The sequence below is a fragment of the Tachyglossus aculeatus genome, chromosome 18 (assembly GCF_015852505.1).
Source record: "Tachyglossus aculeatus isolate mTacAcu1 chromosome 18, mTacAcu1.pri, whole genome shotgun sequence".
NCBI lineage: Eukaryota > Metazoa > Chordata > Mammalia > Monotremata > Tachyglossidae > Tachyglossus > Tachyglossus aculeatus.
In genome coordinates, this window is record NC_052083.1 from 23049569 (window position 1) to 23120594 (window position 71026).

General features: G+C 48.9%; 4 long non-coding RNA genes across 8 annotated transcripts; all 4 read left to right on the forward strand.

Moving 5' to 3' along the window:
- The first annotated feature begins 5191 nt into the window (after positions 1-5191).
- Positions 5192-9816, forward strand: LOC119939989. Of its 2 annotated transcripts, XR_005454871.1 has the most exons (4): positions 5195-5281; positions 6279-6306; positions 8379-8484; positions 8931-9816. It is a non-coding gene; the product is annotated as an uncharacterized LOC119939989 (long non-coding RNA). The 2 variants fall into 2 exon arrangements; XR_005454870.1 differs by lacking the exon at positions 6279-6306 and having other exon boundaries at positions 5192-5281.
- A 3920-nt stretch (positions 9817-13736) lies between these two features.
- On the forward strand, positions 13737-27118 carry LOC119939990. Of its 4 annotated transcripts, XR_005454875.1 has the most exons (5): positions 13737-13994; positions 15894-15992; positions 16324-16408; positions 23417-23461; positions 27044-27118. It is a non-coding gene; the product is annotated as an uncharacterized LOC119939990 (long non-coding RNA). The 4 variants fall into 4 exon arrangements; XR_005454872.1 differs by lacking the exon at positions 27044-27118 and having other exon boundaries at positions 23417-23586; XR_005454873.1 differs by lacking the exons at positions 23417-23461; positions 27044-27118 and adding an exon at positions 18515-18853.
- Positions 27119-28176: 1058 nt separating this feature from the next.
- LOC119939992 lies at positions 28177-30773 on the forward strand. The gene is made up of 4 exons (XR_005454877.1): positions 28177-28252; positions 29085-29142; positions 29793-29896; positions 30679-30773. It is a non-coding gene; the product is annotated as an uncharacterized LOC119939992 (long non-coding RNA).
- A 2340-nt stretch (positions 30774-33113) lies between these two features.
- On the forward strand, positions 33114-36779 carry LOC119939991. The gene is made up of 3 exons (XR_005454876.1): positions 33114-33229; positions 35770-35807; positions 36378-36779. It is a non-coding gene; the product is annotated as an uncharacterized LOC119939991 (long non-coding RNA).
- Positions 36780-71026: the final 34247 nt, after the last annotated feature.

Sequence of the window (71026 nt, forward strand, 5' to 3'; positions counted from 1 at the left end):
GTACAGAGCACTGTACTAAGTGCTTGGAAAGTACAGTTTGGCAACAGATACAGTCGCTACTCACACAGCAGACAAGTGGTGGAGCTGAGATTAGAACCCAGGTCCTCTGACTCCCTGGCTTGTGCTTGGCACACAATAAACCCTCAATAAATATGACTGATTGATTGGTTGCTCTTTCCATTAGGCCACACCCATTCAATCAATCAATCAATCAATCGTATTTATTGAGCGCTTACTGTGTGCAGAGCACTGTACTAAGCGCTTGGGAAGTACAAGTTGGCAACATATAGAGACAGTCCCTACCCAACAGTGGGCTCACAGTCTAAAAGGGGGAGACAGAGAACAAAACCAAACATACTAACAAAATAAAATAAATAGAACAGATATGTACAAGTAAGATAAATAAATAGAGTAATAAATACGTACAAACATATATACATATATACAGGTGCCTGTGGGGAAGGGAAGGAGGTAAGATGGGGGGGATGGAGAGGGGAGACGAGGGGGAAAGGAAGGAAGGGGCTCAGTCTGGGAAGGCCTCCTGGAGGAGGTGAGCTCTCAGCAGGGCCTTGAAGGGAAGGAAGAGAGTTAGCTTGGCGGATGGGCAGAGGGAGGGCATTCCAGGCCAGGGGGATGACATGGGCTGGGGGTCGATGGCGGGACAGGGGAGAACGAGGCACGGTGAGGAGATTAGCGGCAGAGGAGCGGAGGGTGCGGGGTGGGCTGTAGACGGAGAGAAGGGAGGTGAGGTAGGAGGGGGCAAGGTGATGGAGAGCCTTGAAGCCGAGGGTGAGGAGTTTCTGCCTGATGTGCAGATTGATTGGTAGCCACTGGAGATTTTTGAGGAGGGGAGTAACATGCCCAGAGCGTTTCTGGACAAAGACAGTCCGGGCAGCAGCATGAAGTATGGATTGAAGTGGGGAGACACATGAGGATGGAAGATCAGAGAGAAGGCTGATACAGTGGTCCAGACGGGATAGGATGAGAGCTTGAACGAGCAGGGTAGCGGTTTGGATGGAGAGGAAAGGGCGGATCTTGGCAATGCTGTGGAGCTGAGACTGGCAGGTTTTGGTCACGGCTTGGATGTGAGGGGTGAATGAGAGAGCGGAGTCGAGGATGACACCAAGGTTGCGGGCTTGTGAGATGGGAAGGATGGTAGTGCAGTCAACAGAGATGGGAAAGTCAGGGAGAGGGCAAGGTTTGGGAGGGAAGACAAGGAGTTCAGTCTTCGACATGTTGAGCTTTAGGTGGCGGGCAGACATCCAAATGGAGATGTCCTGAAGGCAGGAGGAGATGCGAGCCTGGAGAGAGGGGTAGAGAGCAGGGGCAGAGATGTAGATCTGGGTGTCATCAGTGTAGAGATGATAGTTGAAGCCGTGGGAGCGAATGAGGTCACCAAGGGAGTGCGTGTAGATCGAGAACAGAAGGGGACCAAGCACTGAACCTTGGGGAACCCCCACAGTAAGAGGATGGGAGGGGGAGGAGGAGCCTCCAAAAAGAGACTGAGAAAGAACGACCGGAGAGGTAAGAGGAGAACCAGGAGAGGACGGAGTCTGTGAAGCCAAGGTCAGATAGCGTGTTGAGAAGAAGGGGGTGGTCCACAGTGTCAAAGGCAGCTGAGAGGTCGAGGAGGATTAGGACAGAGTATGAGCCGTTGGATTTGGCAAGCAGGAGATCATTGGTGACCTTTGAGAGGGCAGGTTCCGTGGAATGTAGAATAGGCGGACACATTCCCTTCCCAAACCGAGTTTACAGTCTAGAGGGGGAGACCAACATTGATATAAATAAAGAAATTATGGATATAATAATAATAATATTAATAATGGTGTTTGTTAAGCACTTACTATGTGCAAAGCACTGTTTTAAGTGCTGGGGGGGATACAAGCTGATCAGGTTGTCCCATGTGGGGCTCACAGTCTTAATCCCCATTTTACAGATGAGGTAACTGAGGCTCAGAGAAGTTAAATCATCATCATCATCAATCGTATTTATTGAGCGCTTACTGTGTGCAGAGCACTGTACTAAGCGCTTGGGAAGTACAAATTGGCAACATATAGAGACAGTCTCTACCCAACAGTGGGCTCACAGTCTAAAAGGGGGAGACAGAGAACAAAACCAAACATACTAACAAAATATAATAAATAGAATAGATATGTACAAGTAAAATAAATAAATAAATAGAGTGATAAATATGTACAAACATATATACATATATACAGGTGCTGTGGGGAAGGGAAGGAGGTAAGATGTGGGGATGGAGAGGGGGACGAGGGGGAGAGGAAGGAAGGGGCTCAGTCTGAGAAGGCCTCCTGGAGGAGGTGAGCTCTCAGTAGGGCCTTGAAGGGAGAAAGAGAGCTAGCTTGGCGGATGGGCAGAGGGAGGGCATTCCAGGCCCGGGGGGTGACGTGGGCCGGGGGTCGATGGCGGGACAGGCGAGAACGAGGTACGGTGAGGAGATTAGCGGCGGAGGAGCGGAGGGTGCGGGCTGGGCTGTAGAAGGAGAGAAGGGAGGTGAGGTAGGAGTGGGCGAGGTGATGGAGAGCCTTGAAGCCCAGGGTGAGGAGTTTCTGCCTGATGTGCAGGTTGTTGGTAGCCACTGGAGATTATTGAGGAGGGGAGTAATATGCCCCGAGCGTTTCTGGACAAAGATAATCCGGGCAGCAGCATGAAGTATGGATTGAAGTGGAGAGAGACACGAGGATGGGAGATCAGAGAGAAGGCTGATGCAGTAGTCCAGCTGGGATAGGATGAGAGCTTGAATGAGCAGGGTAGCGGTTGGGATGGAGAGGAAAGGGCGGATCTTGGCAATGTTGCGGAGCTGAGACCGGCAGCTTTTGGTGACGGCTTGGATGTGAGGGGTGAATGAGAGAGCGGAGTCGAGGATGACACCAAGGTTGCGGGCTTGTGAGACGGGAAGGATGGTAGTGCCATCAACAGAGATGGGAAAGTCAGGGACAGGGCAAGATTTGGGAGGGAAGACAAGGAGTTCAGTCTTCGACATGTTGAGCTTTAGGTGGCGGGCAGACATCCAGATGGAGATGTCCTGAAGGCAGGAGGAGATGCGAGCCTGGAGAGAGGGGGCTAGAGCAGGGGCAGAGAGGTAGATCTGGGTGTCATCAGCGTAGAGATGATAGTTGAAGCCATCGGAGCGAATGAGGTCACCAAGGGAGTGCGTGTAGATCGAGAACAGAAGGGGACCAAGCCCTGAACCAATAATATCCAAGTTATCCAAGTTAAATGACTTGCCCTAAGTCACCCAGCTGACAAGTGGCAGAGCTGGGATTAGAACCCATGACCTCTGACTCCCAAGCCCGTGCTCTTTCCACCGAGACATCCTGCTTGACAAAAGTGCTATGGGGCTGAGGGCGGGGGTGAATAAAGGGAGCAAGTCAGAGCAACGCAGAAGGAAGTGGAAGAAAAGGGTATGGGGGCTCACTCAGGGAAGGCCTCTTGGTGGAGATGTGCCTTAAATGAGCCATAAAATTCCCCCATTTCCCCAGGTTTGACGAGCGTTTAATCAGGGAAGGCCTCTCGGAGGAGACATGCCTTTAAAAGAACCATACAATTCCCCCATTTTCCCTAAATTCTACCTCCCTGAAATGAGGAGTGCCGAAGAAGGGTGAATTTGAGTAAAATAATGGCACACTGAAGAATGAGTGGAAAGGAAAGGATCAACATTGTGAAGTTCAAAAAAGTCAGTCATGCACGGGTCTGGGAGTAAGAAGGTCAAGGGTTCTAATCTTGGCTCTGCCGCTTGTCTGCTGTGTGACCTTGTCAAAGTCACTCTCCTTCTCTGTGCTATGGTTCTCCTGTTCTCCCTCCTTTTTAGACAGTGAGCCCCATAAGAGACAGGGACTGTATCCGAACTAATTCACTTGTTTCTACCCCAGGGCTTAGAACGGTGTTGAACACATAGTAAGCGCTCAAATAGCATAAATAAATAGCATAAAAAAGTGTTCCGTGAGACATGAGACACCCTGGGCAACAGGGCTTAGAGCAGTGCTTGCTACCAAGTAAGCGCTTAACAAATACCATTATTATTATCCAAGATCTGCAAGGGCCATCAGCGGCCACCCTAGTGGCCAGCCTTAAAGCTGACCCGCCCTTCCTTCCTGTCTTTTTCACCTTCCCTGCCTTTTCCTTCCACTCTCCCCAGGCTCTTGGATTAAGAGCCCCCCCAAACCTGGCCTCCTCTAATTATTTCTTACACCAATAGTCCTTCCCAAGAGGCTGAAAGGAACAGAAGCAGGGAGGAGAGAAGTAGCACGGCCTAGCGGAAAGGGCCCAGGCCTGGGAGTCAGAGGATCTGGGTCCCAACCCCGGCTCTGCCACCCCTCGGCTGTGCGACCCTGGGCAGTTTGCTTCACTTCTCTGGGCCTCAGTCATCTCATCTACAAAGTGGAGGGACAAGAGTGTGAGCCCCACGTGGGATAGAGACCGTGTCCAACCTGTCTTGTATCCACAGTGGTGCCCAGCACAGTGCCTGGCACACAGAAAGTGCTTAACATATGCCATTAAAAAGGAAGCAAAAAGGAGAGACAGAGTGGAGGGGACAGTGGGGCCTGGGGACTGGGGAGGCCTCAGGGAAGAGCTTTAGAGCTTGAGTCATTGATTGATTCCTTTTTAAATTTTTTTTAATGACATTTATTAAGCTCTTACTATGTGCAAAGCACTGTTCTAAGCGCTGGGGGGTTACAAGGTGTTCAGGTTGTCCCACGTGGGGCTCACAGTCTTCATCCCCATTTTACCGATGAGGTAACTGAGGCACAGAGAAATGAAGTGACTTGTCCAAAGTCACACAGCTGACAAGTGAGGGAGCTGGGATTTGAACCCATGACCTCTGACTCCAAAGCCCGGGCTCTTTCCACTGAGCCACGCTGCTTCATTGATTCATTTGCTCGTTTATTCTTGTTTATTGAATAACCTCCTTGGTGCAAAGCACTGTACTAGGCACTGGAAAAGCCCTGGATGAGAATTAGACCCTATCCTCGAAGAGCATTTGAATGGGTTGCAGGTGTCTGTAATTAAGGACGGTTTTCCAGATCCTTTTAACACTGAGCAGCTGCAAATGCCCTTCTCCTTAATAGCCTTCTGCCTCTTTTTTTTTCCTTGCTCCTACAGCCCCGCCTCTTGAAAACCCAGTCTCTCCATTAGTCTCTCCAGTCAAGGGGGCAAGGGCACTGCTCCTTTAATGTCCCAGAGGTAAGGCCTGTGGGTTTTACCTGTTGAGAAGAGAAGGAGGCTGAGGAGAGAAGACAGAGTGTGTTCCTCTGGCATTCTGGTGAGGAGGGCCTGTAATGGCCCTATGATTAGCTTATCTTTTTTTCAGTTGTGGTAGTTGATATATTGGATTAAGAGTCCCCCAAAGTTGGCTTTCTCTACCTACTTCATACACCAGTGGTCCTGGTGGTGCTGAGGCGGGTAGGACAAATGGTTTGGTTTTGATGGATCCGAAGTGACTTGACCTGATGCTTTTTGGGGGTAACTTAATGCTGGGCTAACTGATGTTAGGGAGTGGCTTGTGAGGGGAGTTGGATGCTTAGGTTTGGGATATTAGTGATTTTTAATTCATTATGGTGATTGAGGGGGTTGAGGAATGGGCTGGACTCAGGGTTAGAATGAAAGGGCTGAAGAAGGGAGACCCGCACTGGGGATAACTGACATAGTGGTGGTGCCAGCGGTACCCTGGTGAAGGGGGCTGCAGTTAGGAGTTTGTATTCACCCTAGTGCTTAAGACAGTGCTCTGCCTACAGTAAGTGCTCCATAAATATGATTGACTTTGTATTATTGATAAAAAATAATGGTGCTTGTTAAATACTATATGCCAAGCACTGTACTAAGCACTGGAGTAGATACAAGCTAGGTAGTGATAGCAGTGGAGTTGATAATCTAGGGTTGGGATAAGTGATATCACCTGTACTGAATTTTCCAAGGAAGGGGGGCTGGGGGGGGGCGGGGGGGAAGAAAGCTGGAGGTGTGTGTGTAGCAGGGCAGGCAGGAGACTAGGGCTGGATAGGCATTGTCAGTTGGATTAATGATGTGTCTGTAGTGGAGAGGGCTGAGGGTGGTAGGAGAATAATGTGTTGGATAGCATTTCCTTGTCCATTCTGTTGATGAGATGATGGTGTTTCGTAGGTACTTAATATGTGTTCCAAGTGCTGTCAGATTGGACACTGATGTGTGCGGTTAACAGTGTTGGTAGCCGGGCCTCTGATTTTGTTCTCTGGAGTGGAGGAAGTTGAGGGGTTGTGATGCAATGAAGTTCATTTGTATTTTAGGGAGATGATTGCTGCTCTGGATCTAGAGGTGAGGGTTTTGATGGGGCTGAAACCATGGGGTGCATGAGGGGGGTGCATGCTCACTGTGTCTGAGTGTCTCTGTGTGTCTTTGTCTCTGTCATTGAGCTCTCTTCCTGTGCTCTCGCCAGGCCCCAGTTAGCTAGTGTTGCCTACTTGACCCTAAAGTCATCCAAGCGAGTGACCTTCCACAACCTCAACACAGGACTTTGTGCCTGGAATGTGCTGGATTCCAGACACAGTTTCTGCAGGGATTGTGCAACCCCCCACCCCATTATCCAAAATGGGGTGCCTCTCCAGCCCCCATCCACGGAAAACTTGCCCTCTGTTCTCCACTCTCCTCACTGAATTCAGCACCGTGGGTCGGTCCTGGAGCGTCAGAATGTGAGTCCCCCCGGGGACGGGAACCGAGACCCACCGATGGGGAAGGGGTGGGGTGGCAGCGCCATCACGCAGCCCTCGAGGGCAGATTGCGCCGACCGCAGCTCGCCGTCGGGAGACTCTTTTTGGGCTTCCCAATTCCTGTACCCTGAGATACAAGTCTCCCATTATGCCGCTGTGGGACTCCATGAGAGCCCCACAAGAGCCCAGCAGTGAGTTGGGGTTCAGTGGCCCCACCCATGTGGAGTAGACTGTAAACTGGTTGTGGGTGGGGAATGTCTGTTCCACTGTGCTCTCCAAAATGCTTAATACAGTACTGCGTGCTCAGTATATACACCGGCCTGACCCAGAGCACCGCCGACACAAGCGCGGTTGTAAGAGCAGAGGCCGCGTCTCCAACAGTATTCGTTGAGTACTTAATAGATGCGCGCCTGGGAGATGGAGTTACGATGTGCACATCTCTCCTTGAGTTGGCATCTAGTCTACAGAATATTTCCAATTGACTCTTCCACCCACTTGTCACGGCTCCTACATAAATGGACGTAATTTATTCCTATTAAAGTCTGTCTCCCCTTCTGGATGGTAAGGTCACAGTGGACAGAGAATCTATCGATGGTTATATTGTGCTCTGCAGTAAGTGCTGGACAGGTACGATTGACTGAGGCCTCTCACGCCCGTCGGGCTCTTTGTACGGTGCTCTGTCAAATGGCGTACGATAAACACTCTTGCTGTCTTAATGCAATACTGCCACCCTTCACTCTACCTACTGATTTACTTGTTTTTCATGCCGATTCAAGCTTATCATGGGTTCAGCATGTACAACTTCATGTACTGACAGTGTCTATGCCGTTCCACCTGCATAAAACTCAATTTTAATGCCTGTCATGTAGATCGGACACTTCCTGAGAGCAGGGGCAATGTGTGCTATGTAACGCTGACCTCTTTGAAGCATTCTCCCCATGTTGTTCCAAAGTCATTGTGTACCCCTCTAGGCTGTGAGCTTGTTGTGGCATGTTTGTTGCATTGTTCTATTGTAGTATGTGCCAACGGGTTAGCAGAGTGTTCTGCACATGGGAAGCACTCCAATGCAATGAACTGACTGACTGACTTAGATTGTGAGCTCCCAGTGGGCAAGGACTGTGTCTCCTAAATCGGGTGCTTGAGGGGGTGTGGTCTAGCGCTAGGCCAAATTTGGGGTCAGCTGCCCCAATCCGGCCTCCTGTGGAGCAGGGGTGAAGGACCTGGCACTGGGTAAGTGTTCAGGGATTTGGCTGCCTGAGAGAAAGGGCAGAAGCCCAGCTTGTTTCTGCCCCCTGGAGAAGCCTCTTAGACAATCCTGTTCAAAGATAAGCCCCTGGGGAATTGGTGGGTGGGGTCTGCAGGGGCCGTGACTCTGGGGGAAACCCAGACTGCCTGGGGTGTCCTGCCTTGGGGTGACAAAGCCAGTCAGGGCCTCCCCTGCAGGGTGTGTGAATGGCAGCTGCTCTGTTGTGTCGGAGGGGTCGCCCCTCATCTCTGGCTCTTACTCGGGCTCTCGCTCTTTCTCTCTCTCTCTTACTCGCTTCCTCTTTTCCTCTTGTGCTCGCTCTCACTTCTGGGGTGAGTGAGCCTGCAGGGGACAGTCCAGCTGCAGCATGGGGGCACAGATGGGGCTGGGGCTGCAGCCCCCGCGATCTGAGACCTGACAAGATTTCTCCTTAGGGCCAAGGAAAGAGCCTGAGCCCCAGGTGCATCCTGGAAGACCCTGACCCCTGGTCCAACCCCGCCTCCCAAGGACGTGTTGGTGCAGACAGGACTGGACAGAACAGTGAGTTTTATGCATTAAGCTTGGGGCTGTCTGGGTTCTGTTTCGGGCAAGTGGAAGGAATCGATGGGCTTTATAGTGCACTTAAGTCTAGAGCACGCCATGAAGTGCTTGAGAGAGTATAGTAAGGGGAACCATATCCCCCACTACTACTACTACTACTACTACTACTACACACACACACACACACACACACACACACACACACGCCACTGCATCCTTATAGTCCACAAACCGGAGTAATGACTGAGTCCCTCTGGGCTCGGCAGTGACCCCTGACCAGGCTGCTACCCAACATCCAACTTCCTGCTCCCAGGCTGGAGGAATTGGCTCCCCACTGGAGACCCATCCAAGCCTTCCCCACGCCCAACTGTGCTTGACTGGCTCTCTCCCCCTGGCCGGGCTGCGGCATACCTTGTCGGCCAACCAACGGTCACATCTGTCCCCAGGAAAGCCACAGCACAGCCCCGAACCGGACCACCCGACCCTGTGGACAGTGGAGGACTGACCAGCTACTCACCTGGTGTTATGGACACTCATAGATTGATTGCGCCGGCCCCACCATGAGGGAATCGGTTGGCACTGGGCTGCTGCCCCCTGGTCACCGCTCCCCCACGCCCTGGCCCCCCACCCCCTGGCCCCCCAACCCACAACTGTATCCCCTCCTTCCAGACAATGCCATTTCTTTTAGGAGTCAAGGGTCAAACCCCGCATCATGGGTGCCAAATCAGTCTCTTGCAACTCTAGGAGGTGATGGAGGTGTGTGTGTGTGTGTGTCTGTTTCTTGTGTGAGAGCGAGGGCTGGGACATGAGCAGGGCGAGAGGGGCTGCCCTACTTCGGAGGGGTAAAGGTTTCTGGAAACAGGGGTCTAGAGTCCTGTGCCTGTACTCCGTGGACCTCAAGACCGGGTGTGAAGTCGTGCCGGGGCCCTTAATTCTATAGTCAGTGCGACTTACTCCCGCTCTGGTCCGTTGGGAGTTCTCGGGCCTGCTCTGGCTTCAAGAGTACAGACTCTCTTTCCCACCGAGGGGCGTGCCCGTGGGGGAGTGGGGTACAGGGACAGAAGTAGTGGGGTGTGTGTGTGTCTATCTGTATGCATGCGTCACTACTCTATGTCCTCCATCCCTCCTGGCTGAGCACAATAGTGGGGGAGAGGACTAGCAGCAAATTCTAAAGTGGGAAGATGCAGAATGGTTTTCCCCCCCCAATCCTACCAACAGAAATGGCACGGTCTGGCCCCCTCCTCTCGTCCTCCCCTCTCTATCCCCTTGGCTGCCTGGGCTCTGTAAGCCCATCTACATCTGTATGGAATAAAATGGATATTTTTTTCTGTCTTTCCTGTGTCCCTCGATCCACTGGCAGCTGGCTCTGCTCCCCAGAAGGGTTATAATTTGGGGGTATGAGCGGTGTACTCAAAGCAGGAGGATGTCACCAGCTTCTAATTTGTAGATTGACAAGCTATCACCCTCCCTCCTCCCTCCCCACCTCCACCTTTCATTCCTTCAGTCTCACCCACGCATGTAAGGGGGATGGAGATGTGAGAGGGCCAGCAGAGGGGGTGATGACACCCTCTTTTTCTCCTTCTCTCTCCCCCCATACCCACCCTGAGTGTCTCGAGAAGAATGTGGCTCCCATCGGTGGGAGAGTCTCAGATTTCTCTCTGCCCCTATCGACTTGTTGTGCAGGGCTAGGCCGGATGACATGACCTGCTTAGGCCCAAGAGACAGGAAGGCGGCGGCGTGAGTTGGAGGAGGGCAGTGGCTCAGACTGGAGGTTGTCCCAGGTTCTACTACTTGGGAATCAATCAGTCATATTGAAGTGACTTAAGTGACTTGCAGCGTGACTTTAGCGGTGTCCCTCCATCTCTCTGGGTTTCTGCTTTCCCCTCCCCTTTTCTAATAATAAATACAATCCTTGGGGTATTCATTGCTTAAATGCCAGAATACACATCACTTATGTATTTATATTCATGTATGTCTCCCCATCTAGTTTGTGAACACCTTGTTCATTCATTGTCATATTTATTGAGCGCTTACTGTGTGCAGAGCACTGTACTGAGCACTTGGGAAGTACAAGTTGGCAATGTATAGAGATGGTCCCTACCCGACAATGGGCTCACAGTCTAGAGGGGGAATGTGTCTACTAACCCTGTTGTAATAGTAGTGATGATACTAATAACTGTGGTATGTGTTAAGTGCTTGGCATAGGTTGGGCACTGCAGCAAGAGCTCGGTTAGACACAGGCCATCAGATTGGATACAGTCCCTGTCCCGCACAAGGCCTACAGTCTCCATCCCCATTGTACACATGAGGTAACTGAGGCCCAAAGAGGTGAAGGGACGTGCCCAAGGTCACACAGCAGACAAGGAGCAGAGCTGGAATGAATCACTTGTGGTATTTAAGTACCCAAAAAGTGGCAGGCACCGTACTAAATGCTGGGGGAGCAAAAGCAAAGCAGTTTGGACATCCTCCCTGTCCCACCTTGGGTTCACTTCTTAATCCCACCTCTGCCACTTGCCAGCTGTGTGACCTTGGGCAAGTCACTTAACTTCTCTGTGCCTCAGTTCCCTCTTCTGTAAAATGGGGATGAAGATTGTGAGCCCCACATGGGACAACCTGATCACCTTGTATCCTCCCCAGTGCTTAGAGCAGTGCTTTGCACATAGTAAGCGCTTAACAAATACCAAAATTATTATTATTTTCTCCAGTTTACAGCTGAGGTAGTTAAGGCACAGAGAAGGGAAGTGACCTGTGTGAGGTCACACAGCAGACAAGTGATGGAACTGGGATTAGAACCCACGACCCTCTGATTCTGTGCCCCAAGACAGGGAATTGTAACCAGACACATTCAGAATGGTGACATCATAGGTAACTATATGCAAGCATCCCCAAGCAGACAACTCAAATAATACCTATTCACGTGTAAATAGCCCACCTGGGTGGGTGTAATAATAATGATGGCATTTATTAAGCGCTTACTCTGTGCAAAGCACTATTCTCAGCGCTGGGGTGGTTACAAGGTGATCAAGTTGTCCCACGGGGGGCTCACAGTCTTAATCCCCATTTTACAGATGCATTAACTGAGGCACAGAGAAGTTAAGTGACTTGCCCAAAGTCACACAGCTGACAATTTGCAGAGCCAGGATTTGAACCCCTGTCCTCTGACTCCAAAGCCCAGGCTCTTTCCACTGAGCCATGCTGCTTCGTGCATATTTCAATTCCGTGCATACACACACACGCAGAGACAAATACACTTGTGACTTGATTCCAAGGCCCGTGACAAGAAGTTGTAACTAGACACACACAGAACGGAGACATCATAGGTGGCACATGCAAGCACGCACAAGCAGACAACTCCAATAACTTCACACTTATGCATAGCCCAACTGGTAGGGTGCACACACTAACACACACAGTTGTGCCCCAGATATCCCACCTACCTGTACTTTTAGTTTAGGGCCCGCCTCCCCTGGTAGAATGGAAGACACTTGAAGGCAGGGATCCTGTCTCCCAGCTCTGTTGAAGACTCCCAAGCACTTAGAATGGTGGTCTGCATAAAATAAACACCATTGATTAATCTCCCATGTGGCCTCTTAAGCAATGTCCAATCTGCTGAGCCAAACCCTTCTCCTTTAGTTAACAAGGCAGGGAAAGGAGAGAGAGAGAGAGGACAGAAATCTGGTTAGAAACGAGTTGGCCCCTAACCCCTTCCTGTCTAATAATAATTGTGGTGGCATTTTAAGTGTCCAGTTTGTGCCAAACACTGTACCGAGCACTGGGTAAATTCAAGATTATCGGGTCAGATTCAGTCACCGTCCCACATGGAACTCACAGTATAAGAAGGTGGGGGAAGAGGTATTGAATCCCCATCTTATTATTATTGTCATTATTAATAATGGTATGTTTTAAGCACTTAGCTATGTACCACACACTGTACCAGGAGCTGGGGTGGACCCAAACAAATCCAGTTGGATACAGTCCCTCTCCCACGTGGAGCTAATACCATGACTTCCGATTACTTTTGTTTTTCCAATTCCAAATGGCAAAATCTCCCTCTTATAATCACTTTTTTTAGAGAAGCAGCGTGGCTCAGTGGAAAAAGCATGGGCTTTGAAGTCAGAGGTCATGGGTTCAAAACCTGGCTCCACCACTTGTCAACTGTGTGACTTTGGGCAAGTCACTTAACTTCCCTGGGCCTCAGTTCCCTCATCTGTAAAATGGGGATGAAGACTGTGAGCCCCACGTGGGACAACCTGATCACCTTGTAAATTCCCCAGCGCTTAGAACAGTGCTCTGCACATAGTAAGCGCTTAATAAATGCCATTATTATTATTATTATTGGGTGCTGGTAGTTCTGGATGCTGCAGTGAGTCTACCCAAATCTTTGTGGAAGTGGTGTAATTGTTATATAATCATGATGAGCTCATTAATCAATCCATAGTATCTAGTGCTTGCTGGGTGCAGAGCATTATATGAAGCGTTTGGGGGAGTCCAGTACATCGAAGTTGGAAGACACGAGCTGCCACCACGTCTAGAGGGGAAGACAGACATTAATATAAATTGCAGAGAGGGGAAATAGTTGAGTGGAAGTTTAATTGATGATTTGATGACACTGTCCTGAAAGAAACTCAGAAATATGCCACCCTCACACGGCATATTGTTGGAGAGATGGATATGGGAGTCATTCATGTTGATGTGGTAGCTGAAGCCGTGTTATTGTTATTATTATTATTATTATTATTATGGCATTTAAGCGCTAAGCAGTGTGGCCTAGTGGAGAGAACCTCGGCCCGGACGTCAGAAGGGACCTGTGTTCTAATCCCTGCTCTGCCGCTTGTCTGCTGTGTGACCTTGGGGAAGTCACTTCACTTCCCTCTATCTCAGTTACCTCATCTGTAAAATGGGGATGAAGACTGTGAGCCCCATTTGGGACAGAGACTGTGTTCAAAGCAATTTTCTTGTATCTACCCCATTGCTTAGTACAGTGCCTGGTATATTTTAAGTGCTAAAGAAATGCCACATTACTACTACTAATTAATAATAATAACATTATTATTAACTGTCCCCTCTGTGCTCACAACCACTGCATTTCTGTACACCAAATGCGTAGTTTACAGGTATACATATAGGTCCTGCAGGGGAAATAGGGAACGTCCACTGGTCACTGACGTCGAGGATGCAGAAGGATAAAGAAGCCCGGGGGCGGGTGGGGGAAGACGGGCTTACTCAGAGAAGGCATCTTGGCGGAGTTGCGACCTTAATATTGTTTTGAAGACCTGGAGAGTGGCGGTCTGGCCAATGTGGAACGGGGAGGGCGATCCAGGCCAGGGGGAGGCGGGGAGAAAGGAGCCGGAGAAGCCGGCGCTGTTGGAGCAAAGTGCCACCAGGTGGCGATAGAGAAGCGCGGAGGCCCAGCATCATCTGGAAGGGAAGCAGCGCCGCCTGGTGGCCACATCCCGGAAGGACCTGGCTCCAAATCCAGCGTCGCCCACTTCTCTGCGAGGTGACCTTGGGTAAGTCATTTCACTTCCCCTGAGAATAATAATAATGGTATTTATTGAGCGCTTACTATATGCAAAGCACGTTCTAAGCGCTGGGGAGGTTACAAGGTGATCAGGTTGTCCCACGTGGGGCTCACAGTCTTCATCACCATTGTACAGATGAGGGTACTGAGGCACAGAGAAGTAAAGTGACTTGCCCAAAGTCACACAGCTGGCAAGTGGCGGGGCCGGGATTTGAACCCATTTGAACTCCAAAGCCCGTGCTCATTCCACTGAGCAACACTGCTGCTGAATCATTCATTCCTGCATTCATTCAATCGTCTTTATTGAGCACTTACTGTGTGCAGAGCACTGTACTAAGCGCTTGGGAAGTCCAAGTTGGCAACATCTAGAGACGGTCCCTACCCAACGGTGGGCTCACGGTCTAGAAGGGGGAGTGGAGATAAAGAAGCGACATATGATTGAGAATCAGCTATATCATCTCTCAAATGGGGATTAAGACTTGTGAGTCCCCTTGGGAACGTGGACTATGTCCAAACAGATGAGCTTCTCTCTATCCCAGCGCTTAGTACAGTGCCTGGCACGTCGTGAGTGCTTCACAAACACCGTAGAAAATGGTCGTTGCCACCAGGTGATGGTAGGGAGGCAAAGCCTCCCAGAACAATAGGTAGTACCACCACGGGGCTCAATTATTGAGAAAAGGGCAACCTCCCTGGCCAACGCCTGTTGCCACAAGGCGGCGATAGAGAGGCGCAGCGGCCCCGAATCCCTATTAGTGCCACCAGGGGGCAGCTGCTGTGCTCAGACCCGAGGGCGGTTCTAGTTCTTGGTTCCTGGTTCCAGGGGCATCTGTCCAGAGCAGCAGCTGCTCAGTGCTTCTCTTCGGCCTCGAGGATCCTCTCTTTGCTGTGGGCAAAGTCAACTCCCAGATTTTCCCCATTCCTGAGTGGGCTGCATTGCTATCCCAAAGAGAAGGAAGGGGGCGTTGGTGGTGGTGGTGGTGGTTTGTGAATAATAGGGAGGAAGAAGAGTGACGAGGAGGCTGCCACTCGTGGGAGCACAGGGGCCCGGGCTTTGTGCAGGAAGCTAGTTGGGTCTTGACTTGCCTGGGACTGAGAAGACCCAGGGCCTTTAGTTCTGTAGATGAGTCAAGCCTCCCTAGGACTACCATTCATTCATTCGATCGTATTTATTGAGCGCTTACTGTGTGCAGAGCATTGTACTAAGCGCTTGGAAAGTACAAGGCAGTCCTGCCTGCAGGGTCGCTTTCCAGCCTCATTCCCCGGAGAATGGACCTTTTTGGGCTTAATGTGGAAGTTTGTGGGATCAAATGTCAGGAGGAGGTCAGGGTGTCTATCGGTGTCTTTAGCCTATTTCTCTCTGTGAGGCAGGGTGGTGCAGACTCCTGCCTGAGATCAAGACAACGGGGGTGGGTGTGGGCCGGGAGGATAGAAGGCAGGTATTATACCAGAAACTGAATTCTATCCAGCACGCATGCAGTTCTGCCCCTTCAGTCAGTCAATCGTATTGATGGAGTGCCTCCGGCGGGCAGAACACTGTACTGAGCACTTGGGAGAGTACAGTAGGACAGATGCATTCCCTGCCCACGATAAGCTTACAGTCTAGAGAGGACTGGAGTTCATGGAGTAACAGAATTGGGGATCTGGGGGTGAGGGGGATATTGGGCAAGTCTTAGTAGGACATTGCAGCAGTCAGCTGCAGCTGTTTGTATACACCCTCTCTTGGCCTTAGGGTCAGTGTCTTAGGGGATGAGGAGACTAGTGTTTGCTCCAAACTAGGCTGTCTAAAACCCCTTACCCATCTCCTTCCCGCTCCTATACTGCTGACTTCTTCCTCCCAGCTCTGAGACTGATTTGTCTAGTAACACACACGGTTCTCCGCTTTTTCCAGAGGGCAGGATGGGAGACCCAGGATCTCGGGATCGGTAATCCTATCATCTCTCCAGATCAGTTCCACGATTCTAGATGAGGATTCCTGCCGAAACTGGTGGTGAGTTATGAGTCCTTCTCTTTCTCCCCTCTCATCCCCCAGCAGTGCACAGGATGACCAAGCTTAGACCGACCGTCCAACTATTACTGTCACTACAGACACTGGTCAGTGTATTTCCCCGACCTGGAGAACTGTTCCATTGAAGTGTGGGTTCATGGAGGTCAGTTCACACAATGTACAACCAGTTTCCAAGGCCTAATGGACAATTTGGGGAATTCTAAGAAAACTGTGCCAAATGCCCAGTCAGGATAGAAAATTGGTAAAAGCTTCACTTGTCTAGAGGAAATGTTTGCATCTCTGCTTTTTTTAATACTCCCTTTTTCCTGCTCAGGGTTTCTTCAAAATATGTGTTTCTGTGGGACCAGTGGCTTCCTCTTGGGGAGAGAACGGGGAAGGGGAGAGATGCAGAGTCTGCGGTAAGGTGGTGACTGTAACTGTGTCCACTCCATCCCCCTTTCTGAGAGGCAGAACCATGGGGGGTATAGGATGAGGCAGTCAGCAGCAGGGATGGCTGGGGAATCAGGGAGCAGAGAAGGCAGGCGTCGTACAGGAAACGTCGTCCAGTCTGCAGCCTTGCTGGGTATCTCAGGCCCCAGGAGTACTGACGGCTGTGAGGCTCTCTGGGGTCCAGCGTTAAGTGTGGGGCAGAGTATAACAGTCAACCTGTCAGGTTTTTGCCTGTACACCCATTCTTACTGGTGAAGCCAGTGTTGGGGAGTTTGGGTGGCCGGGGAAAACTGCGAGAAAGGAGAAGCTGCACTGTCTGCAAATTCTTTCTTCTCCTTCCTTCTTTCTTCTTCTTTCTTTCTCCTGTGCTTGAAATAGGATGAAGGAAGCCTTCCCGTGAGAGGGCTGCAGTAGCCTAGAGGAAACATAACGGCCCCAAGAGACGGGAGGCCTGGGTTCTACTCCTGGTTGTGGAGTTAGGATCTAAAAAAGATCCTTATTCCACAAGTGCGATTAGAACTCACAACTTTGTTATGCTGAGGTAACCTCCTCCCTGATCTCCCATCCTCCTGTCTCTCCCCGCTTCAGTCTATGCTTCACTCTGCCGCCCAGATTATCTTTGTACAGAAACGCCCTGGGCATGTCACTCCCTTCCTCAGAAGTCACCAGTGGTTGCCTGTCAACCTACGAATCAAGTAAAAACTCCTCACTGTTGGCTTCAAGGCTCTCCATCACCTCTCCCCCTCCTACCTCACCTCTCTTCTCTCCTTCTACAGCCCAGCCTGCACCCTCCGCTCCTCTGCCGCTAACCTCCTCACTGTGCCTTGTTCTCGCCTGTCCCGCCGTCAACCCCCGGCCCACATCCTTCCCCTGGCCTGGAATGCCTTCCCTCCACACATCCGCCAAACAAGCTCTCTTCCTCCCTTCAAAGCCCTACTGAGAGCTCACCTCCTCCAGGAAGCCTCCCCAGACTGAGCCCCCTTTTTCCTCTCCTCCTCCCCATCCCCCCCACCCTACCTCCATCCCCTCCCCACAGCACTTGTATATATTTGTACAGGTGTATTACTCTATTTATTTTACTTGTACATATTTACTACTCTATTTTATTAATGATGTGCATATAGCCCTAATTCTGTTTATTCTGATGGTTTCGACACCTGTCTACATGTTTTGTTGTCTGTCTCCCCCTTCTAGACTGTGAGCCCGTTTTTGGGTAGGGACCGTCTCTATATGTGGCTGATTTGTACTTCCCAAGTGCTCAGTACAGTGCTCTGCACACAGTAAGTGCTCAATAAATACGATTGATTGAATGAACGAATGAAGGTGAAACCCTTAACCCTAGTCCATAGAAGACCCCCTACAATTTTCTCAAGTTTTATTTTATTTTACTGTTTCTAAGGTAATGAGGCTAATTAAGAACAGCTGGAATCAATTAACACTAAGTTTATGATAGGAAAGTTCTTTCTGTTTTTATTCCTTTCCTTCTTCTCAGCTTTGAGATCACTGGGGTGCCATGGATGACCAAGGGGAGAGGCTCATTGGCTGCTCAAGGCGCCTCCATGATCTCAAGTCCTGCTATCACGTAGAGAGGGTACAGGTCGCATTTTTCAGTCGGCAGGGGTGGTTTGGGAGGAGCAGGGTAATCAGGCTTGGTACTAGAAATTGACGTGTGCTGCTGGGCTGGAGTTTCAGTCTCTGAAGAATGAGGCCCTTCTGGAGTAACAGAGCTGGGGTTTTGAGGAACGGGCCACTCAACATCAGTAGGGCAATAGTGCTGGTATTTATTGAGTACTTACTGTTTGCAAATCACTGTACTAAGCGCTTGGGAGAGTGCAATATAACATCAGATACATTCCCTCCCCAAAATGAGTTCACAGTCTAGAGGGGGAGGCAGACATGACTAGAAATAATTCAGTTAATTCAAAATAAATAAGGGCCGAGTGATAAGCTGAGGTGGTCTGTCTATACACCTCACCTCTGCTAATGATAGATTCAGTGTTTGGTGGGGGAGAGGGAACCTGGTGTCTGCAAAAGAAACGTATGTTTTTCTGCAATCTCCTACCCTCCTTCTCCAGCTATGAGACAACAGAGTCGGCTGGAGGCTGAAGGGTTTGGCCACAGAAACGGACTACAGAGGGCAAGGTGAGGGAACCTGGCCCCTCAGGCTCACTGATCCACATGTGTCTCTTAAGGTCAGGTTCCGCAACTGCACATGCATTTCAGACAGGACCAGCGGAGAAGCTCCAGTGACATTTCGCTTCCCTTAGACCCAAACTCTACTGCCTCCTCCCCAGAGGAGGGTTCTGCAGTGAGTCCTGTGTTTTGGAGGGGGCGGGGTTGGGTGTGGGGGAGAAAGGAAGCCCGAGTCTGTCCAGTTGGCTCAGACATCGAAACGGTGTTTGCCCCCTATAACGCAGGAGCTTAACTCCAAGCAGATTCATTCTGGATTTGGCGAGACCGAAGAAAGAGAGGAGCCTTTGCAATGGGGTTCATGTCACCTTTAATCTCGCGGAGGCCGGTCGAGGTCCTGGTGCGAGGACAGCCCCCTTCCACGGGACATCCGTGGAGCATCCGCACCGCAACAGGTGTGGGGCGGGCTTTTATACAGAACCGGACAAGCCTGGCCGCTTGCCAAAGGCTTATCGAAGGCCTACATAAGTGTGGCGCAGTTAGAAATATACGGCGCATGAGCAGAAAGCGGAGCAAGGAATTCTAGGTATCATAACAAAGCAAGGGATCCTGGATATCACAACAAAGCGAGGGATTCTGGGTATTGCAGTATTTCGTGGACATACACCCCCCCAACACCCCCCCCCTCAAAAAAACTAGGTTGTCTCCAGTCTTCTACATCTCCTTCTCCAGCTCTGAGAAAGGCTAGAGACAGACATATCAGGAGTGATGAAACAGTCAAACACAACATGCATGCACAAAATAAAAAAAAGATCAGCTTTTCCTCTTCTCTCACTCCCTTCCGTGCTTAGTACAGTGCCTGGCACAGAGAGAAGCAGCATGGCTTAGTGTAAAGAGCACGGGTTCGGGAATCAGAGGACGTGGGTTCTATTCCCTGCTCTGCCACTCGTCTGCTGTGTGACCTCAGGCAAGCCGTTTCCCTTCTCTGTGCCTCAGTTCCCTCATCTGTAAAATGGAGATTAAGACTGTGAGCCCCATGTGGGGCAACCTGATTACCTTGTAATACCCCAGTGCTTAGAACAATGCTTGGCACATAGTAACCAATTAACAAATACCATAATTATTAATTATTATTATTATTATAGTAAGCACTTAACCAACAGCATTATTATTATTATTATTATCATTATTCTTATTATTATAGAGGAAGTGAGGGCTTAGTTGGGGTAGACCTCTGGGAAGGGATGTGATTTTACGAAGGCTCTGAAGGTGGGGAGAGTGATGGTCTGTCTGCTTTTAAGGTCCAGGCCGCCCTGACTGTTCCTGGGGTCCAGTGTCAATGGCCCCGGACGTGGGGGCCTTGAGAAGGGAACTCAGGACAGGAAGGTGGGGTGGGGGTCAGGCCAGAGATGAGACCCCCTAGACAGCCATTTGGAATTTGTGTTTCCCTGGACAAACCCTTTCATGCTACAGATCCAATCTTATCCTATCCCCCACCCCCTTTCCTATCCTACCCTATCTTTCCCATAGCCACCCAGTCCTCCCATGAAGCTGCTGGGACTTCCTCCTGGGATACCTGATCTCTAATCCTGCTGCTTCCTATCAGGTGGACTACTGAAGTCAGGCCGGGGCCCACCCCCTCCCTGTCTAACCTATGTAAGGCTTCAAAGCCTGAGACCATTCAAAGCCAAATGGGTTTTCTTTAATGTAAGTGTCTGTTGAATTTAGGAGGAGAAAAGAGCTGTTGGTGGGCAAGGAGGTGTTGAGCTTTGGGTAACTTTGCATCTGATTTCTGGGTTGCTAATGGGGGACTCTTCTGGGCCTGGCAATTTCCTTAAACAATAATAATAATAATAATGATGGCATTTATTAAGTGCTTACTATGTGCAAAGCACTGTTCTAAGTGCTGGGGAATTTACAAGGTGATCAGGTTGTCCCACGTGGGGCTCACAATCTTAATCCCCATTTTACAGAGGAGGTAACTGAGGCCCAGAGAAGTGAAGTGACTTGCCCAAAGTCACACAGCTGACCGGTGGCAGAGCCGGGATTTGAACCGATGACCTCTGATTTCAAAGCCCGGGCTCTTTCCGCTGAGCCACGCTGCTTCCCTACTTCCCAGGCGCTTAGTACAGTGCTCTGCACACAGTAAGTGCTCAATAAATACGACGGAACGAATGAATGAAGCACTGTTCTAAGCGCTGGGGGGTTACAAGGTGATCAGGTTGCCCTCCCTGCCAGACTGTTCTATGGAGGTATCATCCCTCCCCTTTCCTGACCTCATTTATGCCCTCTTTGGGGTTGGATAGTGGGGTGAAGGGCCTAACGCTCCATCACGGAAGGCTTCCTGGCCACTCAAACTGCATCTTTGTTAATCAACTTCTCTCTCTGTGGCTGTGGAAATTCAAAGAGACACTTCCTCCCTGCAATCCATCAGTAGTATTTGTCAAGTGTTTACTACATGTAGAGCACTGTACTACAAGGTTAGGAGAATACAGTGCAACAGAATTCACAGACATGTTTCCTGCAGCCTTGACAAACAACGTTACTGTACCTGCCCCCACTTCTCCCCTCTCAATATGGTGTCTCCTTCCTTTACACTTTCAATCAATCAATCAGTCGTATTTATTGAGCACTTAACTGTGTGCAGAGCACTGTACTAAGTGCTTGGGAAGTACTAGTTGGCAACATATAGAGACAGTCCCTACCCAACAGTGGGCTCACAGTCTAGAAGGGGGAGACGGAGAACAAAACCAGACATATCAACAAAATAAAATAAATAGAATAGATATGTACAAGTAAAATAAATAAATAGAGTAATAAATATGTACAAACATATATACAGGTGCTGTGGGGAAGGGAAGGAGGTAAGATCGGGGGGATGGAGAGGGGGAGGAGGGGGAGAGGAAGGAGGGGGCTCAGTCTGGGAAGGCCTCCTGGAGGAGGTGAGCACTCAGTAGGGCCTTGAAGGGAGGAAGAGAGCTAGCTTGGCGGATGGGCAGAGGGAGGGCATTCCAGGCCAGGGGGATGACGTGGGCCGGGGGTCGACGGCGGGACAGGCGAGAACCAGGCACGGTGAGGAGATTAGCGGTAGAGGAGCAGAGGGTGCGGGCTGGGCTGTAGAAGGAGAGAAGGGAGGTGAGGTAGGAGGGGGCGAGATGATGGAGAGCCTTGAAGCCGAGGGTGAGGAGTTTCTGCCTGATGCGCAGATTAATTGGTAGCCACTGGAGATATGGAGGTAGCCACTGGAGATATGGAGATTTCGGATATGCTTGTTCTCCCCCATACTAACATAGTTCCCTTTCAGTCTTTTAGGTCCAGTATTAGTTGAGTGAGGAGGACCCAAATAATGCAATATGGGTAAGGGAAGGGTCTGAGTAGAAGGATGATAATGATGGTATTTAAGAGCTTACTAGGTGCCAAGCACTGAGATGGATACAAGGTAATCCAGTTGTCCCACGGGGGGCTCACAGTTTTAATCCCCATTTTCCACATCAGGTCGCAGAGGCCCAGAGAAGTGAAGTGACTTGCCCAAAGTCACAGCTGACCTAGTGGGTTGTGGGGTGAATACTTAAGTGCTTGCTGGGTGTGCCAAGTTGCATGGGTGAGCTGAAAGGGAAAATAAAGTGTATGTGTGTGTATTTGGTCGGGTTAGGCATAGGGAGCATGTGAGCTGAGCTTATTGAAGAAGAAACAATTTCAGTAGTGATCTTATAGTTTTGGGAGACCACTAGAATGTCCACTCTATAGGTGGGAGGCCATGTAGGGATGAATCGAGGACAGCTGTGGTTCCACGTGAGACACCACGATGGGGCTGGACTTTACAGGGGCTTCCTAAACCTCACTCAGACCCATCTGGTGGTGGATGTCCAAGGAGTCCTGGTGAGGGGAAGAGAGGGAACAGAAGCCTCTCACCATACTTCTTGGCCATGAGGACTGTTCCCCCTGCAGTGAGGATGCAGAGCAGGTGATTCCCATGGAGAGGTAGACTCAGGAGCTGAGCTTTCATCTCTATGGGAAGGTGATGGGGGCATGTGTGGATGATTAAGGGGTATGGCAGGAGGAGATGAGCAGAGGGGCCTGTTACTCTCATCCCTGAGGCTGGTTCTGTAAATGGCAGTTAAGGCCCTGTGGTCCTACTTGACTGTGGGCGTGAGAAGACCCAGGACCCTTAATTCTGTAGATGAAGTCAGTCCTCCCTGAACCCACAGCTCTGTGCACAGGGTCATCCTGCTTATCCTTAGCCTCTCCAGAGCTGAAACCCCTTGGTCCCTGACAGTGACTACCTCTGAGGGAGTTGGGAGGTTACAGGGGGGCTGGGGGACAGTCTAGTGTTAAGAGTGAAGTTGGCTAGGTGCTTTCTGGTTTGCTAGTTGGGAGCTGTTCTCTGCCAGGTTCTAGGCCAAGGGCCTCCCTGCAGGGCTGTTGTGTGTGTTTGTGGTGGCGGTATCATCCCTTCCCTATCTTGACCTCATGACCTTGTTGTGGTGGAAGGTTCAGGGCTGGGGTAGTGGGGTGAAGATCCTAAGACTCCATCTCAGATGGCTCCCTCACTCCTCAAACAGCCTCTTTGTTCTCCAGCCTCTTTCTGTAGCTGTGGACGTTTTCGGGGACCCCACCCTCTTGCAGTCAATCAGGGGTATTTAGTGAGTGCTTACTATGTGCAGAGTACTAAGTGCTCGGGAGAGGGCAATACAACAGAATTAGCAGAAACGTTCCCTGCAGCCCTGACTCACCACCTCAGTATACCTGCCTCCACTTTTCTGCTCTCATTATGGTGTCTCCCTCCCTTGTATCTTCAGATGTGCTTGTCCTCTGGATTCTCAAAGAGTCCCCTTTCAATCTTATAGGTCCAGGATCAGTTTAATGGAGTGGACCCAGATGATACAATGCAGGTAAGGGAAGGATCTGAGTATAAGGATATGTACGTAATTGCTTTGGAGTGAATTTTTCAGTGCTTAGTGGGTGGGATTATGTTAATGGGTGAGCTGGAAGGGAATATAAAGTGTGTCTGGGTGTCAAGGTCACTCTTTCCATTCTCTCCTCCCAGGACAGGAGCCCTTTTTTGAGTGCCGGTGGCTTCTGGCAATATAGTGCTAGGTGGAGGATAGTGCCCATCAGTGTGTCCACCCCACTGTTCTCTGTGAAGAGTTGAGTGATCTCTATCAGGGGTCATCAGGGATGTGGGTGGGGTGGACTGAGCAGGCATAGTATTAGAAAGTAAATTATTCCATGTGTAGCTGCTGGACCTCCAGCCCCTTGAGGAGGTCCCTGTATATATGTATATATGTTTGTACATATTTATTACTCCATTTATTTATTTGTTTATTTTACTTGTATATACCTATTCTATTTTATTTTGTTAATATGTTTGGTTTTGTTCTCTGTCTCCCCCTTCTAGACTGTGAGCCCACTGTTGGGTAGGGACCATCTCTATATGTTGCCAACTTGTACTTCCCAAGCGCTTAGTACAGTGCTCTGCACACAGTAAGTGCTCAATAAATACTGATTGATTGATTGATTGACAAGCCATTTCTGGAGTCGCACAGTTGGATCCTGAGGTGCAGGTTGGCATCAATTTTGGGTCGAGTGAAGCAGCTTGCTTAAGCATGGTCTGTCTCTGCACCTCTCAGTTAGGGCCAGTGTCTTGGGGGTGAGGCAGATGGTGGAGGGCCAAGTGCTTCCAAGAAAATAAGGCTGCCTGCAACCCACCTGTGTCTTAAGGGCTGGGATCCACAAGTCCACATGGGTTTTAGCTAAGACAGGTGGAGAAGCTCTAATGACACTTCACCTCCATCAGACCCATGCTCCAGGCTCCACTGTCCCTATCCAGAGGAGGCTTTGGTGGTGAGTCACAATTCTCCTGCCCCTCACCCCCTACATTAGATCTGCGTCCCGTTGGCTCGGATGCAGACAGGAGTCCCAGAGCACAGCTCAGCAGTGCACAGCTCAGGGTAGGATTCTTCGAGGGTGAGAATTTGAGCAGCTATTACTCTCCAGAGACTGCTCAACAACTCACCCTGGCCTTGAGGATCAACCCCCTTGCAGTGTGGGTCCAGTCAAATCAATTCTCAGATTTGTCTTCCCTGGAGAGGTGGAGCGTGGGTTGCGTCACCACCACAAAGGGAAGGGTTTTGTTGGGTGGGGGGGTGTTTCGTGTATGTGTGTGTGAGAGAGAGAGAGAGAGAGAGAGAGAGAGAGAGAGAAATATTGGGTTAGCTTTTGGGATAGGTTAGTGATGGGTAAATTTAGAAACTCTTGCACATTAAGTATAGGCTTCGATTTGGCAATGGCTAGACCGACCTGTCTGCTGGGCGACCCCGACTGGTCTTGACAGATAACCAATTGCAAAACAAAAGAGAAGAAAAATAACTTATCTCTGTACTCTGGAAACGGGCCATTTCCCACAGTACAGAAACAGCTTGAATAAACACATCTTCCCAGAGTGACCTGGCCAGTCGCCCAGGAACTTGTGCAATTGGCAAAATACCTTCTTGGTTTGCAAAGGGTTTATTAAGGCTCGTACGTCGGAGCTAACTCGGAATCTCACCCACAAAGAGGACGCTCTGCCTGGGACCCTCCCATTCGGGACCCTGAAAGCTGAATCCGGGATTCCCCAGCATGAAACTTCAGGAGTTGGTGTTCCCCCGAATTGGTGATGTAACCCCTTTTTTGTGTGTGTTTGTTTTAACCCTTTTTTTTTGTTTTCATCTTTCGTATTCCCTTCCTTCTATTAAAATTGTTCTTCTATTAAAATTGTAACAATACACCTATATTGCTATGTGTCTGTGCTTCTTTCTCTGAAAAAAGGGGACTTGTAGTCACGGGTCTGAACCTTATTCGTTGGTTAACTGAAGAAATATTTCATTAACCTAACATTTTGGCGTAGTCGGCCAGGAGCTGCGATACAGCATGCCTTTTTTCAAGAAAGTAATGCAAACACCACCGGAGGAGGATATCCCAGCATGGGAGAGTATGCCATACTGTTCCCTCGCTAATGCCTGGGCTAAAGGAATAGGCTTGTGTGAAGATTGGAAGGGACGAGTAAGAAATGCTGAACCATTGCAATTAACTAAGTCTTTGCAACATATTCCTGTAGAAAAAGGAAAAGAGATGACAGGAGTCTGTAGAAGAGGGTGGGCTTTGTTAACTGCTTATCGAAAAATGCATGAATTAAAAACTAAGGCTATTGAAGATGTTAGCCTTGGAAAAAGAGCTGACGGAGTTACAGAGTGGAATGTTATGGTGTTTTGTCAAGCGCTTACTGTATGCCAAGCACTGCTGTAAGCGCTGGGATAGATACAGGGTAATCAGGTTGTCCCATGTGGGGCTCACACTTTAATCCCCATTTGACAGAGGAGGTAACTGAGGTACAGAGAAGTTAAGTTTAAGTTAAGTTTACTGCATCAGTCTTCTCTCTGATCTCTCTGATCTCCCATCCTCGTGTCTCTCCCCACTTCAATCCATACTTCATGCTGCTGCCCGCATTGTCTTTGTCCAGAAACGCTCTGGGCATGTTACTCCCCTCCTCAAAAATCTCCAGTGGCTACCAGTCAATCTGCCCATCAAGCAGAAACTCCTCACCCTCGGCTTCAAGGCTCTCCATCACCTCGCCCCCTCCTACCTCACCTCCCTTCTCTCCTTCTACAGCCCAGCCCGCACCCTCCGCTCCTCTGCCGCTAATCTCCTCACCGTGCCTCGGTCTCACCTGTCCCGCCATCGACCCCCGGCCCACGTCATCCCCCTGGCCTGGAATGCCCTCCCTCTGCCCATCCGCCAAACTAGCTCTCTTCCTCCCTTCAAGGCCCTACTGAGAGCTCACCTCCTTTGGGAGGCCTTCGCAGTCTGAGCCCCCTCCTTCCTCTCCCCCTCATCTCCCCTCTATCCCCCCGTCTTACCTCCTTCCCTTCCCCACAGCACCTGTATATATGTTTGTACATATTTATTACTCTATATATTTTACTTGTACATATCTGTTCTATTTTATTTTGTTAATATGTTTGGTTTTGTTCTCTGTCTCCCCCTTCTAGACTGTGAGCCCACTGTTGGGTAGGGACTGTCTCTATATGTTGCCAACTTGTACTTCCCAAGCGCTTAGTACAGTGCTCTGCCCACAGTAAGTGCTCAATAAATACGATTGGTTGATTAGTGCCTTGCCTAAGGTCACAGAGCAGACAAGTGGCAGAGCCGGGAGAAGCCGATGGTAAGGAGTTTCCTTTTGATTTAGAGGCAGATAGGCAGCCACTGGAGGTCCTTGAGGAAAGGGGAAACATGGCCTGAATGGTTTTGTAGAAAAATGATCCAGGCAGCAGAGTGAAGTATCAAGTGAACTGGGACGAGACAGGAGGCAGGGAGGTTAGCAAGGAGGCTGATACGATAATCACGGCAGAATAGAATAAGATTAGAACCCATTCTTTTGAGTCCCAAGTCTATGCTCTTTCCACTAAGCCACGCTGCTTCTCAAATCTCTCTCCCAGCTATTTCCACCCAGGGGGATTAGTGATGTCCAGGCTGGCCCCTCGCTGCCCTATATAAGCTTCCTGGGCCTCACCCTACTCAATGTTGAGTGTGTTTGCTTCCATGTAAGTGTCTGGTGAGTTTCGGGGAAAAAAGACCATTTGGGAGAAGGTGTTGAGTTTTGGGTAACTTTGAATCGGCTTTCTGGCTTGCTCTTCTGGGCCAGGTAATTTCCCTAAAGGCGTCCCTGCAGGACTGTTCTGTGGGGGCTCTCATCCCTCACCTATCCTTACCTCATTCGTGCCCACATTGGGCCTGAGGGATGGGTTAATGGGGTGAAGGCCTTACTTAACACTCCATCTCCAAAGGCTTCCTGATCACTCCAGTTGCCACTTTGTTCTCCAGCCTCTCTCTGGGGCTGCGGACACTTCCCTCATGCAATCAATGGTATTTGAGTGTTTATTACGTGTAGTGCCCTGTACTACGTGCTTAGGAGAGTACAGTGTACGGGAATTAGTGGACATGTTCCCTGCAACCCTGCCTCATCAACTCAGCACACCCGCCCCCCACTTCTCTGCCATCAGTATGGTGTCTCCTTTTCTTATACCTTCAGATATGCTTGTCTTTCACATTCTAGCAGAGTTCCCTTTCCAACTTCTAGGTACAGAATCAGTGGAATGGGGAGGACACATATGATACAATACCGGTAAGGGAAGGATCTGAGTATAAGGGTATGTGGTGAATTCTTCAGTGCATGGTGGCTGAATCTAAGTGCATGGGTGAGCTGGAAGGGAAAATAAGGTGTGTGGTGGGACTAGGGGTGGATGGGGTGAGATGAGAGCTTCAGTCATGATAGGCTTGTTGGAGAAGAAAGAATCTTCGTGAGGTTTTGAAAGTTTTGGGAGACTGCTGGTATGTCCACTATGTGGGTGAGGGGTGGGAGTTGCAGGTGGGAGGAGGCATGGGGATGGGTTGAGGGTGGAGGTCGTTCAGGTGAGACACAGTGATGGGATTGGAGCTTTCAGGGGCTTTCTAAATCCAACTCAGAGCTACCTGGAGGTGAAGGACAAAGGGGTCCTGATGACGGTAAGAGGAGGACCAGTTCCCTTCTCCTTCCAGAAGCTTTTCACCATACTTCCTGGCTGTGAACTGTTCCCCCTTCTGTGAGGATGCAGAGCAGCTGATTCCCATGGAGAAGTAGAATCAGAAGCTGAGCTTCCATCTCTGTGGTAAGATGATGGGGGCATGTGTGGATGAATTAAGGGTTATGGCAGGAGGAGGAGGTGGTGGTAGCGGCAAGCAAAGGGGCCAGTCATTCTCAGCACTGAGGCTGGTTCTGCAAGTGGGGGTTAAGGGTCTGTGGAGGCTACCGGGTTCTTTCGGACTTGACTGTTGGACTGAGAGTTCTCTAGAATTCTCTTAATTCTATAGTTGGCTCCATCCTCCCTGAGCCCACAGTCCTGTCCACAGGGTCACCCAGTACATCCTCAGCCCCTCCAGAGCTGACATCCCTCTGTGGCTGCCTCTGAGAGAGTTGGGGATGGTGGGTAGAGTAAAGTGTTAGGAGCGTAGCTGGCTAGGTGCTTTCTGGTTTGCTAGCAGGCAGGTCTTCTAAGTAATTTTCCAAGAGCTTCCCTGCAGGGCTATTCTGTGGAAGTATCATCCCTCACCTCTCCTGATATCATTTATGCCTCCTTTGGGTGTGGGAGGTGGGTAGAGGGGTGAAGGGCCTAACACTCCACCTCAGAAGGCTCTCTAGCCATTCAAACTGCCTCATTGTTCTCCAGCCTCCCTCAGTGTCTGTGGAAGTTCTCAGAGACCCTTCCTTCTTGCAATCCGTCAGTGGTACTTACTGAGTGCTTACTCTAAGCAGAATACTGTTTTAAGTGCTTGGGAGTGGACAGTTCAATGGAATTAGCAGACATGTTCTCTGCAGCCCTCACTCACCACCTCAGTATACCTGTCCCAACTTTTCTGCTCTCATTATGGTGTCTCCCTGTCTAACACATTGAGATGTACTCGTCTTCTGCAATCCAAAATAGTCCCCTTTCAATCTTACAGGTCTGCGATCGGTTGAAAGGCGTGGGCCCAGATGGCATATTGCAGCTACAGGAAGGATGTGAGTATAAGTCTGTGTTCCTGATTTCTGAGGCGTGAATTCTTCAGTGCTTAGTGGGTGAGCTGGAAGGGAAAAGAGAGAGAGAGAGAGAGTGAGAGAGAGAGAGAGAGAGAGAGTGAGTGAGTGTGTGTGTGTTTATCAGCCTTTGCATCCTCTTCTTCCAGGGAAGGAACAGTTCTGTGAGGGCTGCTGGCTTCTGGCAATAGAATGCAAGGTGGAGCATAGTGCCCATCAGTGTGTCCACCCCATTCCTCTCTGAGAAGAGTTGAGTAGGCTCCATGTGAGTCATCACAGATGTGGGTGGGGAGGTCAGAGTAGGCATCATATTAGATAGTGAATTACCCCATGCATAGCTGCTGGCCCTCCAGTCCCTTGAGGACAAGCCATTTCTGGAGTCACACAGTTGGATCTGAGGTGCAGGTTGGTATTGGTTTAGGGTAGAGTAAGCATCTGGCTTAAGGGTGGCCTGTCTCTACAGCTCTGTCTGTTAAGGCCAGTGGCTTGGGGGTCAGGGGGTGGAGGGCCAGGTGCTTGCAAAAAAACTAGGCTGCCCCATTCCTCCAGCTGAAACCACTGGCTGTTGATAGAGGGCAGGGAGGGCCAGCCACATCCCTCCACATTACTAATTCAGGTTTGGTTTTCAAGTCCAGGTTCCACAGCTCCCACCACAGCCCTCATTTCAAGTGCTCCATTGTGACACCGCACTCCATTGCGTAGGGGCTCTTCTGTGCCATCCCCAGAGAAGGCCTCGCTGGTGAGTCCCAAATACCCCGGTGACATGTTGTTTCAGTCCTGGCAGCGCACAGCTCAGGGTGGGATGGTCACGGGTAGACGCTGACCTGGATGTTCCTCTCCCTACAGAGACACTTCAGTGCATTTTCCCCACCCTGTGGACCATCTGTCTGTTGTATGGATACAAGCCAATTCCCAGAAATGCCCTGCTTGTCAAGATGGTCCCGGGCTGGGCTTCCACCCAAAAGGGAACTGTGTATGTATTATGTGTTGGCGGAGAAAGTGTGTGGGGCGTGCTTAGTGAAAGGACCACCACTCTCAGCACAGAGGTTGGTTCTGGAAGCTGAGGGTCTGAGCGGGGCACTGGCTCTGTTTGACTGTGGGACTGAGCAGTCCCAGGGCCTTTAATTCTATAGACAGGTCAAGCCTTTGTGCCCACGGTCCTGTCTGCAGGGTCACCCTGCACATCCTCAGTCTCCAGAGAAGGAACCCTTCTGGACTTGACAGCAGAGCCGTGCGGACTTCAGTCTCAGAGTAGTTCAGCGGGGGTGCTGGTGGAAGGGAATGGAGAAGGCTGGATTCTGTCTATTCTGCAGCTGTGCTGGGCCTCTCATCCCTGGAGAATGAGCCCCTCCTGGACTAAAAGTGTTGGATCTGAAGGTGGAGGTTAGAGGTGCATAATGTAGCTGTGCTGAGCTGCGCCTGGAAAGCTCACCTCTCCTAGACCATCCATGTTTGGGGGAGACTGTCGTTTGCAAAACTAGATTTTTTGCAACCCACTCTCTCTTCCTTTCCATGGAACAGATGTTTCTCCTGGAGACCAAGCGCCTGACAGATGGGGCTTTCGGCCACTGACAGAGGACAGGGTGGCGAGACGTGGGCCTCTATGATTCCTGTAATCCAGGTGCGTTCCAGTCAATCAGCTGTATTGAGCACTTACGGTGTGCACAGCACTATAGGTAGACTCCCATTCCCTGCTCCCCAGGGAGATTAGAGTATAGAGAAGGAGACAAACGTTAATGTAAATAATAATAATGGCATTTATTAAGTGCTTACTATGTGCAAAGCACTGTTCTAAGTGCTGGGGAGGTTACAAAGTGATCAGGTTATCCCAAGGGGCTCACAGTCTTAATCCGCATTTTACAGATGAGGTAACTGACACCCAGAGAAGTTAAGTGACTTGCCCAAAGTCACCCAGCTGACAAGTGGCGGAGCCAGGATTCGAACTAATAAATGATCCCTATATACATCAATGCTGGGAGGGGGAAAGGAGGGGAGCCCCACCGAGGGGAATGGAACAAAAGGAAAAGAGGGCTTAGGCAAGGCCTCTTGAAGGAGAAGTGTCTCCAATAGGCTTTGGAGGCTGGGGGGAGTCATTCAATGGAGGATATATAGACTGAGGGTGTTAGAGTCCAGAGGTAGGACATGGGCAAGAGGCCAGCGGCAAGGTAGACGAAGTTGAGGTAGAGTGATTAGGTTGGCAGTAGAGGAGCTAAGCGTGTAGGTTGTGATGTAACAGGATAGTGAGGTAGGAGTGGGCAAGGTGACTGTGTGGTTGAAAACTAAAGGTAAGGAGTTGCCGTTTGATGTGCAGGTGGATGGGCAACCACTGGAGGTTCTTGATCCTTGATCTCTCTCTCTCTCTCTCTCTCTCTCTCTCTCTCCCTCTCCCTCTCCCTCTCCCTCTCCCTCTCCCTTCCTCTCCCTCTCCCACCCCCTCGGATATCCTCCCGTCATCACAGATTTGGCATGTATAAAACAGAACTTTCTATCTTGACACCCAAACGTGTTCTCCCCCTGACTTTTCCATCACTGTACAGGGCACCGCTATCCTTCCCGTCTCGCAAGCTCATAACCTAGGCGTTGTCCTCAACTCATCTCTCTCATTAAATCCATCACTATATCCTGTCGGTTTGACTTTGGCAGCGTGGCCAAGATCCTTCCTTTCCTCTATCCAAACTACCACGTTAATCCCATCACCACTTATTCTATCCCACCTTGATTATTATATCAGCCTCCTGTTTCTTCCCACTCGACTTGATAGTTCACTCTGCTGCCCGGATCATTTTTCTCCAAAAACACTCAGGCCATGCATGTTTCCTCTCTCTGCAAGAACCTCCCGTGACTGCCCACCTGCCTCTGCATCAAAAGGAAACTCTTACCATTGGCTTTTCCCTGCTCTGCCAGTTGTCTGCTGTGTGACCTTAGGCAAGTCACTTAACTTCTCTGTGCCTCAGTAAAATTGGGATTAAGACCGTGAGGCCTATGTTGGACAGGGACTGTGTCCATCCCAATTTACTTGTATCTACCCCAGTGATAGAACAGTGCCTGGCACATAATAAGCCCTTAAGAAATACCATAGTTATTATTATTATTATTATTATTTAAAACACTCAATTACCTTGTTCCCTCCTACCTCACCTCATTACTTCCCTACTGCAACCTAGCCAACACACTTGGCTCTAATGCTAGGGTTTTCACTGTACCTTGATGTCATCTATCTTGCTGCTGGCCTCTTGCCGGTGTCCCACCTCTGATCGGGACATCCCTCCTCTCTCATAGCCGACGGACAATTACTCTATCTACCGTATTGAAGGCACATTTCCTCCCAGAGGCCTTCCCATAATAAGCCCTCCTTCCCTCTTCTCCCAATCCCTGCTGTGTCACCCTGACCTGCCCCCTTCATTCGTCACCATGACCCCTCAGTCCCAGAGCACTTATATATATATATGTGTGTGTGTGTGTGTGTGTGTGTGTGTGTGTAATTTATTTATTTCTATTAATGGCTGTCTACCCCTCTGGACTGTAAGCTCATTGCGGGCAGGCAATATATCTGTTGTACTCTCCCAAACACTTAGAACAGTGTTCTGCAAACAGTAATAGCTCAATAAATACAATTGACTGAGGGGTGAGGTGTGGGGGGTAGGAGGAAGTGTTTGCAAAATCCAGTTGTCTGCAATCTCCTACCCCTCATTCTTCAGCTTCTCCCAAACACTTAGAACAGTGTTCTGCAAACAGTAATAGCTCAATAAATGCAATTGTCTGATGGGTGAGGTGTGGGGGGCAGGAGGAAGTGTTTGCAAAAACCAATTGTCTGCAATCTCCTACCCCTCCTTCTTCAGCTTTGAGACAGTTGAGTTGGCTGGACACCGAAGGGTTTAACCAGAGAGACCTTAAAGAACAGGATAGGGGAACAAGGGCTCTTAGGTTCTGTCATCCACATGTGTCTTAAGGCCAGGTTCCATAACTCCAGATGGGTTTTGCCAGGACCAATGGAGGAGCTCCAGTGACAATTCGCTTCTATGAGACCCATCCTCCAGGCTCTACTGCCCCTTATCCAGAGAAGGCTTTGGAGGTGAGTCACAAGTCTCGTCCCCCTCGCCTCCCACACCAGGTCTGTGTCCTGTCTGCTTGGAAGCAGACAGGCATCCCACATCACCCACCCACTGCAGTGCACAGCTTGGGGTAGGATGAGTCACGCTGTTTCTCTGGTAGGGGTCAGGCCAGAGATGAGACCCCCTGGACGGCTGTTTGGAATTTGTGTTTCCCCTGGACAAAGTTTTTCATGCTACAGATCCAGTCTTATCCTATCCCCTTTCCTATCCTGCTCTGCCTTTCCCCTAGCCACCCCCTCTTCCAATGAAGCTGCTGGGGCTTCCTCCTGGGACACCTGATCTCTAACCCAGCTGCTTCCAATCAGGTGGATTACTGACGTCAGACCCGCCCCCCCCCCGCCCCCTCCCTAACCTATAGAAGCCTCCAGAGCCTGAGGCCATTTAAAGCTGAATGTGTTTGCTTGAATGGTAAGTGTCTGTTGAGTTTAGGAGGAGAAAAGAGCTGTTGGGAGGGGTGGGGGGGTAAGGAGGTGTTGAGCTTTGGGTAACTTTGAATGTGATTTTTGGGTTGCTAATGGGGGGCTCTTCTGGGCCTGGTAACTTCCTTAAAGGCATTCCCGCCAGGCTGTTCTATGGAGGTATCATCCCTCCCCTTTCCCACCCTCATTCATGTCCTGTTTGGGGGGTGGGTAGTGGGGTGAAGGGCCTGATACTCTATCTCAGAAGGTTTCATGGCCACTCAAACTGCATCTTTGTTCTCTGTCTCTCTGTGGCTGTTGAATTCAGAGACACTTTCTTCCTGCAATCAATCAGTCGTATTTATGGAGTGCTTACTTCATGTAGAGCACTGTATTCCACGGTTAGGAGAGTACAATGCAACAGACAGAATTAACAGACATGTTCCCTGCAGCTTCTGACAATCAGCCTTACCGCACCTGTCCCACTTCTCTGCTCTCCATTTGGGGTCTCCTCCTCTTACACCTTCAGATATGCTTGTTCTCCCATGCTCATGTTGTTCCCTTTCAATCTCAGTTGAACGAGGAGGACCGAAATAACCCAGTACAGGTAAGGGAAGGGTCTGAGTAGAAGAATGATGATGATGGTAGTTAAGAGCTTACCATGTGCCAAGCACTGTTCTAAACACTGAGGTGGATGCAGGGTAATCAGGTTGTCCCCCGGGGGGCTCACAAGTTTTAATCCCCATTTTACACACCAGGTCACTGAGGCTCAGCGAAGTGACTTGCCCAAAGTCACAGCTGACAAGTAGTGGGTTGTGGGGTGAATACTTAAGTGCTTGGTGGGTGTGCCAAAGTGCATGGATGAGTTGAAAGGGAAAATAAAGTGTGTGTGTGTGTGTATGTATGTGTATTTGGGTTGGGCATGGGGAGCCTGTGAGTTGAGCTTATCGAAGAAGAAACAATTTCAGTAGTGGTCTTCTAGTTATCGGAGACCACTAGCATGTCCACTATATAGGTGGGAGGCTGTGGTCCACATGAGACACCACAGTAGGGCTGGGCCTTTCAGTGGCATCCTAAACCCCACTCAGACCCACCTGGCGGTGGATGTCCAAGGGGTCCTGGTGAGGGGAAGAGGGGGACCAGAAACTTCTGGGCCACGAGGACTGTTCCCCCTTCAGGGAGGATGCAGAGCAGGTGATTCCTATGGAGAGGTAGAATCAGGAGCTGAGCGTCCATCTCTGTGGGAAGGTGATGGGGGCATGTGTGGATGATTAAGGGGTATGACAGGAGGAGGAGGTGAGCAGAGGGGCCTGTCCCCCTCATCCCTGAGACTGGTTCTGCAAACAGCCGTTAAGGCCCTGTGAAAGGAACTGGTTCTGTCTGATTGGACTGTGGGACTGAGAAGACCCAGGACCCTTCATTCTGCAGATGTCAATGTTCCCTGAACCGACAGTCCTGTCCACAGGGTCACCCTGCTCATCCTTAGCCCCTCCCGAGCTGAAACCCCTTGGTCCCTGACAGTGACTACCACTGAGGGAGTTGGGAGGTTAAAGGGGCGCTGGGGGACCGTCTAGTGTTAAGGGTGAAGTTGGCTAGGTGCTTTCTGGTTTGCTAGTTGGGAGCTGCTCTCGACCAGGTTCTGGGCCAAGGGCCTCCCTGCAGGGCTGTTGTGTGTGTTCGTGGTGGCGGTATCATCCCTCCCCTATCTTGACCTCATGACCTTGTTGTGGTCGAAGGTTTGGGGGTGGGGTAGTGGGGTGAAGATCCTAAGACTCCCATCTCAGATGGCTCCCTCGCTACTCAAACAGCCTCTTTGTTCTCCAGCCTCTTTCTGTAGCTGGGGAAGTTCTCAGGGACATTACCCCTCTTGCAGTCAATCTGTGATATTTATTGAGTGCTTACTATGTGCAGAGTACTTTTCTAAGTGCTCAGGAGAGGACAGTACAACAGAATTAGCAGGCAGGTTCCCTACAGGCTGACTCAGCACCTCAGTATACCTGTCTCCACTTTTCTGCTCTCATTATGGTGTCTCCCTCCCTTATATCTACCTTCAGATGAGCTTGTCCTTTGGCTCCTCAAAGAGTCCTCTTTCAATTTTATAGGTCCAGGATCAGTTAAATGAAGTGGACTCAGATGACAGGTAAGGGAAGGATCTGAGTATAAGGATATGTACTGAATTGCTTTGGAGTGAATTTTTCAGTGCTTAGTGGGTGGGCTTATGTTAATGGGTGAGCTGGAAGGGAAAATCAAGTGTGATTGGGGGTCAAGATCACTCTTTCCATTCTCTTCTCCCAGGAAAGGAACCCTTTTGTGAGTGCTGGTGGCTGCTGGCAATATAGTGCTAGGTGGAGGATAGTGCCCATCAGTGTGTCCACTCCAGTGCTCTCTGAGAAGAGTTGAGTGGGCTCCATCGGGGGTCATCAGGGGTATGGGTGGGAAGGACTGAGCAGGCATTGTATTAGAAAGTGAATTATTCCATTCGTAACTGCTGGACCTCCAGTCCCTTGAGGACAAGTCATTTCTGGAGTCATACAGTTGGATCCGAGGTGCAGGTTGGCATCAGTGTAGGGTCAAGTGAAGCAGCTTGCTTAAGTGTTGATCTGTCTCTGCACCTCTCAGTTAGGGCCAGTGTATTGGGGGTGAGGTGGGTAGTGGAGGGCCAAGTGCTTGCAAAAGAAATTGACTGCCTGCAATCCACATGTGTCTTAAGGCCAGGTTCCACAAATCCACATGGGTTTTAGCCAAGACAGGTGGAGAAGCTCTAGTGACACCTCCCTTACATCAGACCCATGCTCCAGGCTCTACTGCCCCTATCCAGAGGAGGCTTCGTTGGTGAGTCACAAGTCTCCTGCCCCTCGCCCCCTGCACTAGATCTGTGTCCCATTGGATCGGATGCAGACAGGAGTCCCAGGGCACCAACCCCTAGCAGTGCACAGCTCAGGGTAGGATTAGTCAAGGGAGAGAATTTGAGCCGCTATTACTCTCCAGAGACCGCTCAGAAGCTCGTCCTGGCCTTGAGGATCATCCTCTGGCAGTGTAGGTCCGGGCAAATCAAGTCTCAAATTTGCCCACCCTGGAGAGATGGAGCTGTGGGTCACATCACTGCCACAAAGGGAAGGTTTGGTTTTTTTTTTTTTGGGGGGGGGGGGGCGGTGTAAGAGAGAGAAAGAGAGACTGAGTTAGCTTTTGGGGTAGGTTAGTGAGGTAGGGGCTGCCACTCATGATACAGAGGCTGGTTCTGGGAGCTGAGGTTCTGTGCAGGGAACTGGTTCTATTGGACTTGGCTGCAGGACCCAGAAAACCCGAGCCCCTTAATTCAATAGAAGGGTCAAATCTCCCTGTGTCCGCAGTCCTGTTAGCAGGGTCACCCTGCACATACTGAGTCGCTGGAGACCGGACCCTTCTGTGTGTGATGTTGGTAGGCTTCTGGGAGGCCAGTGTCAGAAGCAGGACAGGGTAGCATCAATGTGTCCATTCCATTCGCCTCAAAGAATCAGAGTCTTGCGGGCTCCCGTCCAAGTCATCAGGGGAGTGGTTTGGGGAGGAGCAGAGCAGTGAGGCTCAGTACTAGAAGCTGGACCTTCAGCATCTGGCGAATGAGCCCCTCCAGTAGTAACACAGCTGGGGTTCTGAGCAGGGGGCCACTAAGTATCAATAGGGCAGAGCATTGCAGTCAGCTTAGCTGGGGTGGTCCATCTCTCCACGGCGCCTCTCGTGATGATTGGTTCAGTGTTTTGTGGGGGAGAAGGAAATGGAGCCTGCCAGAAAAACCTAGGTTGTCTGCAATCTCCCACCCCTCCCTCTCGAGCTATGAGACACCTGAGTCTGCTGGGGACTGAAGGGTTTGGCCACAGAGATGGACCTCAGGAGGCAGAAAGTGTGGGGAAACCTGGCCCCTCAGACTCACTAGTTCGTATGCGTCCTTTAAGACCAGGTTCCACAACTCCAGATGGCTTTCCATCAGAACTGATGAAGAAACTCCAGTGACATCTTGCTTCTGTTAAGACCCAGACTATTGTCTCTTACCCAGAGGAGGGCTCTGCAGAGAGTCATCGTCATCATCAATCGCATTTATTGAGCGCTTAGTATGTGCAGAGCACTGTACTAAGTGCTTGGGAAGTACAAATTGGCAACATATAGAGACAGTCCCTCCCCAACAGTGGGCTCACAGTCTAAAAAGGGGGAGACAGAGAACAAAACCAAACATACTAACAAAATAAATAGAATAGATATGTACAAGTAAAATAAATAAAAAAATAGAGTAATAAATATGTCTTGGAGGGACCAGGGGGTGGGTGTGGGGGGAAGGGGAGTGCAAGTCTGTCCTGTTGTCTCTGACACAGAAACAGTGTTTGCCCCCCCACACACCCCCAAACTCCCCTGACTGTTCCTGGGGTCGGTCATTCATTCATTCAATTCTTTCCATCGTAATTATTGAGTGCATACTGTGTGCAGAGTACTGTACTTAGCGCTTGGGAAGTACAAATCGGCAACATATAGAGATGGTCCCTTCCGAACAATGGGCTCACAGTCCTAGAAGGGGCAGGAGCTGCAGGGTCAAGTATCAGTGGCCCCGGAAGCGGGGGCTGTGAGGTGGGAACTGAGAAAGGACAGGAAGGTGGGGTAGGGGTTAAGCCAGAGATGAGACCCACGGGTCAGATGTTGGGAATTTGTCCTTCTGTGGACAAACCTTTTCATCATAATAATGATGTCTGTTAAGTGCTTACTATGTGTCTGGCACTGTACTAACCACGGGGTGGATACAAGCCAGTTGGGTTGGACACAGTCCATGTCCCACGTGGGCTCACGGTCTCAATCCCCAAGTTATAGATGAGGTAAATGAGGCACAGAGAAATAATGTGACTTGCCCTGGGTTACACCACAGAGAAATGGGAGAGCAGGGATTAGAACCTGTGACCTTCATGCTAGAGATCCTATCCCCCTCTGCTATAATGATGATAATAATAGTAATAATAATAATAACAATAATAATAATGATGATGACTATGGTATTTGTTAAGCACTTACTTTCTGCCAAGCACTGTTCAAGGCGCTGAGGTAGATACAAAGTCATCAGTTTATCCCACATGGGGCTCACAGTCTTAATCCCCATTTTCCTGATGAGGTAACTGAGGCACAGAGAAGTTAAGTGACTTGCCCAAGGTCACACATCAGACAAGTGGCACAAAAGGGATTGGAACTTGCGTTCTCTGATTTCCAAGCCCGTGATCTTTCCACTAATCCATGCTGCTTCCCTACTATCCCTTATCCTACCCTATCTTTCCCACAGCCATCCCCTCCTCCAGTGATGTGGCTGGGGCTTCCTCCTGGGACACTTGATTAATAATTATGGTATTTTGTCAAGCGCTTACTGTATGCCAAGCACTGCTGTAAGCGCTGGAATAGATACAGGGTAATCAGGTTGTCCCATGTGGTGCTCACACTTTAATCCCCATTTGACAGAGGAGGTAACCGAGGTACAGAGAAGTTAAGTTTAAGTTGTTTACTGCATCAGCCTTCTCTCTGATCCCTCTGATCTCCCATCCTCATGTCTCTCCCCACTTCAATCCATACTTCATGCGGCTTCCCGCATTGTCTTTGTCCAGAAATGCTCTGGGCATGTTACTCCCCTCCTCAAAAATCTCCAGTGGCTACCAATCAATCTGCCCATCAGGCAGAAACTCCTCACCCTCGGCTTCAAGGCTCTCCATCACCTCGCCCCCTCCTACCTCACCTCCCTTCTCTCCTTCTACAGCCCAGCCCGCACCCTCCGCTCCTCTGCCGCTAATCTCCTCACCGTGCCTCGTTCTCGCCTGTCATCATCATCATCATCAATTGTATTTATTGAGTGCTTATTGTGTGGAGAGCACTGTACTAAGCGCTTGGGAAGTACAAGTTGGCAACATTTAGAGACAGTCCCTACGCAGCAGTGGGCTCACAGTCTAAAAGGGGGAGACAGAGAACAAAACCAAACATACTAACAAAATAAAATAAATAGAATAGATATGTACAAGTAAAATCAATCAGTCAATAGAGTAATAAATATGTGCAAACATATATACATATATACAGGTGCTGTGGGGAAGGGAAGGAGGTAAGATGGAGGGATGGAGAGGGGGAGAGGAAGGAAGGGGCTCAGTCTGGGAAGGCCTCCTGGAGGAGGTGAGCTCTCAGTAGGGCCTTGAAGGGAGGAAGAGAGCTAGCTTGGCGGATGGGCAGCGGGAGGGCATTCCAGGCCCGGGGGATGATGTGGGCCGGGGGTCAATGGCGGGACAGGCGAGAACGAGGTACGGTGAGGAGATTAGCGGCAGAGGAGCGGAGGGTGCGGGGTGGGCTGTAGAAGGAGAGAAGAGAGGTGAGGTAGGAGGGGGCTAGGTGATGGAGAGCCTTGAAGCCCAGGGTGAGGAGTTTCTGCCTGATGCGCAGATTGATTGGTAGCCGCTGGAGATTTTTGAGGAGGGGAGTAATATGCCCAGAGCATTTCTGGACAAAGATAATCCGGGCAGCAGCATGAAGTATGGATTGAAGTGGAGAGAGACACAAGGATGGGAGATCAGAGAGAAGGCTGATTCAGTAGTCCAGACGGGATAGGATGAGAGCTTGAATGAGCAGGGTAGCGGTATGGATGGAGAGGACAGGGTGCATCTTGGCAATGTTGCGGAGCTGAGACTGGCAGGTTTTGGTAATGGCTTGGGTGTGAGGGGTGAATGAGAGAGCGGAGTTGAGGATGACACCAAGGTTGTGGGCTTGTGAGACAGGAAGGATGGTAGTGCTGTCAACAGAGATGGGAAAGTCAGGGAGAGGGCCAGGTTTGGGAGGGAAGACAAGGAGTTCAGTCTTCGACATGTTGAGCTTTAGGTGGTGGGCAGACATCCAGATGGAGATGTCCTGTAGGCAGGAGGAGATGCGACCCGGAAGAGAGGGGGAGGGAGCAGGGGCAGAGATGTAGATCTGGGTGTCATCAGCGTAGAGATGATAGTTGAAGCCGTGGGAGCGAATGAGGTCACCAAGGGAGTGCGTGTAGATCGAGAACAGAAGGGGACCAAGCACTGAACCTTGGGGAACCCCCACAGTAAGAGGATGGGAGGGGGAGGAGGAGCCTGCAAAAGAGACTGAGAATGAATGACTGGAGAGATAAGAGGAGAACCAGGAGCGGACGGAGTCTGTGAAGCCAAGGTCAGATAGCGTGTTGAGACGGGGGTGGTCCACAGTGTCAAAGGCAGCTTAGAGGTCGAGGAGGATTAGGACAGAGTATGAGCCGTTGGATTTGGCAAGCAGGAGGTCATTGGTGACCTTTGAGAGGGCAGTTTCCGTGGAATGTAGGGGATGGAAGCCAGACTGGAGGGGGTCGAGGAGAGAGGAGTTGTTGAAGAATTCTAGGCAGAGCGTGTAGACAACTCGTTCAAGGAGTTTGGAAAGAAATGGTAGGAGGGATATGGGGCAATAACTAGAAGGTGGGGTGGGGTCAAAAGAGGGTATTTTTAGGATGGGAGAGACATGGGCATGTTTAAGGGCAGAGGGGAAGGAACCAGTGGAGAGTGAGCGGTTGAAGATGGAAGTTAAAGAGGGAGAAGGGATGGAACGAGAGATTTCATGAGATAAGAGGGAATGGGGTCAGAAGCACAGGTGACAGGAGTAGCACTTGAGAGGAGGGAGGAGGCAGAAACTCTTCACCCTGGGCTTCAAGGCTCTCCATCACCTCACCCCCTCCTACCTCACCTCCCTTCTCTCCTTCTACAGCCCAGCCCGCACCCTCCGCTCCTCCGCCGCTAATCTCCTCACCGTACCTCGCTCTCGCCTGTCCCGCCATCGACCCCCGGCCCACGTCATCCCCCGGGCCTGGAATGCCCTCCCTCTGCCCATCCGCCAAGCCAGCTCTCTTCCTCCCTTCAAGACCCTACTGAGAGCTCACCTCCTCCAGGAGGCCTTCCCAGACTGAGCCCCTTCCTTCCTCTCCCCCTCGTCCCCCTCTCCATCCCCCCCATCTTACCTCCTTCCCTTCCCCACAGCACCTGTATATATGTATATATGTTTGTACATATTTATTACTCTATTTTATTTGTACATATCTATTTTATTTTGTTAGTATGTTTGGTTTTTTCTCTGTCTCCCCCTTTTAGACTGTGAGCCCACTGTTGGGTAGGGACTGTCTCTATATGTTGCCAATTTGTACTTCCCAAGCGCTTAGTACAGTGCTCTGCACATAGTAAGCTCTCAATAAATACGATTGATGAGGAGGAGGAGGAGGAGGAGGAGGAGGAGGGAGCTCCTCTGAGGATACTGCTGGGAAGGATGGGAGAGTAGCAGAGAGTGTTGAGAGCTGGGGGGTTGGAGAAGGGGAGGAAGTGACTTTGGGGAGGTCGGACCTGATGGATTTAATTTTGTTAATGAAGTAGGAGGCCAGATCGTTGGGGGTGAGGGAAGGAGGAGGGGGAGGAACGGGGGGCCTGAGAAGGGAGTTGAATGCACGGAAGAGCTGGCGGGGGTGATGGGCATGGGTGTCAATAAGGGAGGAGAAATAGTTTTGTCTGGCAGAAGAGAGGGCTGAGTTAAGGCAGGAAAGGATGAACTTGAAGTGAACGAGGTTGGCATGGTGTTTAGACTTTCGCCAGCAGCGTTCGGCAGCTTGAGCATAAGAGCGAAGGAGGAGGACAGTGGCAGTGATCCAGGGCTGTGGGTTAGTGGTACGAGAGCGGCGAAGGGAAAGGGGAGCGAGTGAGACTAGCTTAGTGGAAAGGGTAGAGTTGAGAGCAGTAATCTGATCATCAAGACTGGGTAGAGAGGAGAGGGCGGCGAGGTGGGGTGTGAGGCGCTCCGAAAGATGGGTGGGGTCCAGAGAGCGGAGATCTCTGTGAGGGAGTAATACGGATTTACAGGGGAAAGGAGTGTGAGTGAGGAGGCAGGTGAGAAGATTATGATCAGAGAGAGGGATTTCAGAGTTGGTGAGGGTGGGCACAGTGCAGCGATAGGAGATGATGAGGTCGAGGGTATGACCAAGTTGGTGAGTGGGTGAGGTGGGGTGGAGGAAGAGGTTGGCAGCGACAAGGAGAGATAGAAGGCGGGCGGCAGAGGAGTCGTCAGGGATATCCATGTGGATATTGAAGTCTCCGAGGATCAGAGTGGGCATGGAGAAGGAGAGAAGGAAGGTGAGGAAGGGGTCAAAGTCGTTAAAGAAGTTGGAAGTGGGGCCAGGAGGGCGGTAGATGACGGCTACAAGAATCTGGAGGGGGTGGTAGTGGCGAATACCGTCGACCCCTGGCTCACATCACCCCCCTGGCCTGGAATGCCCTCCCTCTGCCCATCCGCCAAGCTAGCTCTCTTCCTTCAAGGCCCTACTGAGAGCTCACCTCCTCCAGGAGGCCTTCCCAGACTGAGCCCCCTCCTTCCTCTCCCCCTCCTCCTCCTCTCCATCCCTCCCGCCTTACCTCCTTCCCATCCCCACAGCACCTGTATATATGTATATATGTTTGTAAATATTTATTACTCTATTTTACTGGTACATATCTGTTCTATTTATTTTATTTTGTTAATATGTTTGGTTTTGTTCTCTGTCTTCCCCTTCTAGACTGTGAGCCTACTGTTGGGTAGGGACTGTCTCTATATGTTGCCAACTTGTACTTCCCAAGCGCTTAGTACAGTGCTCTGCACACAGTAAGCGCTCAAGAAATACGATTGATTGATTCAGTGGCAAGAGCCCGGGCTTTCGAGTCAGGCGTCAGGGGTTCGAATGCCGCCTCCACCGCTTGTCAGCTGTGTGACGTTGGGCAAGTCAGTTCACTTCTCTGGGCCTCAGTTCCATCTGTAAAATGGGGATGAAGACTAATTCCCGCTGGGGGCAACATTATCACCTTGTAACCGCCCAGCGCTTAGAACAGTGCTTTGCACATAGTAAGCGCTTAATAAATGCCATTATTATTATTATTATTACAAGTCGGCAACACAGAGCTCGAGCGTGCTCTGACTGCGCATGCGCAGCGCTCCCCGCGGGGGTTCCCCTCGGCCCGGGCTCCGACGGCGCATGCGCTGCACGCTCCAGGACGGGCCTCCCTCTTCCCCCCCCCCGTGGCGCACTGCGACTGCGCATGCCCCGTCCTCTCCTCGCCGAGTCTCCGACTACGCATGCGCCCCGTTCCTCTCCCCCCACCCCCTCTTCCGGGCTCCGTACACGCATGCGCCGAGCTCCCTCCTTCCCCCCCTCCCTTACCGGGCTTCGAATGCGCATGCGCTGCGCTTTCTCGCGCTGAAGATATGGCTTTGGGGACTGTATCCTTCGTTCATTCATTCAATCGTATTTATTTATTGCGCGCTTACAGTGTGTATAGCACTGTACCAAGCGCTTGGGAGTGGGATAGTGTATAGTATAGTACAGTATAGAGAAGCAGTGTGGTTCCGCGGCAAGAGCCCGGGCTTTGACGTCAGAGGTCACCGGTTCAAATCCCGGCTCTGCCACTTTCATTCATTTTACAGATTTTACAGATGAGGTAACTGAGGCACAGAAAGGTAAAGTGACTTGCCCAGGGTCACACAGCAGACAAGTGGCAGAACTGGGATCAGGTCCTCTGACTCTCAGGCATTTGGTATTTCCACTAGGCCTCACTGCTTCTCCACTATGACCTTTAACTCTCATTTTGTGCTTGGCAGGGCACAAATCCTACTTCATAATTAAGCCATAGTTATCTTTTGCATGTATTTATTACTCTATTTATTTTACTTGTACATATTCTATTTATTTTATTTTGTTAATATGTTGGTTTTGTTCTCTGTCTCCCCCTTCTAGACTGTGAGCCCACTGTTGGGTAGGGACCGTCTCTATGTGTTGCCAACTTGTACTTCCCAAGCGCTTAGTACAGTGCTCTGCACACAGTAAGCTCTCAATAAATACGATTGAATGAATGAATGAATGAATTCAGTCGTATTTATTGAGTGCTTACTGTGTGCAGAGCACTGGACTAAGCACTTGGGTAGTACAAGTTGGCCACGTATAGAGACAGTCCCTACCGAACAACGGGCTCACGATCTAGAAGGGGGAGACAGAAAACAAAGCCAAACCTGGAGACGGGTCAGGACTTTCTGACCCCTCCTGCCCTCCCCCGGCACTCCGTGACCCCTCCTCTCCCCCTCAGCAGCCCCTGCCTCCCTGCCACTTGCTGGCCCTCCCACTCCCTCCTGATCTCCCTCAAGTCCCCTCCTGAACCCCCGACCCTTTCTGATCCCCTGGGTATCCCCTGATCCCATCCCCGCCCACTCCCGGCCCTCTGGCATTCCCAAGTCCTTTGACGCTCCCTGAACCCCTGGGAAGCCCTGACCCCTACCCCCTCCTGCTTCTCTCTCAGCTCCAGCCCCTCCTGCCCCTTCCCACCCCCTGCCCCCTGCTGCCCCATGTCCCCTGCCCCGGCATTGCCGTGGCCATGGGCTCCTTCCTCTCCAGCAAGCGGGCCGGGCCTCGGTGGGCCGCCAGTGGTCAGAGGGCAGAAGTGGACCCGGCAGATCCTGAAGGGTGTCTCGCCGTACCTAGAGAGTGGGCAGATGCTGGGGGTCCTGGGGAGCTCAGGTGAGCGGGGGCTCTGGTCCGGCCAGTGGCTCTGACCACTTTCAGGCAGAGGCCTAGCCTGGCTTTGTTGCTGCGGCCCAGCCACCGGGGACCCAGCTGGGGAGGTGGGAGGGCAAGTGGGTCAGTGGCACTTCCGGGCAGCGTCTGTGGGCCCGTCTCCTTGGACCCCCCTCTTCCCATCCCCCCGGGCCATCCCTGCTCCCGTCCTGCCCACCCCTCGGCTCCCCCAGCTCTTCCCCCCCAACTCTTCCCGCACTTGGCCCGTTTCTGTCCGGGCTCCCGCCTCAGGGCTCTCCTCCCTCCCCGGCTCTCCCATCCCTCCCCTCTCCCCCGCGGCAGGCTCCGGGAGGACCACGCTGCCGGACGCGCTGTCGGGGTGGCTGAGGCAGCAGGGGACACTGGTGGGAGATGTGTGTGTGAACGGCCACTGGCCGCGCCCCGACCAGTTTCAGGATTGCATCTCCTATGCCCTGCAGGTGGGGACCCACATGGCTACTGGGTGGTTTCCCGGGCAGGCAGTCTAGGTGCCGCAGCGTGTGTGCCGTCTGTGCGGTGTAGGCATTGCCGTGTGACTCCCTGGCCGGGCAGTGTCCACTGCGGAGAGGCAGTCTGACGACTGAATGAATGAAAGTGGCGGAGCTGGGATTTGAATCCGTGACCTCTGACTCCAAAGCCAGTGCTCTTTCCACTGAGCCAAGCTGCTTCTCTGCTATGGACATAAGATATGGACATTAGTGCTGTGGGGCTGGGAGGGGGGAACGAACAAAGGGAGCAAGTCAGGGTGATGCAGAAGGGAGTGGGAGAAGAGGAAAGGAGGGCTTAGTCAGGGAAGGCCTCCTGGAGGAGATGGGCCTTCAGAAAGGCTTTTAAGAGAGCGAGAGTCATTGTCTGTTGGATTTGAGGAGGGAGGGCGTTCCGGACCAGAGGCAGGAGGTGGGCGGCGAGATGGATGAGATGGAGGTACAGCGAGAAGATTGGAATTAGAGGAGCCAAGTGTGCGGGCTGGATTGGAGTAGGAGAGAAGCCAGGTGAGGTCAGAGGGGGCGAGGGGATGGATGGCTTCAAAGCCGATCATGAGGAGTTTTTGCTTGCTGTGGAGGTAGATGGGCAACCCCTGGAGTTTCTTGAGGAATGGGGAAACAGGGCCTGAAGGCTTTTGTAGAAAAATGATCCGGGTGGCAGAGTGAAGTATGGCCTGGAGCTGGGAGAGGCAGGAGTCTGGGAGGTCAGCAGGGAGGCTGATGCAGGAATCCGGGCGGCCTAGGATAAGCGATTGTATTAACACGGCAGTGGTTTGGATGGAGAAAAAAGGGTGCATTTTAGCCATGTTGTGAAGGTGGGACTGACAGGATTTTTAGTGATGGAGTGAATATGTGGGTTGAATGAGAGAGCAGAGTCCAGGATGACGCCAAGGTTACGGGCTTGTAGGACAGGAAGGATGGTGGTGTCGTCTACAGTGATGGGAAAGTCAAAGGGAGGACGGAGCACTGTGGAAAGAGAAGTAGTTCAGTTTTGGACGTGTTAAGCTTGAGGTGACAGGAGGACAACCGAATAGAGATATCTTGAAAGCAGGAGGAAATGCTAGACTGCAGAGAGGGAGAGAGATCAGGGCTGATGATACAGATTTGGGGACTGTATCGTTCATTCATTCATTCAGTCGTATTCATTTATTGAGCGCTTACTGTGTGCAGAGCACTGCACACAGTATTAAGCGCTTGGGAAGTACAAGTCGGCAACACATAGAGATGGTACCTACCCAACAACGGGCTCACAGTCTAGAGGGGGGAGACAGACAACAAAACAAAACATGTGGACGGGTGTCAAGTCATCAGAATAAATAGAAGTAAAGCTAGATGCACATCACTGACAAAGTAAATAGAACAGTAAATATGTACAAGTAAAATAGAGTAATAAATCTGTACAAACATGTATGCAGGTGCTGTGGGGAGGGGAAGGAGGTAGGGCGGCGGGGAGGGGGAGAGAAAAAATGGGGGCTCAGTCTGGGAAGGCCTCCCGGAGGAGGTGAGCTCCCAGTAGGGCTTTGAAGGGAGGAGGAGAGTGCTTACTATATGCAAACACTGTTCTAAGCGCTGGGGAGGTTACAAGGTGATCAGGTTGTCCCACGGGGGACTCAGAGCCAATCCCCACCCTACAGATGAAGTAACTTGCCAGCTGTATAACCCTGGATAAATTACTTCATTGTACCTCAGTTTCTTCAACAGCAAAATGGGAATTCATTATCTGTGTTCCCTCCTACTAAGAATGTGAGTCCCATGGGGGATCCTGGTTTCTTGTATCTTTCCTAATGTGTATGTAGTACAGTTCCTGGCCAATTGTAATCAATCAATCAATCAATCGTATTTATTGAGCACTTACTGTGTGCAGAGCACTGTACTAAGCACTTGGGAAGTACAAGTTGGCAACATATAGAGACAGTCCCTACCCAACAGTGGGCTCACAGTCTAGAAGGGGGAGACAGAGAACAAAACCAAACATACTAACAAAATAAAATAAATAGAATAGATATGTACAAGTAAAATCAATCAATCAATAAATAGAGTAATAAATATGTGCAAACATATATACAGGTGCTGTGGGGGAAGGGAAGGAGGTAAGACGGGGGGGATGGAGAGGGGGATGAGGGGGAGAGGAAGGAAGGGGCTCAGTCTGGGAAGGCCTCCTGGAGGAGGTGAGCTCTCAGTAGGGCCTTGAAGGGAGGAAGAGAGCTAGCTTGGCGGATGGGCAGAGGGAGGGCATTCCAGGCCCCGGGGGATGACGTGGGCCGGGGGTCGATGGCGGGACAGGCGAGAACGACGTATGGTGAGGAGAATAGCGGCAGAGGAGCGGAGGGTGCGGGGTGGGCTGTAGAAGGAGAGAAAGGATGTGAGGTAGGAGGGGGCGAGATGATGGAGAGCCTTGAAGCCCAGGGTGAGGAGTTTCTGCCTGATGCGCAGATTGATTGGTAGCCATTGGAGATTTTTGAGGAGGGGAGTAACATGCCCAGAGCATTTCTGGACAAAGACAATCCGGGCAGCAGCATGAAGTATGGATTGAAGTGGGGAGAGACACGAGGATGGGGGATAAGAGAGAAGGCTGATGCAGTTGTCCAGACGGGATAGGATGAGAGCTTGAACGAGCAGGGTAGCGGTATGGATGGAGAGGAAAGGGCGGATCTTGGCAATGTTGCGGAGCTGAGACCGGCAGGTTTTGGTGACAGCTTGGATGTGAGGGGTGAATGAGAGAGCGGAGTCGAGGATGACACCAAGGTTGCGGGCTTGTGAGACGGGAAGGATGGCAGTGCAGTCAACAGAGATGGGAAAGTCAGGGAGAGGGCAGGGTTTGGGAGGGAAGACAAGGAGTTCCGTCTTGGACATGTTGAGTTTTAGGTGGCGGGCAGACATCCAGATGGAGATGTCCTGAAGGCAGGAGGCGATGCGAGCCTGGAGAGAGGGGGAGAGAGCAGGGGCAGAGATGTAGATCTGGGTGTCATCAGAGAGCTAGCTTGGCGGATGGGCAGAGGGAGGGCATTCCAGGCCCGGGGGATGACGTGGGCCGGGGGTCGATGGCGGGACAGGCGAGAACGAGGCACGGTGAGGAGATTAGCGGCAGAGGAGCGGAGGGTGCGGGCTGGGCTGTAGAAGGAGAGAAGGGAGGTGAGGTAGGAGGGGGCGAGGTGATGTAGAGCCTTGAAGCCGAGGGTGAGGAGTTTCTGCCCGATGCGCAGATTGATTGGTAGCCACTGGAGATTTTTGAGGAAGCACTTAAGTAAGCACTAATATAATTATTAAGTAATATAAGTAATATAATAATTATTAATAACAACAACAACAATTATTATTATTATTATAATCCATGCAGTGAGTTTCATGGATAAGAAAACTTTCCAGGAGCCTCCAACAGCGTAACTATGTACAAGGTCCCAGAGATCAGGAGATCCTACTCCACTGGAGATCAGTGAAGCAATGGGTAGGTTTGCCAAGAGATTTTTGCTTCCACCAATTGATTGATGGTGATGATTATGGTACTTGTTAAGTGCTTATTCTGTGACAAGCCATGATCTATGGGGCTTGGTGGATACAAGTTAATCAGGTTCACTGGGGAGGCATTGTTGGGTAGTGGGAGAGCTGTGGCCCTGGAAGTTGGAGATCGTGGGTTCTAATTCTGGCTCCGCCACTTGTCAGCTGTGTGATTTGGGGCAAGTCACTTAACTTCTCTGTGCCTCATTACATCACATGTAAAATGGGGATTAAGGCTGGGAGCCTCACGTGGGACAACCTGTTAACCCTGTATCTATCCCAACGCTTAGAACAGTGCTTGGCACATCGTAAGTGCTTAAGAAATACTATTATTATTATTATTATTATTATTATTAATTACTCCTGTCTGTTACCCTCGCACTTGGATTTGTTCCCTTTAATCACCCCTCCCTCAGCCCCACAGCACTTATGTACACATACATAGTTAATTAATTTATATTAATGTCTGTCTCCCCCTTTAGACTAGAAGCTCATTGTGGGCAGGGAACAAGAGTATATTGTACTCTTCCAAGCACTCAAGTACAGTGCCCTGCACACAGTAAGCACACAAGAAATATGATTGATTGATTGGGATGGGCACTGTCCCTGTCCCACATGGGGCTCACCGTCTAACTAGGAGGGAGTATGAGTTTATTCCCATATTACAGATTAAGTAACTGAGGCATGGAGAAGTTAAGTGGCCTTCTCCAGGTCACACAGCAGACATGTGGAGGATCTAGGATTAGAAACCTGGTCCTCTGACTCCTAGGCCCATGCTTTTCCACTAGGTCAATGTGGCTTCTCTGCTTCAACTAATGACTGATTCTAGTCCACCCTGGGATTTCACTGTTGTTCTGGCTCTCAAACCCTCCAACCAATTCCTCCTTTGGGCACCCGAATGGAGGCTACCAAACTTCAGTGCCCGGGGGAACTAAGTTGAAGCAGTGTCTAGAATGGGGGCCCCAAAGAGGTTCAGGACCTGGTGAACTCTGGTAAAGACAGACCAAGGGAACATTAAGATGGGAAGGAAAAGGCTCTCTCTCCCCCTAAATAACCTGGAATTTACAAGAAGGGAAGCGGCGTGGTCTAGTGGACAGGCACCGGTCTGGGAGTCAGAAGGGCCTGGGCTGTAATCCAGGCTCCGCCACTTGTCTGCTCTGTGACCTTGGGCAAGTCATTTAACTTCTCTCTGCCTCAGTTACCTCATGGGCAAAATGGGAATTAAGGCTGTGAGCCCCGGGTGGGGCAGGGACTGTGCCCAACCTGATTAGCTTGTGTCTACCCCAGCACTTAGTGCCGGACACACAGTAGATGCTTAACAAATACCATTAAAAAGGCACTCTAAATATAAAAAAAGGCCATAAGATGGTTCCCTTGACTGTATTTGCTTTACACTGCTCTGGTGTCTGCAGGCTTAGTATTATAGTTTAGCTTTAGGTCAGTTACCTGGCTCAAACAATGGTTTTGTTGAGTGCTTACTGCATGTAAAGCACTTTTCTAAATTAGTGGGAAAGTAAAATGCAGTTGGTAAACAAGATCCACACTTCAAAAGAGCTTACAGTTGAGTTGGGTAGCCAGGAAAGGATAGTGTGAATGGAAGTGCATTGACGATACAGAAGGGAGGAAGGCTAGAGTGGGGGGCATGACAGATTTGTCAGGGAAGGCTTCCTGAAAGAGATGGATTTTAGAAAGTAGGTGGGTGTCAGAGGAGTGAAGTCTGCAGGCTGAGGTGTCGTAGTGATGGCGGCGGTTGTTCCGGATGGCCACCAAGTCGCCGGGCGACTAAAGAATTAGTCAGACAGCATGTGACTGCCGAAAGTTTTAATGACGTTTTATTGGTAAGGCCGAAGACCGAATAGGGGTCAACACACTGGGCAGGCTCATTTCTTTAAGGGAAAAGGCCCCGAGTGCCCGATACAATGGGCTTATATACTGCTGTTGCTGATCACAGTGATTGGTAGATTTGCAAACAGTGGGGACTGGATTGGTGCAGATTTGATACAGATTTGGTGCAGAGCTGGGCGGAGTCTATCTCCTTCTTTGGTTTGGTTCCTGGACCCAGCCAGTGGGCTGCAGGGTCTAAGGCCCATACCAAATATGGCAACAGAACCACGTACATTCAAACAACATCTGCAACCTTTCCATGGTGCATGGGGGGCGGGGGGCGGGGGGACCATCAGTAGGAGAGTAACAAAAATACATAAGGAGAGGGTGAGCTGATTGAGTGCCCTAAAGCTGATGGTGAGGGTTTCTGCTTGATGCGGAGATGGATAGATAACCTTTTGAGGTTCCTGAGGAGTGGGGAGACAGACATGTGAGATATGATTTTTTTTTAATAAAAGATCCAATTAGCAGAGTGAAACACGGGCTGGAGCGGGGAAAGGCTGACGACAGGGATTCTAGTGAGGAGGCTGCTGCAGGAGTCAAAGCAGGATTTGGTGACAAGAGCTTAGACCAGCATGGTGGCATTTTGGATGGAAAGGGAGGGGATGATTCTGGAGAGATTGTGAAGATAGAACTGACTGGGGCTTTGGGAAAAGCTTCTCTGGATCTCTGGTTCCTCATCTGTTGAAGGGGCATAAAATACCAATTCCCCCTGCTCTATTCGACTAGGAGCCTCTGGCTATCCCAGTACTTTGAACAGTGATCATCACATAGTAAGCATTTAACAAATCCCATTATTATTATCATTCTGCTTCTCATCATCATCATCAGTATCAATAGCACCAGATACCTCGTGCTAGAGTTTGATTCCAACTCTCAGCTCACAGACAAGAAAAGCCATCTGTAGCTGCTGAAGCAGTCAGGCACGAGTAATGGTGATGATTATGCTCTGCAAGTACACACCCAGAAGTCAATCCATAGTATTTATTGAACACCTGTTTTGTCACAACACTGTACCAAGCACTTGGCAGAGCTTAATTGACTTGGTAGTTAACTGGGGTCTTTGTAAGCGCTTACCTGTATGTCAAGCAGTGACAGGGGGTGACTGTCTTCTGACCCTAATTTCTAAGGTGTCATCAACATGAAACAAGATTTTCCAAATGAAATGAGTTACTGGGCCTTAAATGCCTTTCTTCCCAGATGGCTTTTCAGCCCATAAAATAATCTCTACCACATAACCCACTGTTCTTCCAGTCACCTGCTGGGTTTAAGCAGACCTGGCATTATAGGCCTTCTCCTCGAGAGCATTGCAACCAGAGACAGCCTGTTCAAAAACATGGCCTAGTGGCAAGAGCACAGCCTGGTAGGGGTGTGAGTTCTAATTCTGGCTCTGCCACGGGTCAGCTGTGTGACTTTGGACATCACTTCACTTTTCCATGCCTTAGTTTCCTCATCCGTAAAATGGGGATTAAGACTGTGAGCCCCATGAGGAACAGGGACTGTGTCCAACCTGATGAACCTGTTTCTTCCCAGCATTTAGAACAGTGCATGGTAATAATAATAATAATAATTTTGGTATGTGTTAAGCGTTTATTATGTGCAAGGCACTGTTCTAAGCGCTGGGGAGGATACAAGGTGATCAGGTTGTCCCATATGGGGCTCACAATCTTAATCCCCATTTCACAGATGAGGTAACTGAGGCACAGAGAAGTTGTGACTTGACCACAGTCACACAGCTTGACAAGTGGAGGAGCCAGGATTTTAACGCATGACCTCTGACTCCCAAGCCGGTGCTCTTTCCACTGAGCCAGGCTACTTCGCTAGTACACAGTAGGCACTTAGCTAATACCAAATTAGTACTATTATTATTATTATTAAATTGGAAAAGAGAGTGCCCTCTCCTCAAGAACCTTGTAGATTTTGAATCATCTTAATGAGCACTGAGCCTGGTCTTGAGGAGGGAGTTAGTTGGATTACTCAATCCTCTCAGACCCCCTAGAGAGCATCAGAAATTCTGGAGGAGGGGTTACAATGGAGATGTGATTTGTCTGAGAGGTGTTTGTTTGTGTTACAGGAGTGCCTAGGTGCCCTCTCAGATTTACCAACCCCGTAGTAAAGGGGATTAAATTCCGGATTGACTGATGAGCTGCTTTTCTTATGTTTGACACCTGCCAGTCATATGATGCAAGCTGACACCAGCCCAATTGTGGACCCTGGAGCAGTGATTGAATAAGTGTCAATCATGAGGAAGACTCCATTCAGTGTGTGCCATGTAGTTTGCAGAAAAGCTTTTGAATAAGCACCAAGGATCGCATATTATTGAGGAAGTGGTTTTGAGGGTCTTGAAACTAGCATTTTTTACAGGACCTTTAAGAGTGAGGTATTTTCTCTCATTTCATAAATTTCATGTCACATGATTTCTTTCCCAGAGAGGGGTTCTCCCAAGATTCGTGTCAACCTTAATTCGCTTGCAGTGTGGGATGAGGACAACACAAGGTCGATAATTCTTTGATTTCCATTTCTGGATTAAGTACTAAGATCTAAAATGTAAGAAACTAAGCATCAGTATAGAGCCATAATACCGCAGGTTTTACCCAAGCTGACAGTTTTCTTTCTCAAGTTCATCTTCACTGCTAGTTTTTCCACCCTCTGTGTTCAACTGCTCTCTCTGCCCTCTTGTACACAGATAATTGCAGAGTGTTCAGTAATAATAATAATAATAATCCTTTGGTATTTGCTGAGTGCTTACTGTGTACCATGCACTGTTCTAAATGCTGGTGTAGAAACAAGTTAATCAGGTTGGACACAGTCCCTGTCCCACATGGGGCTCACAGTCCTAATCCCCATTTTACAGATGCAGAGAACTGAGGCATAGAAAAGTGAAATGACTTCCCCAAGGTCACACTGTAGACCCATGGCAGAGCCAGCCTTAGAACTCACGTCCCCTAGCAGTCCGTGCTCTTGCCACTATGCCATGGTTTTGAATGGAGAATTAGGGGGTGTCTGCTTGCAATGCCCAGAGTGTCTGGAGGTTTAAACCTAGCATCCACTTCTTGATGATGATTAAGGCATTTGTTAAGTATTAACTATGTGCCAGGCACTGTATAGAGCGCTGGAGTGGATACAGGCAAATAAGGTTGGACAAAATCCCTGTCCCACATGAGACTCACAGTCTTCAGTCCCCGTTTTACAGATGAAGAAACAGGCACAGAGAAGTTAAGTGACTTGCCCAAGGTCACAGAGCAGGCAAGTGGCAGAGGTGGGATTAGGACTCAGGGCCTTAATATCATTTTTACCATTACTGCTTCTACTGCTACTGCTCTGACATATGATCTGATATATTTAGTAAGGGATTTGGATTAACTCGTCTCTTGCTCGTGCTTCTTATTATTAGGGATTATAAAAGTATTGAGTAAATGCTCATTATGGTCCATGCACTATGCTAAGCACTGAGATTAATGCAAGACAACCAGAGCAGACACAGTACATAGCCTCAGGAGGTTCACAGACTGAAGGAGGGAGAAGAGATTTTTTTCCCCATTTTACAGATGAGGAAACTGAGAGCCAGAAAGGATATGTGACCAAGATCATATATGTAGCAAATATCAGAATAGGAACTAGAAACCAAGTCTCCTGATTCCCAAGTAGTAGTAGTTCTTGTATTAAGCATTTGCTGTGTGCACTACACTAAGCACTGGGAAAGGTGCAGATTTCTAGCCCTGTTCTTTTTTTTTTTTTGCTAGGCAACACTGCCTTCTCCATTCTATTGTATTACAATCAGTTCTCTATGGTAGATGGGCACTACACCTTTTGTATAAAACAAAAAAGAATTGAGATCAATTCTTTTGACAATCCAGATCTGTCTGGATGGAATGCATTGTGGGTATGATGAAACGGTTGTACGCATCTGCAAGATAATCTGACTTGGTCTTTTTTTCTTCAATACCACCTCATCGTTTCCTACCCATAGCAACTCCCATGGACACACTATCTTCAGAACATCTGCAGCAGCTTCTGTCATAAAGTCATTCTGGTATGTGTATCCGTAGAGTTTTCTTGTTAAAGATATGAAAGTGGTTTACCATGGCCTTCTTCCACACAGTGAAAACTTGGGTCTCTGCCGTTGTCTTTGATCAACATTTTGATCACTTGATCATATGCCTTTGACTCTTTCCCATGATGCTGCTACCCAGCACAGGTGAACTGACTTTTTCTAAGGTTTTGGCTTAGACCTTTCCATAATGGGTAACCCTCTGTGGCATAGTTCTAAGCTTCATAAGCATACGCAAACTGTCCTGCCACGATAAGGTGTCAATTCATAGAAGACAGAGATGGTTTGAGCACTGAAATGTGTCTTTTCCCTAAGTAATCAATCAGTCATGAAGCAGCATGGCCTAGAGGAAAGAGCATGGGCCTGGGAATCATAAGGTCCTGGGTTTTCCCCCTGTAGAATCTGGGCAACCTATCTACCAACTCTGTCGTATTGTAGTCTCCCAAGCACTTAGTACGGTGCTCTTCACCCATGAAGTGTGCAATAAATTTCATTCATTGATTCCAATCCCAGGTATTAAGACTGTGAGTCCCATGTAGGAGATGGACTGTGTCCAACTTGATTAACTTATATCTCCCCCAGCACTTTGCATTTATTAAGCACTTACAGTGCGCACTACACTAAGCACTGGGAAAGGTGTGAATTTCTAGCCCTGTTCTTTTTCTGCTAGACAACAATGCCTTCTCTATTCTATTGTCCAGTGCCTGATACATAGTAAGTGCTTAACACATACCATTTTAAAAAAATCCACGGTATTTACCGAGTACAATATAACAGAGTTTATAGACTTGTTCCCTGCCCACCAGAAGCTTACAGTTCAGTGGGGGAGACACACGCTAAAATAAATGATGGGTATGTACCTAAGTGCTGTCGGGCTTAGGTTGGGGTGAATAAAAGGTACAAATCCAATTCCAAAAGTGATGCAGAAGGGAGAGGGAGTAGAGGGAATGAGGGCTTAATCAGGGAAGGCCTCTTGGAGGAGATGCGATTTTAAAAAAGCTTTGAAAGTGGGGAGAAGAGCAATAGAAGTAGTGGTAATTTATTAAGTACCTACCGTATACAGAGCATAGTGGTAGTAATATTTGTTAAGCACTTACTTTAAACAGGGCGCTGTGCCAAGCCCTACAAGAAAATGAAGTGGAAGAACTACAGAGAAGTTTTTAGTTCCCTTAGACTGTATGCTCCTTGTGGTCAGGGAATGGGTCTACCAACACTTTGTACTTGAACAGGTGCTTAGTACAGTGTGCTGCACAGAGTAAGTGCTTTATAAGTACCTCTGATGGTTCTAGCTCATTGTGGGCAGGGAATGTGTATGTCATGTTGTTATATTGTACTCTCACAAGAGCTTAGTACTTTACTCTACACAAAATAAGTACTCAATAAATACGATAAATTGCTTCATAGTCATACCCTAAGCTATTACAGGTCTCACAACCAGAAGTTCTATTTCAATACCAACGGAGAAAAATGATGGAAGTACAATTAGGCACTTTGTCACACTTCAAATACGAGCTCACTTCTGTAAGCAAACATAAATTTCTATGAACCCCCAAGTTTCTTGGGCCTGAGCAAACTTCATTTGATTCCCCTTCTCCAAGGAGCTAGGAAAGACCCTTCAGAGGAGCCATGGTGGCAATCAATCTGAAATTCCTTCCTACGAGGAATTTGAAAGTTCTGTCCAGCTTGCCAATTTGGCTTTATTCTGCCCATCTCGGAGAAATGTAGTTCCCAGAAAGAAGAAGCTAAAATGATAGCCTTAATTGCCTTCTTTTCTCCTTTGACCTCAGTTCTGACTAGGATTTCCTCATCTACTTCGATATCCAGCCTCTGCCAGCAGTGCCAAACCTCTGTTCAATTACTAGCTTCACCATTTTTTATGGTAATTGTTCAACCAGGCACAGCACTAAGTGCTGGGGTTGATACAAGATAATTAGATTGGATGCAGTCCCTATGCCACATGGGGCTCCCAATCTAAATAGGAGAAAATGCACACTGGTTTACTTCAGGCACCTCACCTGCAGAAGGGAATATTGCCAATTCAGTCAATCAATCCAGTGGTATTTATCGAGCGCTTACTGTATGCGGAGCTCTGTACTGAGCTCTTGAGAGAGCACAATATAACAGAAATTGGTAGGCACGTTTCCTGTCCACAATTAGCTTGCAGTCTAGAGGGGGAGACAGACATTAATAAACATAAATAAGTTACAAATATGTACATAAGTGCTGTGGGGTTGAGGGAGGGGTAGATAGAAAGTGTTTAAAGGGTACAGATCCAGTGCAGAGGCGATGCAGAATGGAGGGGGAAATGGGGAAAAGAGGGCTTAATTGATGCTGCGAAGATTCATTAAAGTATCTTTAAAAGGAAGCAGCATAGCCTAGTGAGAAGAGAATTTTCCTGGGAGACAGAGGACCTGGGTTCTAATTTCCAGCTCCACCACAACCTTAGGCAAATCACTTAAGTTCTCTGTGCTCAGTTCATTCATTCATTCAGTCGTATTTATAGAGCACTGTACTAAGCACTTGGGAGAGTTCAGTACAGCAATAAACAGGCACATTCCCTGCCCAAAATGATCTTACAATCTAGAGGTGGGGAGATGAATGCTGGACATGTAGATTTGGGTATCATCCACATAGAGGTGGTAGTTAAAGCCATGGGAGCGAATAAGTTTTCAAGGGAGTGGGTGTAAATGGAGACCAGAAGAGGACCCAGAACTAAACCTTGAGGGACTCCTGCAGCTATGGGGTGGAAGACAGGGGAGGAGCCTGTGAAGGAGACTGAAAATGAATGGCCATAGAGTTAAGAGGTGAACCAAGAGAAGACAGTGTAAGTGAAGCCAAGGTTGGATAATGTTTCCAGGAGAATGGAGCGGTCGAGGAGGATTAGGATGGCCTCATCTGCCAAATGGAGATTAAATTCTCCTTGACATGCTCCATTTGTGACATGAACTGTGTCCCAGATGGACACAGTTATTGTCTCATTATCTTGTATCTATCCCGGTATAGTGCCTGGCACAGAGTAAGCAGCTAAGCAATACTGTTTTAAAAAGGACATGGCCATTAAATTAGCAGGAATAAATAACTGAATGTACAGTTGAGTAAACGTACTGAGAATGGGTCTGAAATAAGTTCCCAAGTGCTGCAACTGGAGGGCTTATAAGGATTGGGAGGTTGGGGAATTAATCAGTGAAGATTTGCTGGAGGGGAGAGGGCGATTTTTGGATGGTTTAGAATGAGGGGAGAACTGTGATCTGTCGGGATCGGGGAAGGGAGTTCCAAGCCAGGAAAGCATTGTGAGCGAGGAATGGCGATGGAGAAGCAGCATGGCTTAATGGAAAGAGCACAGGCTTGGGAGTCATAGGTCGTGGGTTCTCATCCCACTCGGCCACTTTTCAGCTGTGTGACATCGGGCAAGTCTCTTAACTTCTCTGGGCCTCAGTTACCTCCTCTGTAAAATGGGGATTAACACTATGAGCCCCATGTGGGACAAATTACCTAGTATCTACCCCAGCATTTAGAACAGTGGTTGGCACATAGTAAGCGCTTAACAAATCCCATCATTATTATTATTATTATTATTATTATTATTATTCTTATTATGCGTGAGTCAAGAACATGATTCAGCTAGAGGTTTGGCTTGGGAGGGATAAGATAGCCAGTGAAGACAGCAGGGAGGTAGAGTGAGGCGGAATGATAACAATAATAATAATGATGATGATGATGGTATTTAAGTGCTTACTCTGTGCCAGGCACTGTACTAAACCCTTGGGTGGATACAAAGTAATCCGGTTGGACCCAGTCCCTGTCCCACATGCATTCATTCATTCATTCATTCAATCGTATTTATTGAACGCTCACTGTGTGCAGAGCACTGTACTAAGCACTTGGGAAGTACAAGTTGGCAACATATAGAGAACGGTCCCTACCCAACAGCGGGCTCACAGTCTAGAAGGGGGAGACAGCCAACAAAACAAAACATATTAACCGTCTTAATCTCCATTTTCTAGATGAGGTAACTGAGGTGCAGAGAAGTGAAGTGGCTTGCCCAAGGTCACACAGCAGGCAAGTGGCAGAGTGGGGATTATAGCCCAGGTTCTTCTGACTCTCAGGCCAGGCTGTAGCCACTAGGCCATGCTGCTTCCGTGGAATAGAAGGGCAGCCTCGAAAGCACGAAAGAGAAGCAAACACCTCGCCCTCTTCCAATTTATAAAGTGAAGCAGAGTGGCCTAGTTGGGAGAACACAGTCGTGGAAACCAGAGGAACTGGATTCTCATCCCGGTTCTGCCACTTGTCTGGTGTATGTCCTTGGGCAAGTCACTCTGGGCCTCAGATACCAAATCTGTAAAATGGGGATTAAGACTCTGAACCTTATGTGAGACATGGACTATATCGCACCTGATAAACAGTGCCTGGCACATAGTAAGTGCTTAACAACCACCATTAAAATAAAAAGGGCCCGAATATTGTGAACCCTTGTTCCTCCCCCTATAGCTTTTAAACAATGCTCACTATTGAAAGAGGTGAATTTCTAGGAGAGAACCTATTCCAGGACCAGTGACCAATATGAGGCTAGATATCATGGTAAAAAGAAGAGCCGGCAGTTGCTACTAGCCAGTCATTATCCATTGACTTTATGTGGAAAATATGTTTACTTTCACATACCCTTTAATTTTCCTTTGGAGAGTTTAATCTGTTGTTTGCCTTGTTTATATTCCAGGGTACTGTGCAGCTTTTTTCTTCCACATTTATTCCTCAGACAAGTCAGTACTCATTGGTTTAAGAATCACTAGGAAAAAAATGTTTGCTGCATTGTTATTATCAATAATAATACTGTGTGATTAGTACTGGGCTCTGCACAAGGTGTCCAATAAATATGATTGATTGATAATAATAATAATTGTGTTATTTGTTAAGTGCTTACTGTGTGCCAAGCACTTTACTAAGCACTGGTGTAGATTCAAGATCATCAGGTCTCACATGGGGCTCACAGTCAAAGTAGGAGGGAGAACAAGTATTGAACCCCCATTTTGTAGATGAGCAAACAAAGGCTCAGAGAAGTTAAGCGACTTGCCCAAGGTCACACAGCAGGCAAGTGATGGAGCTGGGACTAGAACCCAGGTTCTTTGAGTCCCAAACCCATACTCTTTCCACTAGGGTGCCCTGCTTCTCTACAATTTAGCCTCACTGAAACAATAGGTAATACTTTGGAGTGAGCTTGTATCTAAGGGGGATGTTTCTGGTAAATAGAAATGAGTAGCCTGTCTCCTCCCTAGACCACCTGTCTCTCTGTCTCTGTCTCTCTCTCTCTCTCATTTTTACTTGTACACACCCACACACATATGCCACCTGGGCTCCTGTTTAGTTGTATTGCCATATGCACCCTTTTACTTTGCTCAGTTGGTTCGTGTGATGCATCAGTGACACAGAACAAAAGCTACCAATAGAGAACCCATGTTTGATTTCTCCAGTGCTGTGATGAGATTGACTTGGGAGCCAGTGACCCTAAAACTAAACATGTCTAATGTAGATCTAATTACTGTACCACAGGAGCCCTCACCCACTCCTCTTTTATGTTGTATGATTAATGGCTAAACCATCTTCCTAGCCCCCACATTCTTCCACTGCCTCTTTTTTTTTTTTAAATGACATTTGTTAAGTGCTTGCTATGCACCAAACACTATATTAACTAAGCTGTGGGACAGATAGTAGGTTGTCAGGTTGGACGCAGTCCCTGTCCTGCATGGGGCTCACAGTCCTAGCCCCCATTTTACAGATAAGGTAACTGAGGCCCAGAGAAGTGAAGTGACTTGTCCAAGGTCACCCAGCAGACAGGTGGCAGAGTTGGGATTAGAACCCAAGTCTCTACAGTATTTCCTGGCTATGCACTGGACATTCCATCTCCCCAACACAATGCTGTTCAGGACCTTCTGAGTTCACACAAGGCTCATTCCTCTATCATCGTTGACTTCTGAGCTTCCAGCCTCTCCTTCTTTCAACCTATCTTCTCATCACGGTGATACTAACTTACCACAAGCAACACTGTGGTCATGGCCAACTTTTTTCCAATGCCTGAAGTGACCTTCAAAGCACTGAGAAGATCATGGGAAAACCCTTGACCACATGGGCTTTAAAGTGTGTACCTACTGGTCCCCTGGTCCCGGGCTTGCTTCCACCTCACCTGTCCCCTCCTCAATAATAATAATGATAATTAAAGTAATAATAATAATACTTATGCTATTTGTTAAGCACTTTGTATGTGCCAAGCACTCTTCTAAGCGCTGGGGTAGATACAAGGCAATGAGATTGGACCCAGTCCATGTCCCTCTCCCACATGGAGCTCACAGTCTTAATGGGGCACAGAGAAGTGAAGTGACTTGCCCAAAATCGTGCCGCAGACAAGTGGCAGAGCTCTGATTAAAACCCATGACCTTTTGCCTCCTATGCCTGTGCTCTATCCGCTATACCATGCCGCTTCTCTTATGGTATTTGTTAAGCACTTACTAAGTGCCAGGAACTTAGTACTAAGCACTGGGGTGGATACAAGCAAACTGAGTTGGACATAGTCCCTGTCCCATGTGGGGCTCACAGTCTCAATCCCCATTTTATAGATGAGGGAAGCACTGAAGCACTGAGAAGTTAAGTGACTTGCCCCAAATCATACAACAGGCAAGTAAGTGGTAGAGCAGGGATTAGAACCCAGGTCCTTCTGACTCCCAGGCCCATGCTCTGTTTACTAGGCCACACTGCTAGGACGACAGCAAAAGCAGTGGTTATTTATTGCTGTGAAGGAAGGATCCTCCAGCTGCTCACCAAGCTAGCAGGGTCCTATCAGGTACAAACCTCCATGACAGCAGTGGTAGCAGTAGGAATATATATTATGCATTTATTTATTAACAGTGAGAAGCTATGTGGCCTAGTGGAAAGATTCCAGGCCTGGGAGTTAGAGGACCTGAGTTCTAATCCTGACTGTAAAATGGGGATTAAATACCTGCTCTCCCTTATTCAGTCAATTCAGTCGTATTTATTGAGCACTTAGTACAGAGTACTGTACTAAGTGCTTGGAAGGTACAATTCAGCAACAAATAGAGACAGTCCCTGCCCACAACAGGCTCACAGTCTAGAAGGGGGGAGACAGACATCAAAACAAGGAAACAGGCATCAATAGCATCAATATAAATTGAGTTATAGATGTATACACATCGTTAATATAAAGAAATAGAATTATGACTGTGTACATATATACACAAGTTTATAGAGAAGCAGCATGGCTCAGTGGAAAGAGCAGGGGCTTTGGAGTCATGAGTTCAAATGCCGGCTCTTCCAATTGTCAACTGTGTGACTTTGGGCAAGTCACTTAACTTCTCTGTGCCTCAGTTACCTCATCTGTAAAATGGGAATTAAGACTGTGAGCCCCACGTGGGACAACCTGATCACCTTGTAACCTCCCCAGCGCGTAGAACAGTGTTTTGCACATAGTAAGCGCTTAAGAAATGCCATCGTTATTATCATTATGAGTGGTGGGGGTGGGGGGATAGAGCAAAGGGAGTGAGTCGGGGCATAGGGAGGGGAAGGGGAGCAGAGGAAAAGGGGGGCTCAGTCTAGGAAGACCCTCCTCCTTAGACTGAGTCCCATGTGAGACAGAGCTAGTGTCCACCTAGATTGTTGTATCTTCCCCAGTGCTTAGAACAGTGCTTAACACATAGTAAGTACTTAACAAATACCATTTAAAAAAAAATGATTTCTGTTCAGATTAATGTTCCCAACAGTGTGAACCTTCTCTCAGTCTCTGGCAAGAACCCCAGTGGGCTTACATATTTCTTCCATCCTGCCACATCCTCACCCTCCAGTAAATTGACCTTTGAGGAAGTGAAATGGTTGTTGAGGAAGTTGTGCCAGCCAGTAATGTGTCTCATTTGAAACAAAAGAGGAGGGGAAAAGAGCATATCCTGTTTCTGTTCAGGGAGTGGGATTTATGGTTTTTGTGAAATGTAATCCGAATGGCCCGCACCTGTCTATGGTGATTCCAAAGTGTTGCTCACCATTTTGAGCCTGGCTCCCCTCGTCATCATTTTCTCCCAATCCATGCTGTGCCCTGTTACCTGACCTCACATCCTACAATCTTATAGTACTGGTGAATATTTGTTTACAGTGGAGTGGTGGCAGGGGGGGCACTTAACTGAGACAGGCTGGTAAGATCCACCCGGTTTGTTTCATTCATTCATTGTCGTATTTATTGAGTGCTTACTGTGTGCAGAACACTGTACTAAGTGCTTGGAAAGTACAATTCAGCAATAAATGGAGACAGTTCCTGCCCACAATGGGCTCACAGACTAGAAGAGGGGAGGCAAGCAGCAAAACAAGTAAACGGGCATCAATATAAATTAATAGAATTATATATATATATATATACATCATTAATAGAAATAAATAGAATGATAAATACAGGTCTGTGAACTCTAGTTCTGGTGTTGCACCACAGTTGAACTAATGAAATTAAATTGGCTAAACTCCTAAACCAGTAAAGGCTCAGAATATGTACATTTTTTTCTTCACATAACATGGTTGCCTGAAAAATGTCACTGCATTATAAATTTTCATTGGAGTCTGTGGAAAGACCCTTTCTGTGCTTTCTGAGGGTAAAGGGGGGCCCCTGTCATTTCTGAAATTGCAAACCATCTACCACAGGGACCAGGATGTGACTGAGCATATCAAAAAATGAAAGAAAAGTAAACTGACAGGATGACTCTGTGGACTTTTGGCCCTCTTCCAAAGATGAAACCAAATTATCATGTTTTGGATTGGACTATAAAACCAGCAAGCCACCCTCTGAGGCTCTCCGCAGGCTTCATTTGATTAATGGTGTGGAATCAAATCACAGGCCTGGAAGGGCGCTAGATTAAGGTGTCTAAACCAGGGGTGTCCATCTTGCGGGCTGTGATGAACCCATTTGACTTAGTGAGAACTAGCGAAGCCCGGTGGAAAAAAAGCCCAGGAGTGGGAGGCAGGAAACCCGGGTTCTAATCCCAGCTCTGCCACTTGCCTGCTTTGTGACTTTGGGAAAGTCACTTAACTTCTCTGTGCCTCCATTATCTCATCTGTGAATTGGAGATTTAATGCCTGTCCTACCTCCTCCTTAGACTGTGAGCCCCATGAGGGCCAGGGACTGTGTCCAACCTGACTATCTTGTATCCACCCCAGTGTTTGGCACATAGTAAGCACTTAATAAATGTTATTATTATGATCATCATCCTCAATTTTACGTATTTGTCTATTTTATAGTATTTGTTAAGTGCTTACTATGTGCCAAACTCTTCTAAGTGCAGGGGCAGGTACAAGGTCAATAGGTCGGACACAGTCCCTGTCCCTCATGGGGCTCACAGTCTTCCTCATCATTATCGATGTCCTAGGATTGCCACGTAATCATGGTATTTGTTGAGTACTTACTATGGGCCAGGCTCAGTACTAAGTGAAGACATGGATATAAGTTAATCAGATCGGACATAGCCCACGTCCCACATGGGGCTAACAGTCTAAATCCCCATTTTTCAGGAGAGATAACTGAGGCACAAAGAAATTAAGTGACTTGCCCAAGACCACACAGCAGACAAGTTGCCGAGCCAGTATTAGAACCCAGGTTCTCTTGCAGGGTGGAGTGAGACAAAGGGCCACTGGAAATTTTTCTGCTTCTGAGACGGTTCAGAAACCACTTGAGAATCGGAAGACTAGTCCATGCCTGTATTCATTCATTCATGCATTCAATCGTATTTATTGAGCGCTTACTGTATGCAGAGCACTGTACTAAGTGCTAGGGAAGTAGAAGTTGGCAACATATAGAGACGGTCCCTACCCAACAACGGGCTCACAGTCTAGAAGGGGAGATAAAGCGCTTACTGTGTGCCAAGCCCTGTTCTAAGCACTGGGGGGGGGATACAAGGTGATCAAGTTTGTCCCACGGGGGGCTCACAGTCTTAATCCCCATTTTACAGATGAGGGGACTGAGGCCCAGAGAAGTTAAGTGACTTGCCCAAGGTCACACAGCTAAGTGGGAGAGCCGGGATTTGAACTCATGACCACCGACTCCCAAGCCCAGGCTCTTTCCACTGAGCCACGCTGCTTCTCTACGTACCTATGTACTTGGGTGTGTATTCTTAGGCACTCTGACAATCACCCTCCACCCCGCCCCACAGCACTTATGTCCACATCCTTAGGGTCTGCCGCTTCCCCTGTAGTAATTGTGGAATTTGTTAAGTGCTTACTCTGTGCCAGGCATTGTACAGCACTTTGTACAAAGTGCTGTGGTAGATACAAGATAATCTGGTTGGAAAGAGTCCCTGTCCCACCTCACCTTGCTACAACCCGGCCAGCACAATTCACTCCTCTAACGCTAACCTTCTCGCTGTACCTCGATCTCATCCCAGCGCTTAAACAACTGTATTAGATGATTGTCTTTCTTGTTCTTCAAAATAGATCCCCAAACCTCTCTTGGCTCACGGTCTTAATCCCCATTTTACAGATGAGGTAACTGAGTCACAGAGAATAATAATAATAATAATAATAATGGCATTTATTAAGCGCTTACTATGTGCAAAGCACTGTTCTAAGCGCTGGGGAGGTTACAAGGTGATCAGATTGTCCCACGGGGGGCTCACAGTCTTCATCCCATTTTACAGATGAGGGACCTGAGGCTCAGAGAAGTGAAGCGACTTGCCCAAAGTCACACATCTGACAATTGGCAAAGTCAGGATTTGAACCCATGACCTCTGACTCCGAAGCCCCTGCTCTTGCCACTGAGCCACGCTGCTTCTCCGGTGAAGTGAAGTGACTTGCCCAGTGTCACACAGCAGACAAGTGGTGGAGCTGGGATTAGAACCCAGGTCCTTCTGACTCCCAGGTCCTTGCTCTACCCATTAGGCCATGCTGCTCTTCTTTTTTTTTATTTATTAAATTCATTAAATTTATAGTTCTCTGTAGAAATAGAATGAAATTTTAAATGGTCATGACCTGGGATATAGACATCAAACTTGTAACCGTTGTTTATCTACTTACTGCTAGCCCAAAAGCAAAGTATGTATACATACAGTGTTGCCAAGTGGCTAGAGCACAGGCCTGGAAGTCAGGAGGACCTGGGTTCTAATCCTCACTCTGCCAATTGCTCTGCCAATTGCTTGCTGTGGGACCTTGGGCAAATCACTTCACTTTTATGGGCCTCAGTATCCTCAAGTGGAAAATCGGGATTCAGTCCCTATTCTCCTACTTAACTCTGTGAGCCCCCAAGTGGAAGAGGGACTGTGTCCAACCTAATTAACTTCTACCTACCCTAGTGCTTACAACAGTGTTTGACACATGGTGAGCGCTCAAGTACCATAAAACAAGCAAGCAAACAAACAAACAAACCAACCCCTGGTTCATTTCCTCCTTCTACTCAAAAACTCCCTCCCACTTCATATCCAACAGACCACCGTTCTCCCCATCTTCAAAGCCTTATTAAACTCACATCTCCTCCAAGAGGCTTTCCTGGATTAACATCTCATTTCCCCAGCTATCCACCCTCCCTTCTCCCATCACCTATTCACTTGGGCCTGAACCCTTTAAGCACTTCAATTCTCTCACAATCCAAGTCCTTCAGCACTTGTGTACATATACTTAATTTATTTTAACGTCCTACTCCCTACTAGACCATATCTCCTGGAGGCCAGGAATTGTGTCTCCCAACTGCATTGTATTCTACTTTCCCAAGTTCTGGGTGCAGTACTCTGCACACTGTAGCCACTCAATTCATACCATTCATTTATTCAGTCCCATTTACTGTGTGGTTATTGTGTGCAGAGCACTGTACTAAACACTTGAACTGTACAAGACAGCAACAAAGAGAGACAGTCCCTGCCCACAATGGGCTTACAGTCTAGGGGGCAAGGAGAGAGGCTTCAAAACAAGTAAACAGGAATCAATCAATATAAATAATAGAATTATAGATCTATACATATATACGGAAGTGCCCTGGGGCGGGGAGAGGGGGGTAAGGGCCAAGGGAGCCAGTGGGATGACATGGAAGAGAGGGGAATCTGATGAAAAGGGGGTTGATTTCTTGATTGCGATAGCTCTGGAGATATCAATATATTGTGGATCTGTTTCATCAACCACCTTTCTAAATGGTTTCCAGTGAATGTAATTCCTGCTAAATGCTAAGTTCATGGATCAGTTCCAGGGTTTTTCCCGTAGCCTAGTGGAAAGAGCTCAGACCTGGAAGTCAGAGGGCCCGAGTTTTAATTCTGGCTCCACCGATTGCCTCCTCTGTGACTTTGGGCAAGTCACTTAAATGATCCGTGCCCGAGTTTTCTCATCTGCAAAATGCATATTCACTCAGTCAGTCAATCGCATTTATTGAGCACTTACTGTGTACAGAGCACTGCACTGAGTGCTTGGGAGAGTACAATACCACAATATAACAGACACATTCCCTGCCCACATTGAGCTTATTCAGTGCCTAGTCTCCCTCCTTCCTAGACTGTGAGCCGCATGTGGGAGAGGGACTCTTGTCTATTGTGTCTTTTCCAGTGCTTAGAGTAGTGCTTGACACATAGTAAACACTTAAATACTATAATTATTGAATAGATTAAATTGATCCAAGTCACTTGGCTTTCTGTTTCATATAATCAATCAATCAATCTTATTTATTGAGCGCTTACTGTGTGCAGAGCACTATACTAAGCGCTTGGGAGTACAAGTTGGCAACATATAGAGACAGTCCCTACCCAACAGTGGGCTCACAGTCTTAATGCCCATTTGACAGATGAGGTAACTGAGGCACAGAGAAGCTAAGTGACTTGCCTAAAGTCCCACAGCTGACAAGTGGCAGAGGCAGAATTTAGAACCCATGACCTCTGACTCCCAAGCCCATGCTCTTTCCGCTAAGCCATGCTGCTTCTCACAGACATAAGTATGTCAAGGTCTACCCATCTTTCCCTAGTGCTGTCCATTTTCAGTGCTGACATCTTAGCACATGGGGAAGCACATAAAGAACACGATAATGCTCTCTGAGTCCTATTCAGAGTCTTTTTCAAATTTCAACCTGGCATTGACCAGGGAAAACTGAATTAAATACACCACTACTCATATTTGGTTGGGGGAGAGAGAAGCACATTTTCTCAGCTGGGGGCATTAAGTAAACCTCATACAAGGTTGTCATAAATTAAAGATGCTTCTATTTCCAAAGGCATTACTGCTGTCAAGCCTTCTCTGGGCCTGCTAGTTCTCTTGAAATATCAAGGCCTTCCCAGCTGTCAGGGCCACTCTTTGAGACTTAAGAAGGTACTAAATTTCAGTGGACTAACAGGAAAAGTCATATGTGGAGAAAAATTCCAATAGAGCATGCAAAAGAGTGCTCCAGTCTACAAAGGTGCTGGCCTAGACTCCTTTGAAGGCATTAACCACGCTGTGACAGAGCTAACGTCAGTTATGAATCAATCTACGGTTGTTTATTGAGAGCCTGCTGTGTTCAGAGCACTGTGTTAAGTGCTTGGGGGAGAGTACAGTACAATCAAATTAGAAGAAACATTCCTGCCCATAACGAACAGTAATGTAGCATGGCTTAGTGGAAAGAGCACGGGCTTGGGAGTCAGAGGATGCGGGTTCTAATTCCGGCTCCGTCACTTGTCTTGTGTGTGACCTTGGGCAAGCCACTTAACTTCTCTGTGCCTCAGTTACCTCATCTGTCAAATGGGGATGAAGACTGTGAGCCCCACGTGGGACAACCTGATGACCTTGTTTCTACCCCAGTGCTTAGAACAGTGCTTGGCACATAGTAAGCGCTTAACAAAGACCATGATTATCATCATTATTATTATTACTACTGCTGAAACTGGAGCACAGATCTCTGGTCTTTTGCAGGTGTATAAATGAGCACAAGTCCCAAAGACCTGGGAGGTTTGGAAAATCAGGCTCAGGTTAGAAGAGATCTTCATCTGGGAAAAGGGGGGAAAAATGGAAACAGTGACCCTGAGCACTGTCGTGAGTAGCAGGTGGGCTAATGGCAAGGGCATGGCCTAGGAGTCAGAGAACCTGGGTTCTAATTCTGGTACTGCCAATTCCCTGCTATATCACCTTGAGCAAATCACTTCCAATGTCTTGCTTTCCTGGTTATAAAATGGGGATTAAATGCATGCCTGTTCTTTCTCCCCTGTAGGCCGTGAGCCTTCTGTGGGACAGGAACTGTGTCCTACCTGATTATCTTGTAGTCAGTCATATTTACTGAGCACTTATGTTCGCTGTACTAAGTCCCTGGGAGAGTAAGTACAACAGAGCAATAAACAGACACATCCCTTGCCCAGTGATAGTCATGAACTTGTATGGCAGTCGTGTTGCTGGCTTCAGAGGGTGTCTGGCATTCCTATCAGTTCTATCAACCTCTAGGCAAAGGGATGAAATTACTCTCCTGTATGGTGTGCCCTCCCCCAATCATATGATTCATTCATTCAGTCTTGTTTATTGAGTGCTTACTGTGTGCAGAGCACTGTACTAAGCACTTGGAAGAGTACAATAAAACAATAGACACATTCCTTGCCCATAATGAGTTTACAATCTTGGGGGAAAGGCAAACGTCAGTGTAAATAAGAAAATTACAGAGACGTGGATAAGTGTTGTGGGGCTGAGAGGGGGCAAGAGCAAAGGGAGCAGGTCAGTGTGATACAGAGAGGAGAGAGAGATGAGGAAAACTGTGCGCAAAGCACTATTAAGCACTTGGGAGAGTGCAATATATGCAGTCCGTAGTGCCGCCCCTTGGATAATTTGCAGTATCCCTCTCTCCAGTGGCAAGATGAATCAGTTAATCATCAGTTTGTGCTGAAATGTTCAAGGATTGGGAAATGAATTAAGAGGATTTTTTTTTTAAGCCAACTTTGGCTTCCACAAATAGAGTTCAACAAGTCCTCTAACACAGTCCCCAGCCTCCCATCCAGAATTAAGACAATGGACTGCTGTGTATAACACCACTGCCTCTGCCACCTTTACAAGACTATTATTATGTGGAAGTTCCATCCACAGAATTTTCTTCCCTTCCTCACCATTCATCAATCAATGGTAATTTATTGAATGCATACTGTGTACAGAGCACTGTACTGAGTCCCCCAGAGCTATTATGTACGTAGCTGTACCTTATTTATGATAATGTCTGTCTCCCCCTCTAGACTAAGCTTGTTGTAGGCAGGGAGCTCCCCCCGCCCCATTTTCCTCTCCTCCTCTCCTCCCCATTGCTCCCCCTCCCTCCTGCTGCCCAACCCCCTTCCCCTGCCCATAGAACTTATGTATATTTGTACATCATCAATCATCAATCATATTTATTGAGTGCTTACTGTGTGCAGAGCACTGTACTAAGCGCTTAGGAAGTACAAATTGGCAACATATAGAGACAGTCCCTACCCAACAGTGGGCTCACAGTCTAAAAGGGAGAGACAAAACCAAACATACTAACAGAATAAAATAAATAGAATAGATATGTACAAGTAAAATAAATAAATAGAGTAATAAATATGTACAAACATATATACATATATACAGGTGCTGTGGGGAAGGGAAGGAGGTAAGATGGGGGGATGGAGAGGGGGACGAGGGAGAGAGGAAGGAAGGGGCTCAGTCTGGGAAGGCCTCCTGGAGGAGGTGAGCTCTCAGTAGGGCCTTGAAGGGATGAAGAGAGCTAGCTTGGCGGATGGGCAGAGGGAGGGCATTCCAGGCCTGGGGGACGACGTGGGCCGGGGGTCGATGGCGGGACAGGCGAGAACGAGGTACGGTGAGGAGATTAGCAGCAGAGGAGTGGAGGGTGCGTGTTGGGCTGTAGAAGGAGAGAAGGGAGGTGAGGTAGGAGGGGG